The sequence below is a fragment of the Artemia sp. Qi Xiang Cuo genome, chromosome 1 (assembly GCF_049724085.1).
Source record: "Artemia sp. Qi Xiang Cuo chromosome 1, ASM4972408v1, whole genome shotgun sequence".
Taxonomy (NCBI): domain Eukaryota; kingdom Metazoa; phylum Arthropoda; class Branchiopoda; order Anostraca; family Artemiidae; genus Artemia; species Artemia sp. Qi Xiang Cuo.
The window spans coordinates 77,404,719-77,476,807 of NC_142794.1; the positions used below are offsets into that span (position 1 = coordinate 77,404,719).

At 36.0% G+C, this 72,089-nt stretch overlaps 1 protein-coding gene across 1 annotated transcript; it reads right to left on the reverse strand.

The window, feature by feature from the left end:
* Positions 1 to 8,885: 8,885 nt before the first annotated feature.
* On the reverse strand, positions 8,886 to 53,403 carry Alg1 (ALG1, chitobiosyldiphosphodolichol beta-mannosyltransferase). Its single transcript, XM_089087187.1, has 7 exons — positions 53,267 to 53,403; positions 32,864 to 33,161; positions 27,840 to 28,188; positions 23,309 to 23,559; positions 15,397 to 15,570; positions 12,080 to 12,194; positions 8,886 to 11,712 (listed from the first exon to the last, which is right to left on the reverse strand). The coding sequence occupies exons 2-7, from the start codon at positions 33,132 to 33,134 to the stop codon at positions 11,493 to 11,495; spliced, it is 1,380 nt and encodes a 459-aa protein (XP_088943313.1). The 5' UTR covers positions 33,135 to 33,161; positions 53,267 to 53,403; the 3' UTR covers positions 8,886 to 11,492.
* Positions 53,404 to 72,089: the final 18,686 nt, after the last annotated feature.

The window sequence follows — 72,089 nt, forward strand, 5'->3', positions numbered from 1 at the left end:
AGTCTTAGCTTAGAGCTTTAGTTAGAGTTGAAGGTTAGTTTAGTTATAGTTTAGAGTTTTAGCTTAGAGTCTTAGCTTAGAGTTTTAATTAGAGTTATATTTTAGTTTAGTTATGCTTAATAGTTTTGAGTTTTAGCTTAGAGTCATAGCTTAGAGTTTTAATTAGAGTTGTGAAGTTTACCTTAGTCTTACTTTAGAGTTTTAGCTTTGAGTCTTAGCTTATAGTTGTTGAAAGAGTTGTAGTTTAGTTTTGTTATAGTTAAGAATTAAGAGTTTTAGCTTAGAGTCATAGCTTAGAGTTTTAGTTAAGAGTTGAAGTTTAGTTTAGTTATAGTTAAGAGTTTAGAGTTTTAGCTTACAGTGTTAGCTTAGAGTTTTAGTTAGAGTTCTAGTTTAGTTTAGTTATAGTTAAGAGCATATATTTATACTCTAGAGTCTTCACCTAGAGTATTAGATAGAGCTCTAGTTTAGTTTAGATTTTTTTAATAGTTTAGATTTTTAGCTTAGAGTCTTATCTTAGCTTTTTAGTTAGAGTTGAAGTTTAGTTATATTTAAGAGTTGAGAGTTTTAGCCTAGAGTCTTAGCTTAGAGTTTAGCTAGAGTTGAAGTTTAGTTTAGCTAAAGTTAAGAGTTTGGAGTTTTAGCTTTGAGTCTTAGCTTAGAGTTTTAGTTAGAGTTGAAGTTTAGTTTAGTTATGGTTAACATTTAATAGTTATAGCTTTGAGTCACAGCTTAGTGTTTTAGTTACACTTTTAGTTTAGTTAAGAGTTTAGAGTTTTAGCCTAGAGTCTTAGCTTAGAGTTTTTGTTGAAGTTGAAGTTTAGTTTAGTTATAGTTAAGAGTTTTAGCTTAGAGTCTTAGCTTAGAGTTTTTGTTAGAGTTCTAGTTTAGTTTATTTATAGTAAAGAGTTTAGAGTTTTATCCTAGAGTCTTAGCTTGGAGTCTTAGTTAGAGTTGAAGTTTAGTTTAGTTATAGTTAAGAGTTTACAGTTTTAGCTTAGAGTCTTAGCTTAGAGTTTTAGTTAGAGTTCTAGTTTAGTTTAGTTTTAGTTAAGATTTTTAGCTTAGAGTCTTAGCTCAGAGTTTTAGTTGAAGTTCTAGTTTAATTTAGTTTTAGTTAAGAGTTTTACCTTAGAGTCTTAGATTAGAGTTTTAGTTAGAGTTGAAGTTTTGCTTAGTTATAGTTAAGAGTTTAGAGTTTTACCTTAGAGTCTTAGCTTAGAGTTTTTGTTGAAGTTCTAGTTTAGTTTAGTTTTAGTTTAGAGTTTTACCTTAGAGTTTTAGCTTTGAGTTTTAGTTAGGGTTGAAGTTTAGTTTAGTTATAGTTAAGAGTTTTACCTTAGAGTCTTAGCTTAGAGTTTTTGTTAGAGTCCTAGTTTAGTTTTAGTTAAGAGTTTAGAGTTTTACCTTAGAGTCTTAGCTTAGAGTTTTAGTTAGAGTTCTAGTTTAGTTTTAGTTAAGAGTTTAGAGTTTTAGCTTAGAGTCTTAGCTTAGAGTTTTTTGTTAGAGTTCTAGTTTAGTTTTAGTTAAGAGTTTAGATTTTTTAGCTTAGTCTTAGCTTAGAGTTTTAGTTAGAGTTGAAGTTTAGTTTAGTAATAGTTAAGAGTTTAGAGTTTTAGCTAAGAGTCTTAGCTTAGAGTTTTAGTTAGAGTTCTAGTTTAGTTTTAGTTAAGAGTTTAGTCTTTTAGCTTATAGTCTTAGCTTAGAGTTTTAGTTAGAGTTCTAGTTTAGTTTTAGTTAAGAGTTTGGAGTTTTAGCTTGGAGTCTTAGCTTAGTGTTTTAGTTAGAGTTCTAGTTTAGTTTAGTTTTAGTTAAGAGTTTAGAGTTTTTAGCTTAGAGTCTTAGCTTAGAGTTTTAGTTAGAGTTGAAGTTTAGTTTAGTAATAGTTAAGAGTTTAGAGTTTTAACTTAGAGTCTTAGCTTATAGTTTTTAGTCAGAGTTCTAGTTTAGTTTAGTTTTAGTTAAGAGTTTAGAGTTTTACCTTAGAGTCTTAGCTTAGAGTTTTAGTTAGAGTTGAAGTTTAGTTTAGTTATAGTTAAAAATTTAGAGTTTTAGCTTAGAGTCATAGCTTAGAGTTTTAGTTAAAGTTGTAGTTTAGTTAAGTTTTAGTTAAGAGTTTAGAGTTTTAGCTTAGAGTCTTAGCTTAGAGTTTTAGTTAGAGTTGAAGTTTAGTTTAGTTATAGTTAAGAGTTTAGAGTTTTATCCTAGAGTCTTAGCTTAGAGTTTAGTTAGAGTTGAAGTTTAGTTTAGCTATAGTTAAGAGTTTGGAGTTTTAGCTTTGAGTCTTAGCTTAGAGTTTTAGTTGGAGTTGAAGCTTAGTTTAGTTGTAGTTTAGAGTCTAGAGTTTCAAGTTAGACTCTCAGCACTTAGAGTTATAGTTAGAGTTCTAATTTATTGTGGCTTAAGAGTTTTAGCTTAAAGTTTCAGCCTAGAGTTGAGGAGGGGGACAATAGATATTGATGACAATAATAAATTAACATAACCACAAAATTCCACATTATTACATAGAAATACCAAACCCTAGGTTAGATTAGGTTTGAGGTTAGGTTTCTCCACTTTTAAGTTAGGTTAGGTTAGCTTATCATGAGTGCTCATGATAAGCTAACCCAACCTAACCTAACTTAAACGTGGAGAAACCTAACCTCTAACCTAACCTAATCTAACATATGGTTTTGGTATTTCTATGTAACAATGTGGAATTTTGTGGTTATCTTAGTTTAGTATTGTCATCAATATCTATTGTCCCCCTCCTCCACTCTAGGCTAAAACTCTAAGCTAAAACTCTTAAGTAAAAATAAACTAGAACTCTAACTAAAACTCTAAGCTAAGACTCTAAACTCTTAAATATAACTAAACTAAACTTCAACTCTAACTAAAACTCTAAGCTAGGACTCTAAGCTAAAACTCTAAACTCTTAACTAAAACCAAACTAAACTACAACTCTAACTAAAACTCTAAGTTAAAACTCTAAACTATAACTAAACTTCAACTCTAACTAAAACTCTAAGCTAAGACTCTAACGTAAAACTCTAGACTCTTAACTAAAACTAAACTAAAGTAGAACTTCATAAAATACTCTAAGCTAAGACTCTAAGATAAGACTCCAGGCTAAAACTATAAAATCTTAAATATAATGTAACAAAAACTACAACTTTAACTAGAACTGTAAGGTATGACTCTAAGCTAAAACTCTAAATTCTTAACTATAACTAAACTAATATTCAACTCTGACTAAAACTCTAAGCTAAGACTCTAAGGTAAAACTCTAAACTCCTAACTAAAACTAAACTAGAACTCTAACAAAAACTATAAGCTAAGACTCTAAGCTAAAACTCCAAACTCTTAACTATAATTAAACTAAACTTCAACTATAACAAAAACTGTAAGCTAAAACTCTAGGGTAAAACTCTAAACTCTTAACTAAAACTAAACTAGAACTCTAAAAAAAACTCTAAGCTAAGACTCTAAGGTAAAACTTTAAACTCTTAACTATAACTAAACTAAACTTCAACTCTAAATAAAAATAAGCTAAGACTCTAGGCTAAAAACTTTATGCCAATGGGTTGAAGAAAAAACCAGAAAAATGTTGTATAATTTCTAAGTCAAAAAATTCGGTCCGAAAATACTTAAAAAAAAATCAAAAAGGGGGTGAGGAAGGGCTCTGCGGGCCTTTGGGGGCTCGGGGGGGAGGGTGGGGGTCTTTGGGGAATCGAGGGGCCTTTGGGGGCCCTGGGTCCTTTGGGGGCCCGAGGGTCTTTGGGGGCTCGGAGGGCCTTTGAGGTCACGGGGGGGCCTGGGGGCCTTAGGGGTTGGGGTAGAGGGACCCTTTGGGGTTTGGGTAGGGGGGCCCTTTAGGGTTGGGGACCTCACAACATTGTTCAAATGGAACTTGTGTATTATAACGACCACAGAGTTTCATCCCAAATCATCTTCTAAAATGCCTTAAACGGTTTCGCCTAAATCATCTTCTAAAATGTCTCAGGCGGTTTCGCCCAAATAATCCCCTAAAATATCTCAAACGGTTTCGCCCAAATAATCCCCTAAACGTAATTTCTACGTGTTCCTTTTGTTTTGGCATCCCAGCGCTGTCACATTTGAAACTCCCATGAAACCATTTCCCGCGTTAATCTCTTCATCTCTAAGATGTTCCTAGCTACACTATTATGGTTTCGATAGAATATTAATTTTATCTCTCTGACCTAAAGACTGGAGAAGCCATATTTAAAAATAGAATATTAATTTATCTCTGTCACTAAAGACCAAAGAAGCCATATTTGAAAATGGAATTTCTATCTCTTTAGAGTCCCGCATAATTCCTAGGAAACAAGTGATGTCATTTTGAATTCCCCTTTCGTAGATCAATAATTCCCCACCGATTATGCAAATCAACTTCTCAGAAATTCTCTCCCCTCGATTATGCAAATCAATTTCTCGGAAATCTGTCCCCCTTGGTCGATCGATAATCCTTGAATAAATTATATCCCGTCGGCGTTAGACTCAATTGTAGATGACAGCACACGGTCCCGTTCATATTCATTATGGCCTCACTACTCCTGCATAGATACAACATTTTGATTTTATAATGGCCACATAAAATGCGACTCTTTCATAACAAGGCAATTCTCCCCCTTGAACTGAAATCCCTTATATCTTCAAACATTTAAAAAAAGTACATAATAGCGAAAGAAAAACTAAATCTAAATATATTCTTACAATCCTGCTCTCAAATTGATCCTCTTTCTTTCGATACTCCAATTCAACTGAATAAAAAGAACAATTTCAAATACAATTTGTTATCACAAAATAATCTTATCAAATAGTTTGTGATAACAAACTTTAAGTAGGGAGCAACTTGTGTCAATATTCACCAAAACTAAAAACAGAATTTTGATAACAATTGACACATCAACAGAATTGGCTTTTTACGCTGGTTCTAAATACATGAAATTCATTCAGTTTATGGTTACCCACCAAAAACTAAGAGTTTAAATAAATTTGTATTATTTTCGATAAAAGGGGGAAACACCCCAATAACAGCAAGTGATCTTAGTAAAAATCACTTTATTAAACTGATCATATCAGAAAACTCTACCGAAGAGGTTTGGAGCTCCAATCTAACACCAGAAACAAACAAATAAGCACACATCCATGATCTTTTCTTCTGAAAAAAGAAGCAAACTTCCACATTTTTGTAAACAGGAGCGTGAAAGCTCCGCATTACACCGAGTCTAACGGTGTGATTTTATTAAGATCAAAATGTCTTATGGGGTTGTTTTCTTAATTTTTCAAAAATCAGGCAAACTTTCCCAGACTTATTGCGTTTCATATGCAGCATTAAGCTTAATGAGCTTTATATATTCAGAATCAACATAAAAAGACAATTCTTTTGAGGTATTAATTGTTATCAAATCCTTTTTTTAAGTTTTGCTTGCTATTGACCCGACTAGCTTCATACTTACAGTTCGTTACCGCGAACTGTTTGACTCTACACAATAAATTTTGTAAACTAGATAGAATCCCTTCTTTTCTTCATTCTTTTTACTTGTCTTAGTTTCCCTTTTGACGTTTAATTTTACACGTGGGGAAAATGTTTCAGGGGAGAATTGTCGAGGCAGGAAATATTCCGCGAAGTAATACGCCGGACCCGCTTTAAAAACATATATGCGTATTTAACGCTTTATCAAAATGATTTAGAAATATTCCTGTGGTGGTTGTTAAGGAACTGGTCACATTTACAAAGGTGAATTCCCATGATGAGTTTGGAGACCAGCCACAGGGATACATTCAGGGTGGGGGAGCAAACCCCCTTCACCCAAACAAATTTATGAAGCGTAACTTTATACATCATTTTCAAATGGACCAATTAGCCAGGACATTATTCTCTTTTAAAATTGCTTTTGTTATAGATCGCCACAAACACAAAACGTAATGTTGTTAGTTGAAAAATATTTAAGTTCGAAAATTCAGATTACCTTCCCCTTTCTAGGAAGATTTACACCTGACTTGAAAATTAAACCAAATTCAATATAATAATTACATTTTTGGTGTTGCTAAAATTACCTTTTTTTTCGAAAAATTTTCATGAAAAGCTCTTCTTAGCAATATTACTTGGTAGGCTACGCTCACTTGTCCTTTGTCTCACAATATGATGAATTCTTAAAATATATCTCTCAAAAACTTCTCAGGGCCTCTCTTTTCTGTCTCTTTCTCTCTAAAACTCTAGATTCTCCATAATTCATCAGACACCATTTGATGCGAATAAAATAGGATTACAAAAATAAGCTGAAAACTGTCTAGTCGAAATTTAACAGAAGGAAATTTAAGGAAGATGACTTTACACCATGATGCTGCAGCAACTTAAAAAGTTTTTTTTTTATGTTCTTATTGAGTTTCAAACAGCTCGTGGTAATAGACTGTGTGTAAGGGGTGACTCGGACCAACAGCAACTGAAACTCTAAAAAACGGAATTTTGATAACAATAGACACATAAAAAAATTGGCTTTTTCTATACTATGAATTAATGTTATCCTATAATTATCCTAATGTTATACTATGTTTAATGTTATCCATCAAATGCAGCGAGGTTCAGAAAAAGTTGACAGTTTTTCAAAAAAGTAGCAAACACCCCTAAAAATTCAAACTATCTTAATGAAAATATCACCATCAGATTCAGCATATCAGGGGACTCTACTGTAAAGGTTTCACGCCCCTATCTACAAAAAAGAAGTTTTGTATTTTTCACCGGAAGAGAGGTCACGGATGCGTGTTTATTTGTTTTTCACAGGGATGAACGTATCGGACCCTCGGTCCTAGAAAATAGAGAGAGGGCTCATTGGAACGGAAATTAAAATCATAGTGCCGTTTTTCCCAAAGACATCCGATCAAAATTTTGAGATGGTCTTCTGATTCAGCATAGTTTAAAAATCTAATAACTATGGCTTTGGGGATGATAATGCCCCCCTCCCCATAGTCCCTGGGGAACAGGCTTAGATTACGCAATTTGCCCATTATTCCCATATAGCATTTGTTACTAAGAAATATACGATTTTTTTCGGGGGTGGGGAGGGGGATTTTCCGCTGAGAGAGAAGTCTCATAGGGGGATTTTACAGGAGAAAATTTTCCAGGGGGAGGGGAAGAAAGCTACTAGCATTACCTAAAAATAGTCAGAAATTTTGATAAAAAAAAGACTGAGAGACTGCTCAAACACAAGAACCGTTGGATTAAAATGAGAAGTAGGCTATTCTTAAGGAACTTCAACATTTTAAAGTAAAGAGCAAGAGTTAAGGAAGGGACAGTCCCCCTCCTAAACAGAATATTTTCTGTTCGATTTGATATTACTACTTACTTTCACCTGAAACAAAAAATTTAAATTTCTTGTAGCAAGAGGATTGCTAAATGTTTGAAGTACCAAGGACAGTGAAAATAAATACTCAGTATTTTAATTGGTTAAGAAGAATTCTACACAACCTCATATATCTTAAATACTTGGAAAAAATCTCCAATTCAATTTTTAATGAAAATGTCTCCATATAGAGTCATGCTGTTTTCGGTGGTAGCAGGTATCAAACTAAAAAAAGGGGAAAAATAGTTAGTTGCAACATTACTTACTAGCAGTTTATTTCCACCAGATAGGAGACAAGTTATTACTAACAACTGCAAGTGAAATTCTCTTTACAGTTCAACACGTTGGTGGATAAAATTGTTAATGTTGACAACAGAATCGAATAAATTAAGAATAAAAACAAAACATAAAAGTTTCTAAGTTTGAGAAATACTTGCATATGGTTTTTGTTTTGCGTTTATTTCAAGGTTCAAAATACAGCTTTCAACCTTTGTAACCTCCAAAGTCCAATTTTGAAATCCTCCGCCCAACTAACATGCTCCTGCGATCCAACAGAAAATCTTTATTAGGAATTGGGACGGCGGAAATAGGCATTATGGGTGTATTCCAGGTTGCAAACCACAGTAATTTCAATTTAATTGCAGAAGCTACTTGAAGTTGGAATCCACTGAGAACTGTTGTGAAGTAACTTTAGGCTAATTAGGTTTGTAAAGGTATAATGTTCAAGAGTTTCAACGGTCCTTTGTTGTAGCTTTCAGTTACTTTTTGTTGAACTTAAAATGCAGCGTATGTTGGGAAGTTTTATATTCGGAGATGCAGTTGAACATTATTGTCTAGCTCCCGTAAAGTAAATGTGCCTCTACAAATACTAGCGCTACTAATAACTTATTGCAGCACCAAGCCGCCTGTGGCCAACGCAGTTGTGTGCGCTATTCCTCCTCCCCCAACCTGTTCGGGGTTTCCCCCTTTACCTCTTAAAATGGGATTCCAATTTTCTTTAAATCATTTCGGATGACTCCTTCCTACCCAATTAGAGATGCCCTGCTTTTTTTCATCTGCAAAACGTGACCTAGCCACTTCAACCTCTTGAAACAAGAGTTGAGCAAGCATCCACACAGGCGGTTTTTCACTTTCAAAAAATTTGAGACATTCTGTTTTATTCTGAGCACAACGATATGATATATCGGTTAAGTTTCTTTAACTTGTCATAATAAGGGGATAAAAACATTAATCAATAATTACAAAATTGTTAGAACTTGTGACTTCTTTTTTTTCTAGTTTTACAATAATTACATGCCTGAAATATTTAGACACCAAGTGTGTGAAGAAACAATTTCAATTTTAAATCGAATTCTTGGGAAATTCCCCGAAAGATTTTTTTACCCATCCTTTTTTTAATAAACATTCCCCTCTTAACAAAGTACATAGGTAAGCAGGGTCACTTGCGTCTATTTTTTTTATTACCAGTAGTATTAGGCCATTAGGCGGTAAGCAGTAAGGCTTGTCGAGCGTGCTACTACAGAAAAAAAAACATAATAAATGATATCTCTTTTAATAAATTACAAACCTCACAAAATTGAAAAGCTCACGAGTTTGTACTCCAAACACAACAAAGATAAATAAAAGCCAAACAAAACCAACTTGAATAGCAAAAATATGAAAAATTCATGTTTTACTACTAATGAAACAATACACCATTTTAAAAGCTATAAGACGTCTTTGCAAGATCTGAAATAGGTACTATAAACGCGTTTTGCCTTATTAAACAATTCGAATACAGTTTCGGCCTTTACTTCTGCAGTAGTTTGGAAATCAGTAAGAACACGTACAATATCTAAGATCAAACACAATATCTGCGAATACCAAAGGAAATTGCAGTTTGAGATGGCTAGGATCTAAGAAAACTGATAGTAAACATTGACTTCTGAGTGGGGGCATATAGAAACAGAGATATTTAGGGGTTTTCAAGCCCCCCCCCCCCCAATTGGTAAATAAAACGAAAGTAGCAGTAAATAATGCATCTCGGCTGTCCTCAGCCACAATCTAGTATGCAAATTTTAAAAATTTCCCAGAAAATTGTAAATAATATTTTTTTTCAAATTATGATTATAAGAAAAAGACTAAGGTATAGAATGAATGGTTCTCCACAGTTCATTTTCTTCCCATCTTTGCTACCCATTTCTTGTTAAAATTAGATACTTAACTCAAAACTCTTCAACAAAATAACGATGAACTAAGAATCACAAAAAAATATAAAATTTTGACAGAGCTCTAGTCTCATTACATTATACTTTTTGTGGCATTTAGTTTACGTTATTTTACGATTATCGAAATAATCAACTTAAGAATCGTCCGACCAGCGAGGTTCCGCGGCAGTGAGACTTTAAAGTACTTATAAACTGCCAGAGGTAAAACTGTGTTAAAATATTCCACGTAAATGAATTTTCAAATAAGAAGAGCAGTTAAACGAAATATTAACGGTGTTTCATCAAATTATTTTCTATCTTTACAGCCATTTTTAATAACGGTAGAAATTAAAAAATAACGCAAGAAAACCTATGTCTGAAATTTTGGACTATTTAAAGTTCTTTTTTGTGACAAACATTATATACATAAAAAGCAAGCAAAAGAACATTTCATTACTATTTCTTTTAAAGCAGCATACTTTTGCAGTGCTGTATTACAGTTCTGTTGGATTTAAGACAGATGAGAAAATGATTTTACCCGACCCTTTCCTGATCAGACTAATTACTTAACTTGAAAGTTACGGTTCTGAAATATTGTAATTAATTAAAAAAAAAATCTAGACGAAACCATTACCAATATCTACTTGAAACATTTAGATTTGTAGAGTAAGAAAGGTTTAATTTAACTTCGAAAGATAGTTGCTTATTTAATTATGTTCCGTACAGAAAGGAGAAGGGTGCGTAGTTGGTTAAAGGCAATGGCTAGATTAATGGGTAAATCATGGTTAAATGAAAGGTTGAAGAAGGATTCTATTTTGAGAAGGCCAACTCATTGGGGGAGGGGGTTTAACAGTTAAAAATATTTCTGTTTGGCTATTTCCTACTCAAAAATTGTTTTGGTCTTTCACGATGAGGCCTGGGCATCTCAAAACTCTAAAACAACGGGATAGTCAGAGGAGAACAGTGGCATAGATGAAATTAAAAATCTAACATTATTTAGCGTATAACAGCTACAAAACACCTTTGAATAGTTGAACCCTACCCCAATTAAGTTGAACTACAATCAAATAGATTTCCTGGGTAAGCTGACAGTCTTTTAATCAGCAGTCAATACTTACTCCCCATATCTGAAAGAGGAATATCTTGCAAAGGCTGAATTGGGAATAGACTATACACTATGAAGCCCAACAGGAAATTCTACATGGCACATTAAGCCCTGAGGAACAAGATAGGGACAAAATTCACTATTGTTTCGTGAATTGCACTGATTTTAACGATTCTTTTTCTGGGAACATGAGATTTCAGTGATTGTGCGTGCATCAATATAGAGAGAAAAAGGGTTTAATTTGCAACACCAATACGTTGTTTTAGCGTAACTTACAGACGGCAGAACTATTTCTTTTTTTTTCAATTTCCAGCAAACCCGTAAACGAATAAATTAGCAGAGCTTCGCTATGCATTGATATAATGGAAGAACACCTTTCTTCTCCATCTATTGATACATGCACATTCTATGAAAGCTTGCAATTTGCTTGGATAATAAAGGAAAAAACTTGTAGAATCTAGTATAAGTCAGGATATCAATACAAATTTTCACCCAGTCACTCCATCTCATATGGTGAAACTATTTCATTCAGTTCCTAAAGATTCAAAAATATAATCTGTTAAACAACTTTGAAATAAGAAATTTTCTAAATATCATATACACTTTCAGGATAGTAAGTCTAACTATATTTGCTTAAAAGTTTGAGCATCTTAATTTAGTTTCTAAATAAATTTTAATCATATTTTTCTGGAAAAATGTGCAATTCAAAAATTTTATTCAATAAAAATTGGGGAAGCTCAAATTACAGATTTTAATCTTACGTTAATTCTGAAGTTAGTAAATTAACTTAGAAACCAAAAATAAACTCAAAAGGAAAATAATTATCACAGGCAGGACGATAAAATAAAAGAGTTCATGTCAGCTGGTCTTGCTGGAATTCGTTAAAATTGGCAAGGCATTTTTTATCCAGTTGTCGTGCCATCGAACTTTTTGGAAAGATTCCAAATTTCGACGGAAGTAAAATTCACTTGGTGATTTTTCAGGAAAACCCTCAAACCAGTTCGCAATTTGGTAACCAAGCTCTTGACATGTTTCAAAGACGAGTCCATTTTCACCATGTTTGACCAGCTCACCAATGCTAAAAGAAACAAACATACTGACAAAATAAGAAAAGAATAAATTTAAGTGAACCAAGGACACTAAAATTTGCTACAAAGAGGAGCAAGGCTCGAATAATTCTCTATACATTAACACTGACATGAATATGAGTGAGTATACAAATACAAGGATATACAAATACAAAAATACAAGGGATAGAGAGGAATGAGGCCTGAGGATAATAAGCAAAACAAACCAACACCAATGAGCAGAACAATGGTACTGATCTGTGGACAGAATAATTGTCTCCTTTATTTTTATTTCAAATTAGGTTTCGAATAATCATAAATATTAATAGACATAATACCAAAAGCACTGGAAACTGACGAGGTTTAGCTAGTACTTACCAGGGAAATTTGTAGGCAAACACAGGGAGTCCACAGCCAAACATATCAACAACTTTCATGGGAAGATCTAGGCCACTTGATGACGTATGAAGGCATACACCAAGGTCAGCACTAGCTGAAATGAAATAAAAGTCTAAAGTCTTTATAATTAGGTTAAAAAAGCTGAGGGTGGCAAAAACAGGAAATTACTCGCTACTTCAAATTAAAATTACGAGCCTCATCTAGTGGGCTACAATTTTGCTTTAATACTTTCAATTCTTTCTTAAAGTGACCCTCCACCGATTACATTATAAAATTTCTCGTTCTATTAAGCAAAATTATACAGTCTGAAGCGCAAGTGGTTTACAAAACAATTCGTATTACAAGTTGCGCATGACCTCTACATAACTACAGAAATTACGGCTACAGGCATATTAGTAAAGCTTTAAGTATCATTTAAATTTAAGACGTCCTCTCAAAAATTGCTTCGGGGGATGGCTGCTGCTAAAACAACGCGCTAGCTGCATACTTGAACGAATAAGATCATCTGTAAACGTTCTGCTTTAGATACTGAGTTAAAATATCACAAAAAGAGAGTAAGGGAAGGCAAAGTCGAGAAAACACAAATAAGAAGAAAAATAACAATTCAAAGTCTATGAAAAAAGCACTGTTCAAGCAGTATCTATTACCAAAGAGAAACGAATAATTAGCAAAAGAATAAAATTGAGTCAAACCGTACCGACATCGAACCGTAATCCAGCAACAACAAGCCATTGGTGACTTACAAAGACATGACACTTTCCCATTTTCCAATAGTCTGTTACAGTTTCCATATATTTCATCAATGTCTTTTATTTATTCATTTTTTTTTTGGACTTGACTTTTAAGTACGAAAAATCTGATTTCTCCAATTCCCTATTTTAATTGGGTTTTCTTTCCTTAGACTGCTCATTCAAGAAACAAATAATACAGAAATTGGCTAACTCGAACTTTAGAAGACAACGAAATATGCAAGTGAGATTAAGGGCATAATAACAAACTTCGACATAGAAATTCGCAGCCTCCGGTTCTTTATCTAAAAATATTTCTATGTATCTTTATTTACTTAGCTGCATATACTACTGCTACTACTACTCATAAAAATAATTAAAAAATTAACTGACCTAATAACTGGGAGGAAACCCATTTTAAATTTACCGACTCAACCCCCCCCCAAAAAAAAAGTGTCTGGAGAGCCACTATAATGCATAGAAATCCCTGTATGTAGACCTTTAGTCTTCTTTTTAAGTACCAAACTCCAGTCCTTAGGAAAAAAACTTGTGATCTCCAAACTACCAGACCTTGGCTGCGTGTACTTATGCTATAGGAAACTCTTTGATAAATCTAATATAATAGTTTTATATTAAATATAAACATATTATAAATATATGACAGAAAACTGTATTACTTTGTTTGATTAACCTTTAATATTACAGTGGATAAATACACTGCAATATTAAAAAAAGGTTTCAAATGAATCCTTCTGTACTGAATGAACTGTAAATAAAATAAATAGGTCATTAGATTTTAAAACAATAAAGTAGTAATTAAGCGATTTAAGCAACTTAGTCCCATTAACATCAACTTTCCAACCAATTCTCGCACACTTAACTCTCAAATCCTTAAATAGAGAATGGAAAAATATTTGAGGACTGGACCAAAAAAAGAACTTTATCACGGATATTAGTGCAACATCAAAAGCTTCACATACTTTCACACGAAGATTTTTCGACCTATGTTATTAGGGCTATTTTAAAATTAAAAAAAAAAACTCTTTTCAGTTTTAATGAAAGAATTTTAATGTAAGTTTCTTTTATATTGTTTTTTATTCTCTTCGTTTGTTTTACTGAGGACGGCCCTTGGATAGGGTCAAAATATTCATTTAAAGTTGCGTTCCACTGTCTTGTATACAAAAAATTATAATTTCCCGGTTGTTCTACTTATTGTTTATATTATAAGAAACCTTGCAAAAATATTACAAGTAATACTCTTATAGTATCACGTTTCGTCTTGTCACCTGCCAAAACAAACTTAGTCTATTATGGATGCTATTTGAACAGACAATCTAAACTGTAAGATGATCATTTTTTGCTTCGTGCAATGGACATATCTTCTACGTGGGCATTTCATCGCCGTTTTAGCAGAATGTGTATGAATGCCATTTTTAAAAATAAATTTCTTTCATAGTTCAGCCCCTACTGTTATTAAAAGTACGCATTTTATAAAAAATTTCAAACGAACAAAATAAATTTCTTGGTATTTTTTTCAGGATATAGCTTGACATAAAACAATTCGATGGAGTGTCGCGAATCTACATAGCTACAGAAATTTCAGCTGCCGGCGAGCCTGCATAAAACTTCCTGTTATTTCTGTAAATCTACAGAAATTCCACTGACTAAAAATAACAAAATAAGAGAATACAAAGTCGAAAAATATCACTCATAAGAATAAAAACCACTCAACGCATATGGCAATAAAGAAAAACTAATATGTGTCTAAATGATAATGCCGAGTTAAACAGTACAGATGTCAAACAGTAATCCAGCTGAAGCAAACCATAGATAACATAAAAAAAATCAATTAAGCACTAATATAGAAAGAAATTTTTGTTCTTATGTGCACAAAAGAAAGGGCATTCGGTCCTATGCTCCCTTCGGATCTCGACACTTTCAAAATTTTTCTAGAGTCTGTAATAATCACCTTATATTTCAACTATGTCTTTTGTCTTTTCTTTCGGATTTGAAATGCAAATTTAGATGAAAAATAAAACACATAGCATTGTTGTTTTTTATTTATTTTCATGATGAAATATAATTTTTTTTGATTGATCGTATTTTTTTAAATTCAAGATTTATTGCAATTTACTGTGCAAACTTTGTGCGTATGTAGAAGAATGAAGGAGTTCTACCTTTTAGAAGAGGAAACTCTGTGTCCAGCTATCAGATAAAACGTGTTTTAAATCTATTACCGTAATATACACCGCTTTGTCAATTACGGTGTTAAATATGAAATTTGATGTACTCGTAATTAAATTGGAACAATTAAAATATAATAACAACAATTTTAATTATAATTAAAAGAATCGAAAAATAATTTGGCTGAAATGACTTTGACTAATGAATTTTTAAAAGGTAAGTATAAGCGATTATTACAGGAGTAGTTACGAACGAAAATTTTTAAGTCTACAGATCAAGAACGGAGTGTTGACAAATTAATAAATAAAAAGGAACAGAAAGAGAAATAATTAACATATTCCCTGACATCATCCCGTGTAACGCTGTGGAAAACGACTAGCTTACCAAGTAGCTTGGGGTAGTCTTCTGTCTCAAGCCATACTGTACAGACTTCGACATTTTGCCAATCCTTGAGCATGATCAATGCCTCGTAATCAGCTTTCAATGGTCCTTTGCCAGTAATAACTACCAACAAAGGTGGATACTTATTGGAATCCTTATTTCTTTGTTCATTATAGACTAGAAGAAAGGGAGATATTTATCAAGCAGCCTATACTTTTCCACCCAAAATAGTAATTAACAGTTTATTAACATTAGAGTTTATTTACGGAAGAAGGAGCATATTATACAAAAAATGGCAATTTTTTACTCTCCAAACAATTTAAGAAATTTTCACTACTGAATGATTTCATTTCAACTTTAATCATCTAAAACTGTACTTTTTTCACAACATCCTTCACAGAATTGGCCACGTTAAACATCTATTTTTGGCCAACTGTATTCAAAAAAGAAAAGACAACATGTTTCTACGTCTTGTTTTAAAGCTTAACTTGAAGGAATCAGCAGATGACTTTGGTGGTAGAGCACCATTAAAATAGTCAGGTCCAGAAGAATGTGCAGCACCACTCAAAGCTGATTTTTCTTCTTCTAAATGCAGCGATAGGAACGAAGGTTTAAACAAAAGAAGGTAAGAAAGAGGAAAAGAGAGGATATGCATATATTTTGAAGACACTGATAGAAAAGAAGGCTAAAAAAACTGTCTCATAGGCACAAATAGATGTCAAATGAACACGTGGCCATAAGGTAAAAAGAGTTAAAATTATCCTCATTATTACCTTATCCTATACTATATTATCCTATATTATTACCTATAGAAAAGAATTTATTTGCGCTAAAAACCCAAAGGCCATGGCAAAAAATATAAAAAAAGAACCATTACAAAGAAATTGCACATAACCTAACATAATCCTACAAAAATCTACTTCTACGATTCATCGGGAGACGAAGGAATTGTGCCAAACTTCTCATACCCACAAAACACTCATTTGCACACACATTCACCAACCACTCAAAATCATAAACCCCCTTACCAATCACTTCCAGTCTCCAATCACTCAGTTCCTCACGTTCACACATCAAGTGATACACGCTCTCGTATAAATCTCGACACATAGGACAAAAATAAGGACCACCCTTTGACTTTTCCCTCCCGATAAACTTTCTTCTTTGGCCCAGTGGCAAACTATTAGCCCTCATTTCAATTAAGCTTAATTTCATTTTTATTCAAACCCACCTTAAAAAATAAAACTTCACCCCAAATCTCCTTCGACCGACAATAAAGACGTAGTGAATTCGAAATTGAACGCTAAATATATTACCTTATTATAAGAGAGATAATAAGGCAATAAGGTATTTTTAGGTAAAATTATCCAGACAGTACACATGCTCCACACACTATATACTTGTTGGAGCTATAGCATGAAGAATCATCTTAAATGCAAAATATGTTATATTTAAAAACATCCTAAATATAGAAGTTAGAGCAGTTTTTGCCACTATTTTTCCAAACGATGCAATAAAAAACCATCGCACGAAAAACGATTTCCCCAAAAGACACTCTCTACCGAATTTCAGCTCATCTTTAACTGTTTCCCAGCCTGTTTCTATGTCGTACCGCATTCGCTGCTTAATCCCAAGATATGAAAAAAAATTGTCGCCTGAATTATCCAAAAAATCAACAAAATGCCCCCACAGTTTATCTCTTTTGAGTAATTGAACAGACATTGCATATCTTTTGTATTCGTTCGCTTATTTTCCTTCCTTTCTACGTTTTCAATAGCCTTAATTTTTTTTTGTATATATTTTAACTAGTTTTACTTTTACTTTTTTATTTTATCTATAACCTTTCAATAGGCCTAGACAAAGAAAAGTCAAGATTCAACCTTGAGAATGAGAGTAATTGATGGTGCAAATTGAAAGATTGTGGAGTTGAGGGAACATAGTGCAAATTATCTTGCTGAAAAATCAAGAGGTTCAATGAACAATTTTTCTGGGCATGTTTAAACGTAGCTCCTAGTTGCTTTTATTACCATCATGCTCAAGATAATCTTTATTCCTTCTTCAAATTACACAAAAACTTCGTAGACAAGCAGCAACTAAATCTTTAAAAAAGTCGTTAAAGAAATTGCAATGAAGATCTGAAACAAGCATATTTGTGTTCAAGTTCAAGTACGTCCTTCGATACTGAGCAAAATGCTATTTTGAAAAAACACCAGTGTCTACGCTCACTTTGGTTCGATGTAGTTCTGGAGAAAAAACTATATCTCGGAATATTTCCAAGTGGATGATCAAAAAGAAATATTAGGAGTGATTGTACCCTTATTAGTACTGGGATATTCTGACAATATTTTGCCTAGCTTCTATTAGCAATCACATCACAGAGCTTCGTTTACATAACACAATCACATACCTTGAGAAAAATGGGAAGAAGCGCCAAATGGTAGATTGAGTTTATTTTCTTTTTTGCTGACGCTACTACGTCTCCACTCTTGTTCTTGGAAGTTAGAGAACAAATTTCTGTTCCCAGCTACTAAGAAGGCAATAAATTCAAAGTTTACACGTGGACCCTGGGGAAGCTCGGGGTGTATCTCTCTAAGCAATTATCGTTATTAGAGGTTACGTACCGATTGGTGACAAATACAAATAAGTTACACACTTTAAAATAGCCAAATAAATTCAGCTACAGAAATACTTATCGTAAACAGTTGACAAGATTATAGCCGACCTAGTGGAAATGGTTGAAACCCCTGAAGGAAATGGTTCTCACATCTTCAGAAACTATGACTTTTCGTTTTTTGTTAAATAATACACTACCAACTAGTTTGTTTGGGCTTTTACATTCTTTCTAAATGGAGTGTAATTTTTTTTTACAACGGAATGAAATCAATTGACTCTTCAATTTCCTTAGGGGGGCACAAGTCTATAAAGTAAAAAAGTTGAAAAAAACTGGAGGAACAACGCTGAGAATTAAGACGTCTACGAGCCGTCTGACACATTACCCAACTCTCTTCAATTTTTTGGTCTTAGTGCCAAAGTAGTCGAATGACTAATAGCTTTATTTTTCTTACGGTTCGTCGTTTACCTTAGCTTCAATTACCAAGTACACTGTGCGTTTGCTTTTGCGGTTGCTAATGTTTGGATTATCAGTTCCTGATATTGGCTTTATACTGTGGTTAATAGTCGTTATTGTACTTAATATAATATAAAAGTAGAATTCCTAACGAAAAATTGACAATTACTTTTTGCAAATGATCTTCAATCTAGTCACAGTCTAAAAATGAAACTCAGAGAGGAAAGAAATTAACAAAATGAAAAATAAAATAAAAAAAGGTTAAAAAAACGAAAATTTTGTCAGCCAATGGCGAACCATGAAGAAGAAGAAGAAAGAAGCAAATATTTCGACAAGAACCTCCGCCGAGTCGTCCTCAGTGCTAAACAAAAAAGAAAGAAAAGAAAAAGAAACAAACGAAAATCGAAAAATCGACTTTTTTTATTTTATTTTTCATTTTTTTTTCCTCTCTGAGTTTCATTTATCATGTATAGCCAGTGTGGTCTAAGAATGTATTCATAGTCTAAATCCGAGGAACCGTCAAGCCGGTGAAATACCCTTTGAGTACAATATTTAATCCCCAAGCCGACGTCCCTCAGTTTATTAAATGGACATTATGCGTCCTTAAATTTCGGATGCGAATGAGCAATTACTTATCGAACGAATCTTATTTGTTATTTTAAAGAAAGTAGTAGAGCCAGGTGAAGGAAGCTTTTGGGAATCCTGAAACTCTTTGAAGGTTTCATTCACCTGGCTTCGCTACTTTCTCTAAATATTTAAGATTTTTTTGAGGAAACCCAATCGTTTAGTCTATTAACTTTTTCTTACAAATGAAGCACTAAAGAGCCTCTTTATATACATGGGGGATTACGTGGCAAAGTAAAAAAAAAAAAAACGATTCAATTATTGTGCAAATCTTTTTATATCTTACATAAGTATTTTGGTTTAATACAACAAAAATGGCAGTTTAATTTCATCAATTATCAAGTGTTCTATTTTTTAATAAGGTCTCTCGACGCTACACTGTTGTTGGTGCAAGTTTTTCAGCAATTTCTATTTTATATGTTAAAACGCTGAAGACCCAGCTGAGAAGTTTCTCATTCTCTGAGCAGGAGATTATAATTAGAGAAAACTTAGCAAAAAGATCACAATTCGGTTCAATATTGCAGCAATGTGGCCGAGAGAAAAGGCTTTGACTTATCGCTGTGCACCTTGGAGAATTTGAACTTCAGAGAGGGTTGGGAGCTAACCAACAAGGGATTTTAATTAGATAATGCTTTGGCTAATCTTTGTTGACAATAATTACTCTGTTGATCTTTTACGATTTGAAACTTCAGGGTTATCATAAAATATAGCACTAATGGCCCAGAAATAAATGTAGAAAGACGAATACACATGTACAGGATTGTAACCAGTCCCTCCCCCCATCCAACCTCTCTCGTCTGAAAAAAAAAATGTCCTAATACTACTAAAAGTTTTGTATTTCGATAAACTTAATGGTTCAATTTGATTTTTTTTTGCAACAAATGTTGAACAATTCTTCAATGTGCTACTGTAAAATGCGTACTTGAGTATGGGTTGAAATTTTGACGTCTTATTTTTTGCTCAACAGGCTTGTGTAGAAAATCTCAACAACATAATTAAAACATTCGTAAACTAAAAAATGTAGGATTTCTCCCCCTCTCATACTTTCTTTTTTACCTTTTTTTCCGTCCGTGGCTTTTTTTGCTATATTTAAGAAAAACTCACTGCAGTACCAAGCCACCTGAGGTTAACACAGCTGCGCACACTCCTCCTCTACCCCAAACTATTCAAAGCTTCACTCTTTACACCCTCCAACAAAGTTCCTATTTCCTTTAAATAATTCCTCATGACCCCTCCACACATCGTTCGAGAATACCCTACTTTTCGTTTGATCCCAGATTGTTTGCAAAAAGAGAAATATATGGCGACCTGTCATCCACAAAACATGTTATAGCCTTCTCAACCTTTCTTTTATTATATCCCTTGAAAGTGTGATAGTGCTACATTGTCCGTACAGCCTGTTGTCTGACACAACGTCAGTCAAACAAGCATATGAAACTATCAATGAACAATTCCTCAGGAAAAATATTAACGAATCTCCCTCTGCCTTTCGAATCAAAAGTTAAGAGCCTAAGAAAATTTGCCTTATTTTTGAAAAAGGGGGAACACCCCCTAAAATTCATACAATCTTAATGACAATTACACCATCGAAAAACCCTGTTGTAGAGGTTTGAAGCTCCTATCTGCACAAATTTGGAATTTCGTGCTTTTTGCCAGAAGAAAGATCACGGATGCGTGTTTATTTATTAATTTTTTCCAGGGGTGATCGTATAGACCAAGTGGTCCTAGAATTTCGCGAGAGGGCTCATTCGAATGGAAATTAAGGCTCTAGAGCCCTTTTTAATTGACCAAAAAATTACAGGGCAACTGGGCCTCCTTCGACGCTCATTCTTCCTCAAAGTCGCAGGATCAAAATTTTGAGATAGCCATTTTAGTCAACATAGTCGAAATATCTAATAACTATGTCTTTGAGGACGACTTAATCCCCACAGTCCCCGGGGAAAGGGCTACAAGTTATGAACTTTGCCTATTGTTTACATATAGTATCGATTATTGGTAAGTATACAGAAGTTTTTAGTTTTTTTTCTGGTGGGGGGGGGGGATCGGGGGGATTGGGCTACGTGGGAAGATCTTTCCATGGAGCAATTTTTCATCGAAGGAAGAGAATTTCCATGAAGTTGGATCTCCCAGCATTATTTAAAATTCAATCAAAAATTAAACAAAAAACAAGTTTCTTCATACTGAAAGTAAGGAGTAACATTAAAACTTAAAACGATCAGAAATTATAACGTATAAGGGGGTTTTGTCCCCTCGTCAATACCTCGCTCTTTATGCTAAAGTATTTTTAGTAATTTTTAAAGAGCTATTTATTCTAATTAAATGGCCTTTGTGATTTAGGGGCTACTCTTATAGAACTGGGACAAAAATCGAACTTTAGCATAAAGAGCGAGGTATTGACGAGGAGGCAAACCCCCTCATAATAAGTATATGAGGGAGTTGGCCCCCTTTTCTATACATCGGCCTTTGCGCTAAAATTTAAACTTTCTAAAATAATGCCCATATTAGCGATAACTAGTTTTTGTTATTTTCCAGCCAATCTTAGCACTAAGTTTTACCTTAAGTAGTTTAATAACTATGATTTTTTGTGATAATACACCAAAGATATTGTATGTCTTCGGCTTTTGGTTATTATGAAATAAAAAAAAACAAGTTTTTCCCAACTGAAACTAAGGAATAACATTAAAACTTAAAACGAACATAAATTATTACGTATGTCTTTTAAAGATCTTTTCTTTCATTTATTTCAGTCATTTGAGAATTGCTCAACTTGTGAATATCATTTTCATAAAAATAGTTTCGACCTCTTTGGTTGTTTTATTACTATGCCTTACAAAATTAGTTCCGCAAATATAGCTAATTTAAGTTACGCGGGAGAATCTTTCCATGGAGAAATTTCTCGTAGGGGAAAGGAATTTTCCGCGGGGGGGGGGGGGATTTCCCAACATTATTTAAAAACGATCAGCAATTAAATACAAAACAAGTCTCTTCAAATAAAAGTAAGAAGCAACATTAAAACTTAACAGAAACAGAAAATATTACGTATATGAGATAGGTTGCCTCTCCTCAATAGCTCGCTCTAACGCTAAAGTTTCTTTTTTAACTTTAAAAAAGGTTATTATTCTAAGTAAACAGCCTTTGTGATTCAGGAGTCATTCTTAGACAACTGGAACAAAAATCAAAATTAGATTATTATAAGGTTATTATTAGTTAAAAAAAGTAAAATTAATGTGCAAATTTCGCTGTAATTATTCATGTATGGTGAGCCAAATTCAAAACGTGCATTAATTAAAAAACGTTCAGAAATTAAATAATAATAATAAATAAAATAACTAAGAGTAAGGAGCGACATTAAAACTTAAAACGAACAGAAATTATTCCGTATATGAAAGGGGTTGTCCCCTCCTCAACGTCCCGCTCTTTAGTGCTAAAGTTTTTTATTGTTTTATCAGGTAGAGTTGTGAGAAAGAGTCAAACTAGCGTAAAGAGCGGGGCGTTGAGAAGGTGACAGTCCATTTCATATATGGAATAATTTCTGTTTGTTTTAAGTTTTAATGTCGCTCCTTACTTTCAGTTAAAAAGCACTTTTTTTATTTAATTGCAGATAAAATCTTAAAACCAAAACAATAGGGTTTTCTGATACGCCGAATCTGATGGTGTGATTTTCATTAAGATCACTTGACTTTTAGGGAGTATTTTCCCCTTTTTTCGAAAATTGGGAAAATTGTCTCAGGCTCGTAACCTTTGATGGGCAAGGCAAAACTTAGAGAAAAATTTATATATTTGAAATCATCATTAAAAGGCGATTCTTTTGATATATGTATTGGTATCAAAATTCAAATTTTTAGGGTTTCGGTTACTATTGAGCGGAGTCGCTCCTTACATACAGTTCGTTACCACGAACTGTTAAGCCTCTTCACACATAGAACTAACCTATGATTATCAAATGGAATTAACCTATGATTATGCGTATAATGTAATAATGCGCGTTTATATACTGTTTTATGAAATGAATAAAGGATAAAAATCCTCCAAAGCCATTGATTGGACACATACATTGGACACATAGGGCGTCCAAAATTGTCGAGGTTTCTGCTAAAGGTTTTTTTTAGGGACAGGCGAAAGCCTGCAACCAAACCTTGAAGCCCCTGGATAGAACCCTAGACCATGAATTGCCACGCAGAGATCAATAATGTGAATAACGAAGAAGGAAAAAAAAAACTTTACATTCGAGAGCATCCAAAAGCAGGTCAAAGTTTTCATCCTTGGTCCATGATGTACTTGAAACTATAAGCCCTGGTCGATCTTGCCTTAAATGAACACGCCCATCAGCAAATCGTTCTGTTATCAAATTGGTATCAGGCCCTGTCGAAGCTAATACTGGATAATGTTCTCTTAACCGCATAAACAGAGCATGACGATCTGGCAATGGCGCAGGCCGAAAAATAGATGCCGGACGGTCATATAAAACAGTGGCACTGGAAAAAAGAAAGACAGATGGAATTTATTTAGATTCACAATTGAATTGGAGTAGGAAGAAAACACCGGTAATTTCCGATTGTTTAAAACCCTTCTCCAAATTAATGTTCCCTGGAATTTTTCATGTGGCAGGGAGTCCAGATTAAGAAAAAGGAATGCCCTTGTGCCCTTATATTGTTAGACTTACTTTTTTTCTTTTTTTTTGCTTAGACGAAACACAGGCAATTCAGCCCAATTCGGCATCGAGAAGCTGTTGGACCATATGCTTCCATTGGGCTCTGTCTTCTGTGAATAGTCGAATAAACTCCAGCCATTCCTTGTCCCACATATGACCATGCTTTCGGTGTCCCCCAAGCGGTTCAACATCCTTTCTGCAACGTTATACCAAGATTTCATCTGGCCACCTGGTTTTTTCTTCCATGAGGGATCAGGGGCTACTAGTAGTACCTGGCGTGTCAGGGTCACTTCCGAGCACCTCATTATGTGATCAGCCACTTGAGACGTCTTTTCTTGATCATGGTGGAAAAGTCATGCTTTTGTCCACATACTTTCATCAGCTCTTGGTTTGTGATTCTTTGCGCCAGCTGTATGTTGCTAATAGCCCGTAGACATTTTCGGACAAAAGTGTCAAGCTGACGCTCTTCCTCCGCCTTGAGAGACCAGGTCTCACATCAGTATAGCAAAATTGAACGCACACATGCTGAGTAGATCCTGAGCTTCGTAATGAGGTGATTTCACTTCTAGTCCAAATGTACTGTATTGAGAATGTGCTAAACAATGATCAAGTTACTAAATTATATAGAAAAAAAAAATAAAAAAGTTGACACTTTGTGACGCTTAGGAAGTGAAGGAAAATTTATTTGTGAGGAAGAATTGAGACAGTACTAAAAAGATTAGAAAATAACAACACCACAAGCGGTGATAGTTATGTGGTTAATGAGTTATATAGTCAAATGGTTAAAAAGTTGTTTTTTTTTCTTAATATGGCGGCTGTGAAGATAGAGATAAACTGTTAAGCATGAACCAAGCATAAAAGGAAGTACCAAGCGATTTTAAGAAAACTCAAATTGAACCCCTTTGGAAGGTACCGTAATAAGAGTGAATGTGGTGATGACAGAGGTATTACCTTGGCTTCTGTAGGAAGCAAATTACTTAGTTTGATGACGATTTTTACACTTAGAAATGCCGTAGATACAAGTTTTAAGAGACAAACAGTGAGGTTCTCGAAGTTTTTTTTTAATTTTTGGTTACTATGGGCCGTGGTTCGTCCCTTACTAGGAACTAGGATGATACTTTTAGACTTAAAAATTCTGTAGATAAAGTTTTAAGAGAAGAACAGTGTGGTTTTATGAAGAGGATATGGTGTTTTGACAAAATTTTAGAACTTATAACTGAGAAGTACCTGAGATATAGGACCCCTTTATTCTTTAGTTTTAAAGATTATAGCAAGCGTTTGATTCAGCTGATAGAAGAAATTTAGTAAATATCCTATTCTTGTAGGGCACATTAGAAAAATGTGATTAGTGCTATATACTAAAATAACATTATTGCGGTTAAGGTAGTATGTCAGATTAATAGCTGGTTTCGAAGTGAATCAGGAGTTAGGCATGGTTACGTTCTATCCCTACTTATATGAATCATTTTGATAGACTCTGTCCTAAGGAAGGTGGCAAAAGCTATGGGAGAGCGCAGAATCAAATGGGAAAGTAAAACTCTCCTAAACTTAGCTTATGCTGATTATTTGAGCGTCCCACATAGCAAAATAAGTGATTTTTCCGGAGGCTTTGAGAGTTCAGGACGAAAGAAAAGGTTGAGAAATTAATGCTCAGAAAACAAAATCACTTAGACAGGGAATAAGAAAAGGTGAAGAGTTCAATAGCGTGAAGACCAATAAAGTAGATAGCTTCAGTTATCTGGGCAGGATTGTTAGTACAGATTGTGGATGCAGTGAATATATTAAAAGTAGAATAGTCAAGGCCCAGGGTTTTGTTTCACAGGTAAAAAGGTTTGGAATATAGAAAGATAAGTCAACAAACCTGTGTAGGAAAAATATGTTGTTACACTTACAAAATTGCAGCAGTCTATAACCATAACTAACTTCATTTTCTACGCCAAAATTAGAATACTAGAAACTACAATGATGACACTGGTTCTGAAACGTGGGCACTCCGAAAGACGGAGGAGGACTTTTTAGATTTTTTTTTCTTTTTTTTTCAAAGGAATTGTCTAAAGATTGTTTTTCGTAGAAGTCTGACTGACCGTATTTTAAACAGTAAGTTGTATGAAAAAGGTGGTTCCATGTTGCTTTTTAGGGCTATAGTTAGAGAAAGTTCGATATGGTTAGGGCACGTTCCGCGGATGAATGATGATATTTTACCGAAGATTGTCCTTTTCGGCAAACTATCTAGGGCCGAACAGAAAATAGGTCATTCCCAGATGAGGTGGGAGGAGGTCATGCGGCCTTAGCAAAACTGGAACTTCTTGGACGAGTGTAATGAGGGAAGCTTTGAATAGATTGGAACGGAAGAGGAGTGGGTGTAGCTATATTGGCCTGAGGCGACTTGGTTTTGCAGTGAGTTATAGTATTAATTTCTGGGAAACTTAAGTATTTTATATTTTAAGATGCAGCTAATATTTTACATTTAAATATTCTATACAAATACAGTGCATGTAGCTTAATATTTGATGCTAATACGTTACAATCAGTCTGGATAGCACTAGTCCATACTAGTAATGTAAAGGTAATAACGGCTACAACAAGTTACTATGGGTGCTTATCAAAATTAAATTTACAAAAAAATGACGTTCAGGAAAAATAAACAACAAAAAAAAAAAACTTTCTTGTTAATCATTATACAGTAGAAATTGCCGTGAAATCTAATAAAGAACGATGGCCGTCTGATAGTGAGCAACAATAGCAAGAACGATATGGCAAAGAGACATTAAAGCAAAAGTGCTACTAATTTTTTTCCAATCTGAGAAACAGATTGACCGTGCCACTTAGATGCCAAGTTAAAAACCATCATCAGAGAGCGATGAAAGCTCCCTGCAGCAGGAGACACACTAAATGCAAACAAGATGAAAAATAAAATTGTCTCGTCCGCTCCGAGCTTGTCAAAAACAGGGAGATACAGCCCCACTCTTGTGGTCGGATTCTTCGAAGTGGCCCAGTAAAACGATGTAATGGAAAGAAGAGCGAAACTAAGGTACGAATCAGAGACCCGGACGGGAGTTTAATCAGAGCCGCAAAGGCTAACACATGTTTTACTAAGATATTACTGTTTTCTTTATATTTGCACAAGCAGCATAATTTAGTTTTCATTTTTTAGTGCCATGATAGCTATCTAATAAACAAATACTAATATATATATATATATATATATATATATATATATATATATATATATATATATATATATATATATATATATAAATAGGAAGTTCACTTTTTAACAACAACAGCTATTACTCGGCAATAATTAAGAAACGTTTTTAAATGAATGCAAAACTCAAAATGATAATAAATTAGCCTACATATGATATAAATATGAATGAAGAACTGGAGCCTAAAACAAACAGATGTTTACTAAGGACAATAAAGTGAAACTCAAAACTAATACATATTACCCCAAACAAGTACGACGCTGCCACCCCTTCAAACCCTCCAAAAACTAACCTTTTTAGCTTCATTAAAAAACTTCACTAAAATTGAGGTTTTGTTGAGCAAATTGGTTCCTCATTGAAGTTTTTTTTGTGATAAAGTAGGAGATTATGTATCAACCTATAAAATCAAACCAACGATTAATAAATGGAATACCAAACGAAATCACACAAAAACCTGCTCGAACTTTACAGAAGGGGAAAACTTCTGAAGAGTGGACCATGTCCATTTACAACATATTTTGACCTACTTTACACAATCAATGCTATCAACGATATAAAAAAATGTCATTTTTTAATTAAAAAAGCTTATTTTAGAAAGGTCTTCTCTTTCTTTCTTAAACGAAATAAAATTCCAATCCAGAAAGCAGCTAATTACAAAGACTAAATTTTTTTTAACAGAGGGTTTGTATAACGCAGTACATGTAAGATGATTAATGAATACTTTTCAGTACCTCTAAAATTGACCTTAAAATTTTCACTTTTCAAGTTGACTTTTTACATTGTTGCATCTTTTATCTTTTTTTTCTTATTCTTTTTTTATATATATTTACCTTCTGTAGTTGTGTGTTTGAATATGACATGGGCCCTAATAAACAGAAGAATTGGGAAAAACTACCTAATTTTCCAATTTTTTTGCAAGTCTGATTTCATAGCCTCTGTGACACATAAATTAGCAATTGCTCTTCTGCCAAAATTCTCTTCAATGACCTTTGACGCTCTCACCAAAAAATGATTTGTCCCTAAATTTAGAGCCAAAATTGAATGACCATAGTTGTGCCAATCCACAATTAGATCACATCGCTTTACTTTACATACAAACCAAGTCACAGGGAGCATTGGCACTGAAGGCGGATTCTGCACAAGAACAGCTGATGGCCGACTAATAAACATCAAAGCAAAGAAGAGTGTCACAGTTTGCCATAGCACTTTGAAAACATAGGAACATATTCGAGGCATAAATGGAACTGAAAGCAAAAGAAATGTCTGTTAAAAATAAGCACCAAGTAATTCATTTTTTTAGGTCATCAGACAACTAATACTTCAATTCTTTTATGCAAAACAAAAAAAGAACTGAAGTCCATGAAAAACATTTTACTCTTCAGGTTCTTTAACTTCTTCAATATTCTACCATTCAACTCCACTGTTGGTGCAAACATAAACTGATACAATTTTTCATAAAGGTCGGGAAACAAGGTCTAAGCAGAAAAAAGAATAATGAAAAAAAGCAAAAAAGCATTAAAAAAATAATTTTGTTATACAATTTGAAAATATAAGAACGCGTCCGTGGTAGAAACGGAATTGAAAGCGACAGGAATGTCTATTGGGAATAAGAACGACGTGATTCATTTTTTTCATGTCATCAACCAAATAATACCTTCCTTCTGCTATGCAAAAAAAGAACAAACTGAAGTTCATGAAAGAATATGTGTCTTCTCATTTTTATTTTGCCTTCTGAAATGATTTGTCCACTGTTGGCAAACTTAAATGTTGTTCCACTCCAGATGAAACAACATATTGACACATTTTCTGTAAAGTTTAGGAAATAAGGCACTAATAGAAAAAAAGAAGATAAGTTTTAGGTTTCAGCAAAGAAGTTAGGCCCAATAGTTAGGTAACCAAAAACAAAAGGATGTAATTCTTTAATACATCGAACATCGATCCTTTCTGGCCAAAAAGCTCAAAATAGAAAAGTAAAAGCTCAAAATAGACTGCTCTCATGATATTTTTTTTTTTTTTTTTTTTTTTTAGTTTTTTTTTTTATTTTTTTACACTGAATGAGTTAATAAAAACATAATATTCTTTAAGCCAACGACTTCTGCCGAATTATTTGTTATTTTGTTTTTACGCTTAAAAATGTTATATGGTTTCTAATGAACCTGAGCGTTACACGCTAATATGCGCTGGGACCTATTTTCATATTTTTAATATCATATGCAGTTTTGTTTTGTTTAGTATTATATGGAGACTTCTGTGATTGCAGTTTTGCTTTGTTAGTATTATATGGAGATTTCTATTTTTTTTTTTTTTGTGACCCATTTGTTAATAATAAAAAAAAGTAACTAGATCTTTTTCCAGTTCTACGATTTTAGGTCGTCGCTGTCTCGAAAACCCAAAATTCAGTCAAATAACTTAAAAAAAAGAAGAAAACAAAGAACTTTAAAATCGAAATACATTTTATTCGGGTTTAGTATGCAAAACTGCAAAAACAATCCTTCCTATATTCCGTTCTTTATTCACTGTTCTGCTTATTCATTTTTTTTTTATCTGCGCCAAGAATTGTAAAGAAATTGAAGAAAAAGAACTAAAGCTCATAAAAAAACTAACATACTACCTGTCAGAATTATTTCGACCTCAAATTTCTTACCACTCATCTCTACTATCGATGCAGGATATAGGCTACCGACATAATTTTTTTTTTTAGTGATTGCGAAAGACCCCTTTGCAAAAATTATTCGAAAAAAACTACGTTTTCTAAAGAGTTAAAGAGGCTGAGTCACAAGTTCGAACCTTAAAACGCACAGGGATTAGGAGGTACCGTTGTGGGGCTGCCGCCCCTTAAACCCCCGCTTCCGTATATAAAAGGGGCTGTGCCCTCCTCAACGCCTCCCTCTTTACGCTAAAGTTTTTATTAAAAAAAAGAGTTGTGAGAAAGTCAAACTTTAGCGTAAAGAGCGAGGCGTTGAGGAGGGCACAGTCCCTTTTATATACAGAAGCGGGGGTGTGGGGGGCCGGCAGCCCCCCAACTGTACCTCGTAATCCCTCTACGTTTTAAGGTTCGAACTTGTGACTCAGCCTCTTTAACTCTTTAGAAAACGTAGTTTTTTTCAAATAATTTCTGCATGTTTTTGTACAGTTTATTACTTATTATTGCTTGACTAACTGTTAGCTGATCGTGTCAGGAGTTAAAGTTGGGGGGTTGCCGCCCCCAAACCCCCGCTCTTGAAGATACTTGTGTTAAGGCTTTTAATTCCTGAATAATCAAATCAAATGCACAGTAAGATTTTCTTTTTTCAACTTTTCTTCGAGCATGCGGTTGTACGACATGTTATCAAAGCAGTGGAGACTTACCTGGAACCTGAAGGCCGACTGTGATATTCTTCTGAAGACGCCTGTTGAGCCGAAGGATTTAATAGATTGGATTTAAAAAAGAAACTGAGTTTCTTTTTTGAACTTTAAATTCAAAATATGAAAAAATTTCTCTGATGGGAAATCGAACCCGGATCTTCCGCCTGACAGTCAGGAACAGCGACCATTGTACCACAGAGATACTTACGGAAATAGTATTTTAGTGTCCGGTATCTATTTTTGACGCAATTAAATCCCCACAAAACTTGATATTTGGTTTTTGGAAAATAGGGAAGGACAACGTTAAAGGGGGGCTGTGGTGGTAAAAATTAACATGGGCTCTTATAGTAAAACGAGGTTTTTCGTAAATGTAAATTCGGGGGATAATTTTGTCGGTCTGAAAATATCAAAAGGCCCTAACAGGTGGATTTCCGCTTTGAATGAGTCCTCATACTCGGATCGGGCTCCAACTGTGGCCTTTAGGCGTGGCTTATAAAAAAAAGAGAAATGAACCGGGTTTGGCTATTTTTGTTTTTTGGAAAACAGAGACTGAGTAATGGGATTGAGCTGAAATTTTCAAGTTAATCTCCCGGGCTCAAGGAAAGCTCAATTACTAAATTTTAGCTCAATCAGACAAAATTAAAGGGGGGTTGTGGTTGGAGGGTTGAAAATTCCGGCCCACTTTTACCCATGAAGATATAGTCGGAGGGGGGTGAAATTTTTGCACGTTTCTTAGTTGGAGCTTGGGCTACAAAATGCGATCATCGCTGTCTCTCTGCGACCGCTAGGACCGGAAATCGCTTAACATTGTGGTGGGTCGCCTCTTTATAGAGGCACAAGTGTGCCTCCTTGACGAAACAAAAAGGAAGGCAAATTAGATGTTTTAACAAAGAAGTGAGGCCAAGCAGTGGGGCGAAAAAAACAACAACAATGGAACCATTTACATAAAAGATCAAATGTAATTTTTGGGGGTTTTGTCATATATTATCTTTGCCATATTATTTAGTAAGCGTGAGAACGTATCTGACGTAGAAATGGAACTAGATAAAAAAGATAAAGGATAAAGACCCTTGACAGCCATTTCTGATACACAGGGCATCAAATTGACATTTTAGTTGAATATCAACAGCAGAAGAACATGGAACTGACAGAAAAATAAATGTCTGTTAAGAATAAAACCGAGATGATTTATATTTGTATGTCACCAAACTACTAACATATTACATTTCAGTTGATAAGAAAAAAGTTAATTTCATGGGAGAGCTAGGATACTACTTCTCATGCTTTAAATCTTCTCAGATTCTTTACCCTTCTTCGCTTTATTATAGTTACCCCTTTCGTATGAAGGGTAAAAGCTAGGAAATATAGTCTGAAGTGAAAAAAAAACAAAATATATACATAAGCTCGACATTTTAAAAAAGAGGTAAGACCAAGCAGTTGGGAGATAAAAATGGTTACAAATAAAATATTAAACTAAGAGAGAAAAAACGATCCTGATAGAAATTTTACCCTGAGTAGTAAGTACAATCATAGTTTTTTTCATGCCAACAGTTTTGACAAAATTATTTTTGTTCAGCATTGTTTGTGCCATAAGGGTTTTGATTTTTTTTTTTTTTGTAACACGAATCTGAAATAACGCTCGAGTTTTCTAATGAAATTAACACAAACTCAAAAATGTAAACAGATTTTTCCCGATTACTACAATTTTTTGTTATTGCTGTCTGAAACACCAAGAATTCAGCTAAATAACTTCGAAAACGCATTATGAAAAATAAAGCACATCACAATTCATTGATGCTGTTGACTTTAGCATACAAAACTGCAAAACACTTCCTAATTTTCTTTTTTTTATATGTATTTTTTTCTGAAACTAGCATTATATGAAATTTATAATCAATAGCTTCAAGTGTGATAATAAACGAAATTGAGGTTTTTTATTAGTTAAAAAACTAAAACACGACATTTCAACGGAGCTTCTTATGCTCAATCCGAAAACAAATTTGCAATTTCCCTGTCTTCAAAAGTTCAATAAAAAAGAACTGACAACACAGGATTAAGATAGAATATGACAACCACAAAATTTTACATGCTAAAAATAATAAACAATCCAAGACATTATGAATATACATAAATATGTCATTTATAATAAGGAAGTACATTATAAAATTCACCTCCTTCACATGCCAGCTACATCAAGTTTCTCTTGTGCAAAGGCTCCTATGCTGAATTATAGGTACTGACATCAGAGGCGCAGCTTGGGTTTTGAATTTGGAGGGGAGGGGGTAAAAGGATTGTGCCGACAAAATCGTCCAGTGTGCCAACAAATGCAGACACATACGACAAATTAAACTAAAAACATAAACTAAATACCAAGGTTTCGGCACTGCGCGCTGAGACCTCGGAACTTAGGAGGGGGGGGGGAGCACCACACCCACTCCCCCCTTAACCGCGCCCCTGATTGGTACTCTTGTGTATTTAGTAATTATTTGATTAGTAAAATATTGGTCACCCACTTTGTTACGTCTTGAATCACTCTATCAGTAGAATTAAAAAAAAGACAACAAACAGACAAACCTTTTTCAAAGGCAGGGGGTGGTTTTATATAGTGCGTTGCAACATTGTCATTCATTAGAATTTCATTTGTTGGCATACTTCCCCCATAGCCAATAACATCAACCGAATATCCTTCTCTAGCCAAAGATAGGGTGTGATACTGCATTCTAGGGCTTCTACCAAAATCACCCAGAACCAAGACGCAGACTCGACCCTTGGAATGCTCATTCTCTGGAACTCGACTACTAGTAAGTTTTAAACTACTAGGTCTCCTCTTTCTACCATTTTCCATTGTTTTGATGTGACAGACAAGGGGCAACTACAAATAAAAAAATAACCATTTTGCTACATTGATACGTCACTCCAATTACTTTTTGACAAGGCAACAGGACTACTTAAGGTCACTATTTTTAAATTTCTTAGAAGCTCCATCAAGCCAAAATAAAAATTTTCCTAATGAAAGTAAAGAACAACATTAAAGCGAAAATGAACAAAAATTATTCTAAATATTAGGGGGGGGGGTTCCTTCTCACAGAGGGGTTACTAAAAACCGAAAAAAGAAGCGAAAATCAAATAGACACAAATCATTGAGCTAGAACAGAATACAACTTTTCGTACGTTTATACTTCAGCCCAATTATTTTTAGTAAGGCAATAAGCTACTCAGATTTTGTTTTTAACTCAGAGATCTCTTTTTTTAAGAGGGGGGGGGTAAAATACTCAGTTTTTTTTTTCAGCGAAAAAAAAAGCAAATTTAAAAAAGACATTAACCCGTTACGGCCCACTGTCCTTTTTATAGGACAACTGGTTTTAAATTTTTATGGCCAAATTTAAAATGAGGATAATTTGCTTTGAGTAATAACGGCTTCCCTGCAAGGGCAAATATCCAGCATTTTTATTGGAGGAAAGGGGCAAGAGGGGTTCATACCCGGACAGTCAAGGGGCATAGGATATACAATAGTTTTCTAATGCAAGTTATTGGGGGGGGTGTAACTTCCCCCCCCCCTGCCCACTCCCAAAAGACGCCCCTGCTTCACTGGTGACCAAGCTACGTAGGTTATTTTTTCTAGGCTAATTGATAACTTTTATCATATCAGAGAGGTTATTGAGGTCATAATTAGCATAATTGCGCAACGATAGCTTTCAAAATTCGGTAAAAAATAGTTAACGTTCCCCCAGACAATAGTGACTTTGACACCTTTATATTTAACCGCATTCCAAGATAACACCAGACATGACAAGTAAGTTCAAAGTTTTATGGCTTTTTGCGTTGGTGTCATATTTATCTGACAGTGTTTTCTCTTATTATGAATCCGTTTTTTCCCTTTTTGATTGGTTATAAGTAAAATAACAATAATATCGTGGATTCTTTATCAGCCTATCAGTCACCATGGGAGAAATATCTTTAAATCTTCCTATACATTTTTCTTCGTCTCTCTGATTTCCAAAAATGAGGCCAAAAAACCCATGCACTTCACTTGGCGAAGCTCTAGACCTCCTAGAAGACGAAGAATTTGCATGTAAAGATATTCAGGTTGTTGTCCTGCCTCCTAATCCCGATGAAGCATCTAACGAAGATGAAAGAAATGACGACGCCACGGCGGTTCCGATTGTAAATGATGTCCCAGGAACTGTTGAAGTAGATTTCAGACCAGAACTTCTTGAAGAAGAACGAATTGAAAACATCGACAACATCATCCCCACAGAAGAAGAGGGTGAATCAACTTCGAGAGGTACGCCACAGAAGCGGCAGTTCAAAGCCGCGAACCCTAAATGGAAGAAGCAAAAAAGAACCTATTATTGGCGAAAATTGGAGGACGGAACGGTTCAGGTGCTTGAGATAACCCGAGAAATAATAGAAGGAAAAACACCAGTAAAATTTCTGGCTTTGTTTCTACCAATAAATTCTTTGACCTTATTTCTCGTGAAATGGTTAGATATGCGACGCATAAGGGAAACTCCGACTTAGCTATATCAGCTGATGAAATCCCTGTGTTTGTGGGAATACTAATTTTTTCAGGTTATAGCATATTGTATACCCAAAGAGCTTATTGATCAGCCGATAAAGATCTTGGAAGTGACCTGGTCAAGCAAGCAATGTCCAGAAATAAATCCATGAGGATTGAAGAGAACATCCACTTCGTGGACAACGATAGTCTATAGTTCAAAACTTCATGGATTAGCAGGATTTTAAGATAAAGCCCTTCTTCAACATAATCAACGCAAACTTTAAGCAGTTCGGAATTTTCTCAAAGCATCTGTCCATGGCGAAATGATTTTGAAGTACTGGTGTGAAGAGTGGACAGATTGCTAAACTGAAAGAACAGATGTTAAGTGTTTGTTGGATGAATTCCTTTCTCCATTGCCAAGCTCTTGCTGCTAAAACCGTACCACAAGAATACAGTCAAGTTCTAAATATTCTTATTAACAAAGTAAATTCTATTAAAGGAAAAGCATTGCTGACTCAATTGTTTCAAATTATTTGTGGTGATATTAGGGCCCTACACAGAAATTTCTCTTACCATACAGCGGTTAGGTGGTTGAAAAAAAGTACTGACCAGAGCTATGGAACTTCGCGCTGAACTATTAGTCTACTACTACTACTAACAACTCAACGCAGCACCAAGCCACTTGAGGCCAACACAGCTGCGCACGCACCTCCTACATCCCAATCTATTTAAAGTTTCCCTTTTTACACCCGCCCACGAAGTTCCAATATCCTTTAAATCTTCCTTTGTGACGTCCTCCTACCCCAGACGAGGACGACCTGCTTTCCGTTTAGCCCTAGACACTTGGCCAAAAAGAATAAACTTCGGCAATCTGTCATCCTTCATCCACACAACGTGCCCTAGCCACCTCAACCTTTCTTTCCTTATAGCCCTAGAGAGGGGTATTGAACCACAATTTTTGTATAGCCTATTATTTGAAATACGGTCAGTCAGCCGGGTACCCAGAACAATCCTTAAGCAATTTCTCTGGAAAACATCAAGCAAATCTTCATCCACTTTAACTGTGAAAAAACACCCTGAGCCTTGGGTATTCTACTTTTAACATCTTCACTGCTCCAACCATCTTTGTTAATAATACTACCAAGGTAAGTGAAGATGTCTACCTGATCAATCTTTTCGTTATCGAACGTCACCTTTCCATCTTCGCTAATTCATAATGACTTAGTTTAAGTGACTTAGTCTTCTTAACATTAATTTTCAAACCTATTCTAGCACCCTGAACTCGTAAAACCTCTAAAATTTCATGGAGCAGAGATTTGGGGCGGAGAAGCGGCACAGAAGTTGGAGTCCCTCCAGCTCCAGTATAATAAAACACTGTTTGGATTACAGCAGACAACTCATTCACAGATTCTGACAGGTGATATGGGCATGTTCTCGTTAAATCCATGTAGGTCTATTTTGATGCTTAGATTTTAGTTGAAGCTCATTAGGTGTAATGAAGATAGACTAGCAAGAGCTGCTTATTATCAGATGTTGAGTTATGGTTCGAAAACGTCGTGGCCATTCAAAATTAGGTATTTACTAGAAACAGTGGGAATGCCTTACTTATGGAATGACGGTCTTGGTTCCCGTGATTTACCAGCAGATTTAGAAAGCCATGTACAATTTATCTTAGAGGGTCAAGAAATTCAGTATTGGCAAGGTCTGGTTTTAAATTCTACTACATTGAAACATTATAATCAGGCTAAACCTAGTTTTGGAGAGGAAATTTAAATTCAATTTACCGGCTATGATTTTATGTTGATGGATTCAGCTTAGGGCGAATTGCCTTCAAATCCAGAGCAGGGAAATGGTGTTTGACAGGGGGATAGTACATCCTGATGGTCGGTATGTGTGTCCTCTTTGTAGGGATGAGGAAGAAGATTTGGACCATTTTCTCCGAAAGTGCCCGGTGCTCTCTGATTTAATGGAAAATTACTTACAAGGGATTGTTTTGCTGATTCCTAAAATTTTACAAAGTAGTAATCCAAACACAATATTTCGTATTGGTGCGCCCATAGAGAAGGGACTAGAAAGAAGGAAAAGTTTTCACAATTAAATATTATTAGTTATATGAATTTAAACTTATTTTCTCGATAATTTACCATAAGGTATTTTTTGCTATGTTTCATGTTAATGTGTGTTTCGTAATTTGTTCTGTTGTGATTTCTTTATTTTTCATAAATTTTTGTGTGTATCTGGCTTTTGGGCTTTTGAAATACACGACCTATCTATCTTTCTATTCTCTGAATTCATTTCTGACCCGAAATTCCTTTGGAAATGAGCTTTTCTTTTGGACTTATTTGAGCATTTAAACAATTGAAGTAAAAGTCTTCAAAAGTGGGATTAAAATGTCATACAGCTAAATACAAGCTCTATGGCTTTATAAAAAAAATTGAATTGTGGTCATCAGCTATAAACCAAACAAGTTTGATTCATTTTCGTCAAAACAGTCTTTTATTGAAGAAGTTGAAAGTGAGATAAACATCAACTCATATATATCTGGCATAAAAATGATGTTTAATAATTTTAAGAGAGAAATGTGTAATTGTTTCTCAGTGCAAGAGATATCAGATAATACTGGGCAAAGATGAATCCGTTTTTAAATGCAGCTATAAATGAGGCAAATTTAGCAACTAAAAGAGAATCTGCTTGAAATTATCTGCCAATGAGAGGTTATACTTGGAATTCAAGTCTTAAAATTGTAATACCATTTGGTTAAAAAGAAATACAAAATACTCAGAATTACTAAACAAGGATTTGAAGTGTTAGATTCCATTTTCTACCTATTACACGTGTGAGTTGGAATTTTTATTAATGACCCAAATAAAAGTCAACTAAGAAATCACTTAGCCTAAATTTGAAAAACGATTTAATACCTAATGTCGCAAAAACGGATCTATGATGGAACAAATTTATTGAAAAAACTCAAGTGCAACCTTCACATTATTATTATTATTTAGTGAAAACATGTCTTCATGCAAAAAGAAAATGATGGAGCACTACTAAAAAAAAACAAAAGAGCACTATACAACTAAGACAATTTAACTAGTGTAAAAGAAGTTGGTTCCAAGCATGTTTTGAAATCTATCGGTTGTGTTTCTCCAGAAGTTTAGCAACGGCTATGGTAGGGTCTGCTATATGAAGACTGTTGATGAACTTTGAACTGCGTATCCAAATTTGATATCTCAGTAGGTTTTTTGCAAAACAGAAGAAAGTGGGGTGGATTTTCAATTTATAACCATTTCTAAGAATCTTCAAGAGGGGTGCAATGTAGGGAACGTGGGGGAAGGTCACAGTGTTGCACAGCATTACCTGATAACGGCAATAAAAACGAAGGCTAGCAGAGATTATGAAAGCAAATGGAGTTGATATGCAGTGTTTGACGCCTTGGTTAGGAGATGGCATTTCTAAGTCTAAAAAAGTATCATCATACTAGGTAGCTTTCTTCCTACACTAACTAAGCTAATTGCTCTATAATTACCACACTCACTCTTATCACGTTTCTAAAAGCAAATGGAGCTGATATGCAGTGTTTGACGAATTGGTAAGGAGATGGCACTTCTAAGTCTAAAAAAGTATCATCATACTAAGAGACTTTCTTCCTACAGAAACTAAGCTAATTGCTCTTTTTAATAGTCAAATGTGAATGAAGAACAACTAACCCCCCTCTCACACCCACTATTTCCACAAACACATCTGATCAAAATATTGAGATACCGTGTTCATTTTGTTCAACGTAGTTGAAAGTTCTGGAAATTATGTATTTGAAGATGACAAACCCTCCAGAGCCCCACGGCAAAGGTTACAAGTTATGCCCTGGGGGCATATAAGGTTTTTTATAGAAAGCGTTGTTGTAGAAACTTCAAAAGGGGTTCATTTAGTTGGAAATTGGGAGGGCTAGTGCCCTTTCTAATAGTCGAAAATGATTGGAGGGTAACTAACCCCCCTCTCACACCCGCAATATTTCCTTAGATATTCAATTAAAGCGTTGTAATAGCCCATGTTTACACCGTAGCTGAAAGCTTTGAAAATTAGGTCTTTGAGGATGACACTCCTCCCAGAGCCCTCAGGACTAGGGTTGTAGGTTATGCCCTGGGAATATATAAGATTTTAAGGAATAAATATCAGCATATGTATATTAAACTGACAATGCACATTTTTTCTGTAAAGCCATTTGAATTTTTTTCAGCAAAGTACAAATTATATTCTAGCTTTTAGAAAGCATAGGTTTAGAACCCTACTCAGATTAATTTCTGCTCCTTTTGAGTTTGACTTATTTTAATTTCGGTTTGTTTTGGGTTTCATTTATTTATTGATACTGATTTCTGGTAGTTGCATGCTTGGTAGATTATTTGATCCTATTTTTATTCATATTTGGTTTAATGGAGTACTTTACTTTTTTTTTGAAAAAATTATTTTGTATCAAACAAAAAAAGCACGAAGAACAGCAGGGAAATCTTGTTGCAAAATAGTGGAGATAATTTGAATCAATATTTCGGCCCCATATCCAAGTGCAGTCCTCAGCAAGACAGAAACATTCAAAAGCAAAAATAATCACAACAACATGCGACCAGTCCAACCAAAAATTAAAAAAAAAAAAATTTCAAAGCAGTCCTAGCATTCTTACTTCAGTAAAATTCAACCAGGACTGATAAAAATTGATCTAAAACAAGGCGCTTCAATGATATGAAAGAGAAATAAATTAAAAAAACGTTCTCATTGCTAATCCAGCCTTTTTGGCAGCTAACCTCAAAGGTCTTTTCGTGATCGGTTCTGTGTTAATGTCTATTGGTTTTTTATAATATTTTGTAAGATCACTTTTAATTAAATTTGTATATAGAGCATTTAGTGTATTCATTCACATTTGACCATTAAAAAGAGCTTAAGCCCTTTCAATCTCCAATTGAATGAGCCCTTTTTGAAGTTTCTACGAAAACACATCCTATAAAAACCTTATATGCCCTCAGGGTATAACTTAAAACCCTCGCCCTGAGGGCTGTGGGGGAGGGTTGTCATCCTCAAAGACCTAATTTCCACAACTTTCAACCATTTTCAACAAAATGAATACCTCAAAATTTTGATTGGATATTTTTGGTGAAAGGGTGGGTGTGAGAGGGGGATTAGTTGTTCTTCACTCACTTTTTACTATTAAAAATGGTTCAAATGAGCCCTTTTTGAAGTTTCTACAACTACTCTTTCTATAAAAAACCCATATGGCCCCAGGGAATAACTTACAACCCATACCTTGAGAGCTGTGGGGGTTTGTCATCCTCAAAAGCCTAATTTCCAGAACTTTCAACTACGTTGGAAAAAATGGCTATTTCAAAATTTTGATTGTTTGTTTGGGGAAATGGTGGGCGTGAGAGGGAGGTTATTTGCCCTCCAATGACTTTCGACTATCAAAAAGGGTACTAGCCATTTTAATTTACAATCGAATAAGCCCTTTTTGAAGTTTCTACAACAATGCTTTCTATAAAAACCAAATATGCCCCTAGGGCATAACTTGCAACTCTTGCCCTGAGGGCTGTGAGGGGGGTGTCATCCTTAAACACCTAATTTCCAAAACTTTCAACTACGTTGAACAAAATGGCTATCTAAAAATTTTGAGTGGATGTGTGTTGGGGAAAAAGTGGGCGTGAGAGGGGGGTTAGTTGCCCTCCAATCACTTTTGACTATTAAAAAGGGCTCCAGCTTTTTGAATTTTCAATCGAATGCGCCCTTTTCCAAGTTTCTATGACAAAGCTTTCAATAAAAACCTTATATGCCTCCAGGGTATAACTTATAGCCCTTGCCCTGAGGGCTCTGAGGGGGTTATCATCCTCAAAGACCTCATTTCCAGAACTTTCAACTACATTGAACAAAATGGCTATCTTTAAATTTTGAGTGGATGCATTTGGATAAATGGTGGGCATGAGAAGGGGGTTAGTTGCACTACAATCACTTTCGACTATTAAAAAGGGCACTAGCCCTTTGAATTTCCAACTGAATGAGCCGTTTTTGAAGTTTCCATGACAAAGCTTTCTATAAAGACCTTATCTGCCCCCAGGGCATAAGTTACAACCCTTGCCCAGAGGGCTGTGGGGGGAGTGTCCTCCTCAAAAACATAATTTCTATCTAGAAATGAACTACGTTGAACAAAATGGCTATCTCAAAATTTTGATTGTATGTGTTTGGGAAAATGGTGTTCATGGAACACCAAGTTGCCTTCCAAGCACTTTCGACTATTAAAAAGGGCACTAGCTATTCCAATTATCAATCGAATGAGCCCTTTTCGAAGTTTTTACGACAACTCCTTCAATACGATGTGCCCTGGTCTGGAAAAAAATAAAACATTGTGGCATCATTGTTCTTTACTTTCTTACAACATCGTTCTTTACTACCGGCGCTTCTGTGCTGCCTATGATGAGGCAGTGATCAATGTGATTTTGGGCAATTCATCTGTTGGTATTCATGATTACTTGTGCACGTCTCTTTTAGAAAACATAGAGCCATCAACTACAAGGTCATTTATTAGGGCAAAATCAATCAGAAGCTCCCCATTTTCAGTTCTTTGACCCAGACAATTTTGGCCAAGAACTTGTGGGCTGAAGGGTTGGTTGTTTCCTATTTTAGTGTTAAAGTCTCCAAGGAAGCATACAACATCTTTCCTTGGTATATATTTGGCTATGGCTTTAAGTGATTTATAAAACTAGTCGTTTTCTTCATCACTGACTTCATTTGTAGGGGCATAGCAAACAACAACTGACAGTTTAGTAGGTTTTCCTAAAACTTTTGCAGATAATATCCTTGGGGATACAGGAGTCCATTTTTGGAGTGACTTGTGGGTGAGCTTTGGCATCATTACAACAACTCCTGCTTTTCATGGTTTGGTCAGCATCAAGCTTTTTTATTTCTGAATCAGTCAGCTGCACTTCTGACAATGCTAATTAGTCGACGTGGTAATCTGTCATCACTTTGTGTACTTGGTCAGTTTTGGATGGTTGATACATCATTTGTACATGTTAAAACAAAACTTCAGGTTATTATTCACTTTCATAAATCGTGTCCTTAGGCGTGTTGGTGTTGTCATCATTAAGGGGTTTGATCCAACCCAATCTTGATGTTTCAGTTGTTGTTTGTTACTCCTTAGGAGGTATACCCTTAAGGTCCCAGGTGTGGGATGCAAGCCCACAGCCCAACTCTCCTCTTTTTCCCAGTGTTGATTCGGGCTGTTTGATACCTAAGGCACTTCAGTCAAGAGTTAAGGATGGTTCATGGAGAGAACTTCCAGGAACAGTTGAATATTAACTGGAGAGTCTAAATTCTGACAATGTAGAAGAAGGACAGAACAATTTTAGGAAAATTTATGAAGTGGCAGATGCTTTCTTAGGGAGGAAAGCTAAAAACGCAGCTATAGTGAAAATGCTTTAAGTTTAGTAGAAAAGAGTGGGGGCTTGTACACAGGGGCGTAAATTACTATGGAGCAGGGGAGGCAACTACCCTCCCAGACCTTGGTTTGCCCCCCCCCCCCCAGCTGAAATTTAGTTTCTGCAAAAAAAATCTTGTCAAAATTAAGATAAGCCTGCATAATTTAAGTACTGTATCCAGAGAAACTGGTCAGTTTTCTTTAGTATTTCTGCCTTTATGGCAATATATGACTCATTTTTTCGGTTTTCACTGTCATTTTCACTTGATTTAGGAAAACCGACTCCAACTTTGGCCCCCCCCCTGCCCCCCAGGATTTTGACAAAATGACGCCACTGCTTGTACAAAAAGTATTTCAGTGATAGATTGAATGAAACTACAAGGAATGTACCGTAAGGAGAGTAGAGAAAGCATTAAAGTATGAGTCAAGGAGGTGGGAAGTGAAGGCCATGGATAAAACTACTGAAAATATGGAAGATGCAGCCAGACGGCATAATAGTAAAATGTTTTATGGACATTTTAAAAAATCGAGAAGAAGGAATCAGTTTGGACTGGTCCCCGGTAAAGATAGCAACAGGATCACAATTACTGATATGGAAAGAGTTGAAGAGAGATTGTAAGTACATTATTAGGATGTTATAGTTACATGAAAATGATGTAGGTAAGACTGAAAAAGTTTGCTATACTAGGGAAGGAAATGAAGATTTATTTTGTAAGGAAGAATCAGAGACATTATTAAAAGGATTAAAAAATAAAAAGGCACCTGGTGCTGATAGTGTGGTATATGAATTTCTTAAATATGGTGGTTGTGAAGTTAGAGATAAGTTACTGAAAATTATGAATATGATTTTTGAAAAAGGGAAAGTACTTAGCAATTTTAAGAAAACTTTAATTAAACTCCTCTATTAGAAACGTGATAAGAGTGAGTGTGGTAATTATAGAGCAATTAGCTTAGTTTCTGTAGGAAGAAAGCTACCTAATATGATGATACTTTTTTAGACTTAGAAATGCCATTTCCTAACCAAGGCGCCAAACACTGCATATCAGCTCCATTTGCTTTCATAGTCTCTGCTAGCCTTCGTTTTTATCGCCGTTATCAGGTAATGCTGTGCAACACTGTGACCCTTCCCCACGTTCCCTACATTGCACCCTTCTTGAAGATTCTTAGAAATGGTTATATTGAAAATCCACTCCACTTTCTTCTGTTTTGCAAAAAACCTACTGAGATATCAAATTTGGATAAACAGTTCAAAGTTCATCAATAGTCTTCATATAGCAGTTCAAAGTTCATCAATAGTCTTCATATAGCAGATCCAACTATAGCCGTTGCTAAACGTCTGGAGAAACACAACCAATAGATTTCAAAACATGCTGGGAACCAACTTCTTCTACACTAGTTAAATTGTCTTAGTTGTATAGTGCTCTTTTGTTTTTTTTTAGTAGTGCTCCATCATTTTCTTTTTGCATGAAGACATGTTTTCACTAAATAATAATAATAATGTAAAGGTTGCACTTGAGTTTTTTCAATTTTTTCCATCATAGATCCGTTTTTGCAACATTAAGTATTAAATCGTTTTTCAAATTTAGGCTAAGTGATTTCTTTGTTGACTTTTTATTTGGACCATTAATAAAAATTCCAACTCACACGTGTAAGAGGTAGAAAATGGAATCAAACACTTCAAATCCTTGTTTAGTGTTTCTGAGTATTTTGTATTTCTTTTTAACCAAATGGTATTACAATTTTAAGACTTGAATTCCAAGTATAACCTCTCATTGGCACATAATTTCAAGCAGATTCTCTTTTAGTTGCTAAATTTGCCTCATTTATAGCTGCATTTAAAAACGGATTCATCTTTGCCAAGTATTATCTGATATCTCTTGCACTGAGAAACAATTCCACAATTCTTTTTCAAAATTATTAAACACTATTTTTATGCCAGATATATATGAGTTGATGTTTATCTCACTATCAACTTCTTCAATAAAAGACTGTTTTGACAAAAATGAATCAAAGTTGTTTGGTTTACAGATGAAGACCACAATTCAATTTTTTTTATAAAGCCATAGAGTTTGTATTTAGCTGTATGACATTTTAATCCTGCTTTTGAACACTTTTACTTAAGTTGTTTAAATGCTCAAATAAGTCCGAAAGAAAAGCTCATTTCCAAAGGAATTTCGGGTCAGAAATGAATTCAGAGAATAGATAGATAGATAGATCAAGTATTTCAAAAGCCCAAGAGCCATATACACACAAAAATTTATGAAAAATAAAGAAACCACAACAGAACAAATTACGAAACACACATTAACATGATACATAGCAAACAATACCTTATGGTAAATTATCGAGAAAATAAGTTTAATTCCAAATAATTAATAATAATTAATTGTGAAAACTTCCTTCTTTCTAGTCCCTTCTCTATGTACGCACCAATACGAAATATTGTGGTTGGATTACTACTTTGTAAAATTTTAGGAATCAGCAAAACAATTCCTTGTAAGTAATTTTCCCTTAAATCAGAGAGCACCGGGCAGTTCTGGAGAAAATGGTCCAAATCTTCTTCCTCATCCCTACAAAGAGGACACACATACCGACCATCAGGATGTACTATCCCCCTGTCAAACACCATTTCCCTGCTCTGGATTGGAAGGCAATTCGCCCTAAGCTGAATCCATCAACACAAAATCATAGCTGGCAAATTGAATTTAAAATAAATTTCCTCTCCAAAACTAGGTTTAACCTGATTATAATGATTCAATGTAGCAGAATTTAAAACCAGTCCTTGCCAATACTGAATTTCTTGACCCTCTAAGTTAAATTGTACCTGGCTTACTAAATTTGTTGGTAGATCACGGGAACCAAGACTGTCATTCCATAAGTAAGGCATTCCCACTCTTTCTAGTAATGACCTAATTTGGGATGGCCACGACGTTTTTGAACCATAATTTAACATCTGATAACAAGCAGCTCTTGCTAGTCTATCTTCATTACACCTAATGAGCTTCAACTAAAATCTAAGCATCAAAATAGACCTACATGGATTTAACGAGAATATGCCCATATCACCTTTCAGAATCTGTGAATGAGTTGTCTGATGTAATCCAAACAGTGTTTTATTATACTGGAGCTGGAGGGACTCCAACTTCTGTGCCGCTTCTCCGCCCCAAATCTCTGCTCCATATTCTATTACTGGTAGAATTTTTTTTATTAAATATTCTTTTATGCAATTTTAGGTTATGACTTCATATTACCTATGCATTAGGTAATATGACTTGGCTTTATCATCCTAGATGAAAGTGTGAGCAAAATGAATGAAGTTTTAGAGGCTTTGCGAGTTCAGGGTGCTAGAATAGGTTTGAAAATTAATGTTAAGAAGACTAAGTCACTAGGGCTAGGAATAAGTGAAGATGAAAAGGTGACGTTTGATAATGAAAAGATTGATAAGGTGGGCAGCTTCACTTACCTTGGTAGTATTATTAACAAAGATGGTTGGAGCAGTGAAGATGTTAAAAGTAGAATAGCCAAGGCTCAGGGTGTTTTTTCACAGTTAAAGTGGATGAAGATTTGCTCTGACCCAAAGGAATTTTGGGTCAGAAATGAATTCAGAGAATATGACTTGGCTTTAGCATCCTAGACAAAAGTGAGAGCAAAGTGAATGAAATTTTAGAGGTTTTACAAGTTCAGGGTGCTAGAATAGGTTTGAAAATTATTGTTAATAAGACTTAAGTCACTAAGGCTAGGAATAAGTGAAGATGAAAAGGTGATGTTGGATAATGAAAAGATTGATAAGGTGGGCAGCTTCACTTACCTTGGTAGTATTATTAGTAAAGATGGTGGGAGCAGTGGAGATGTTAAAAGTAGAATAGCCAAGGCTCAGGGTGTTTTTTCAGTTAAAAAAAGTTTGGAAGAATAGGAAGATAAGTCTGCAAACCAAGATTAGAGTATTAGAAGCTACAGTGATGACGGTGGTCAAATATGGCTCTAAAGCATGGGCGCTCATAAAAGCGGATGAAGATTTGCTAGATGTTTTCCAGAGAAATTGCTTAAGGATTGCTCTGGGTACCCAGCTGACTGACCGTATTTCAAATAATAGGCTATACAAAAAATGTGGTTCAATACCCCTCTCTAGGGCTATAAGGAAAGAAAGGTTGAGATGGCTAGGGCACGTTGTGCAGATGAAGGATGACAGATCGCTGAAGATTGTTCTTTTCGGCCAACCGTCTAGGGCTGAACAGAAAGCAGGTCGTCCTCGTCTGGGGTGGGAGGATGTCATAAAGAAATATTTAAAGGAGATGGAAACTTCCTGGGAGAGTGTAAAAAGGGAGACTTCAAGTAGATTTGGATGGAGGAGGAGTATGCATAGCTGTTTTGACCTCAGGTGGCTTGGTGCTGCAGTGAGTTGTTAGTAGTAGTAGTAGACTAATAGTTCAGAGCAAAGTTTCATAGCTCTGGTCAGTACTTTTTTTAACCACCTAACCTCTGTATGGTAAAAGAAATTTCTGTGTAGGGTCCCAATATCATCACAAATAATTTGAAACAATTGAGTCAGCAATGCTTTTCCTTTAATAGAATTTAAAATGTTAATAACAATATTTAGAACTTGACTGTATTCTTGTGGTAAGGTTTTAGCAGCAAGAGCTTGGCAATGGAGAAAGGAATTCATCCAACAAACACTTGGCATCTGCTCTTTCAGTTTAGAAATAAATCCACTCTTCACACTAGTCATTGCTTTTGGTCCATCACTACAAATAGCAATGCTTCTTTGTAGCTTAGTCCCTTTTTGTGGTAGCTTAGTCTTTCCGTTTATTAGACATCTTGTAAATTACTTGTGCTGTTTAATTTAAATTGCCAACAGACGTATTCAGAAAATGTTAAGTACTTTTGCGGATTCTTTATATCCACTTGTTGTTTAATCTGTTAAGGCCCAAGAAAAAAAAAATGTTGGAAAATCTAGTTGTCCTTTTCACTGATGTCTCCTGTCTGTGTTCTGTAGGATGTAATCAATCAATATCACAAAAACTAATAGTGTTAGAACACACCCCTGTTTTACTCCTGACAAAATCCTGAAGTAACAAGTTTTACCTTCTGGTGTCTTGGCACAACAATCGCTACCCTCATAGATGGCAGTAATAATTGTCACTATTTTTTCAGGAATTATGTAATAGATGAGAATCTTCCATAGGCTTTCATGATCTACAGAGTGATTTTGCTGGATGTCTCCAAAGACTATATAGGTCTTCAAATGCCACTCTCTGCTTGTCTTCACTTACAATTCAAAGCATGAATATAAGGTCTGCATATGAGCGATTTGGCATGGAGCCATACTGTCTGCATTGGAGGTGTTGTGCTAATTGTGTTCATATCCTCTGTAGGATAATATGTGAGAGCATCATCCCAGGTGGTGGCAGTAAACTTATACCCTGGCAGTTGGCTGGCTAGTTAGCATCTCCTTTGTTGATTTTCCTCAAGAGTGTGCTGTGTTTCCAGTCTGATAGTACTTTGGCTGTTGTCCAAATCCAAGTCAAGAGTGAAGACCAAAGGGTGATACATGAGGATATTGATGCCTTTATCATCTCTTTAGATGTGCAGTTCAGTCCTGGTGATTTTCCGTTTTTCAGTTTCTTTGCTGCTCACTGATAGAAGGTAGATCTATGCTGATATTCAGGGGGAAGGTGGGAATCTCTGGAATGTCAGAGGGCTTAGTTAGGATGGGGGTCTTTTCATTAAATTTTTGAAATAATTTGCCCATACTTTGTTGACTGTACTCAACATCCCCTGATGGATCTCTGACAGGGCTGTTCCTTTTTTTTGGTCAATTTTTCCCCCCTATGATATCATTAGTGATTCTGTAGGACACATGGTTCTTGAGTCTCCTCTTTTTGCTACTTCTTCTGCCTGCAGTTCTTTACACTCTAGAAAGTTTTGCTTATCAGATCAAGCACTTTTCTTGACAGCTTTATCAAGAACTCTATGCTGCTCATTTTCAAAAAACAAGATGATCAGGAGCTTGTTCTTGGAGGATAGACACTCTCTTCTTCTTTATTTCTTCTATTAGTTGCCATGTTTGCTTGGAGCCATTGGTTTTTAGGGCTCTTACAGGTGTCCAGGGTTTATTTGGCTATTTTGTGGTAGAATTCCTACATGACCTCCCATACTGTTTTGTATTCAGCTTCCTCTGGTACAGATAGGGCTTAAAATCTTTTGTATACCTCCATTGTGAAAGCTTGTTTTAATGTCTTGTCTGTGAGTTTGTCAGAGTCAAAAACAGGCTTGGGGACTGTGCTTTTATTGCATATCTTCTTTAACTTACACAAGCTTGGCTTTGATAAAATTATGATCCAATCCATCAGCTCCTCAATAAGCCCAAACATCTTGTAGACTCAACTGCAATTTTTGATTATTAATCAAAAGAACTTTTTGCACAAAATAAGTTAGACAAAAAATAGCAACAAAGACCACACTGCCTTTCCATAACAAACAACAAAAGCACAAAGAACAACAGGGAAATCTTTTTGCAAAACAGAGGAGATAATTTGAATGAATATTTCGGCCCTATGTCCAAGGGCCACCCTCAGTAAGACAGAAATATATAAAAGAAAAAAGACTCACAACAACATGCAACCAATCAAATCAAAAATGAAAAAAAAAAAAAATTCAAAGCAGTCCAAGCATCCTTACTTCAGCAAAGTTCAACCAGGACTGATAAGAAGTAAGTTAAAACAAGGCAATTCAATGAGATAAAAGAAAAATAATTTAAAAACACGTTCTTATTGCTAATCTGGCCTTTTTGGCAGCTAGCCTCAAAGGCATTTTTGTGATCAGTTCTGTGTTAATGTCTATTAGTTTTTTAAAATATTTTGTAAGATCATTTTTAATTAAATTTGTGTATAGAGCATTTAGTGTATATTTTCCCAAGTCCCTATTTAAGGAAATATTATTATTAATCTTAAGTCTGATTTAAATTGATTCTCAGACTACCTGCTTTATGCCTAGGTCATTGCTAATAAGGGCAGATTCATCAAAAAGTATATTGTGGCTAGGATTTTCAAATACATGGCTGCCTAAAGCAGAATCAAATAAAACTTCAATAAACTCAATTTTACTATTTATAGAAAACCAACACAATATAATAGATATTTGCATTTTAGATCAAACCACCCCCCACAAGTTAAAAGAGCAGTTGTAATATCCCTCATCATAATGCCCTAGACATTGGTTCTGATTTCCACATCACAGCAAAATTAAACTTTATCAGGCATACTTTTTGGAAATGGGTATCCTATTTTATTTATTAATAGTGTAATTAAATTGTGGTAATTTATTTATTATTAGTTTATTAATAGTGTAATTATTAATAGTGTAAAGTTTGCACAAAAAAATATTCTGTATGCATTATTCACAAATAATTTTAAAATCATAAATTTTCTAAATTCTGGTAAAGATAAAACCCCAGTTACTCACCAAAGAGGGGTCTATCAAATACCATGCAATTGTGGCAAATATTATGTAGGTAGAACACACCAGAATTTAGCAAAGCGCATACAACAGCATAAAGATGATATAGTCAGTTCAAAATCTCTGAATTTGTCAGTCAAAATGTCACTACAATAGTTGCTAATTAATGTTGAATTATTCTATTGACAGTTTTCATATTATTTAATTAATTGAAATTGTTATGGCCTCAGGAAAAGAAATGAGTCCCAAATCAGTGCAGGACAGGGACAGAAGTCCCTGTACCTCCATTATGAATGAAGGCTTTGTGCAATCCTGAGCCCATCTCAGTCATGGCATTGTTTTTCACACTTGGCAATGTTCTTCTATCAACAAGAGTTGAAATCCTAGTCATCGTTTCTAGTCATCATTCTAGCTATGCAAACTTGTTAAGCTTCATCCTGACACCACTATGGGGTCATACAAGCAGGGTTTCTCTGTTTGAGAATAGCAATAGAGGAGGGAGCACATGACAAAATGAAAACCCAAAATCATCTCACAGCACTCAAACAGCTCCTGCCTATTATCATCATGATTAACTTAGAACTTATGTGTCATGATGTAGAACTCAGCTAATGATCTGTAAACCTACCATAATCTATTACTGATGTTATTTATTATGCTATATTTCACACCTTCACAAATTACCCCTATAACATTAACATGTAAAAAACAAAGGAATTTAAATTCAAAGGAGCATTTTAAAGTCAAAGTAAAGTCTGAACTGGCAATTTGAAAAGTCCTTGCAAGGGACAAAAATATTTTTTTGAAGCCAAAAATTTATTTCCTTCACATATTTTCATGCCTAATATATAAACCTTCAGATATATAAAATGGGCAACAATGTTTTAAAATTGGTTCAACAGTGGCAATAATGATGATAGAATAGCTTCCAGTTTCACTGACCCACTTTGCTAATTGATGTTGTCAGTTAAAACTAATATGATTGTGTTTAATGAACAAATCCAGCAATCCATACTTAATACTGAAGAGAAGTGTTACATATTAGATTACAAGACACCATTTGCTTCAAGATCTTCTAATTGATTGCAAATTATCATGGAAGGATCAAATTAGCTTATACAAGCTTAATCTAATCTATAAAATAGCACTCCTTGGAATGCTGCCAAGCTATATATAGGGATCAGCACTAAAGATAGTAATTGAATTCTGTAGGATGTGTGCTAGAGCACAAATAGAATTATCATATCAGTTTCTTTGTTATCTCTTTGTAATAGTTCATGATGTTTTTTAACACTTGCCTGACATTGCAATATTCCACAATTCAAAATTGAAATGGGACTGCACAAAAACACCTCAATACACAAAACTAGAATCCTAAACATGAATTCCATGACTAAAAGAATCAAATTTCCTTCAGAAAAGACGTTACTTAACTAAAATACTAGAGTATAGTGATAGAAAAATTTAGATCCTGTCTTATTATGTATTTGTGATTTGAATAATAGGGCCAAATGGCATGTTTTTATTTGTAAATTCCCCAGCATTAGAATTTCTGTCAGTGAAAAGTCATGCTGATATACTCCAATGGAGCTCATTATGGTATTGAAATGAGGAATTTCAGACTCTTTAGCTCTACCAAGATTAAAAAAAACAACTGTCTCTACTGTCTGTAAGCCCATCCTAGATTTGGATGTCCCCCATCTTCCTATGAATTCTTTTGTACTCTCTACAAAATTACCTGTGCTAAACAATGCATTTGGTGCTGACTATAACTTCAGCATAAAAAGTGAGAGGTTAAGGAGGGGGAACAAGCCTCATATTGGCAATACAATCTGTTTGTCTCAAATCTGAATGTTACTCTATACTTCCATTGAAAACACTTGTTTTGAACAAATCTAATATGTAACAGGAGTCATCACCAAAAAAGCACAGTTGAACACAGGCTCTGAAAACCTGAACAAGGGTACTCAAAACAATAATCTGACCAACCTGTTTTCAACTCTGTGTTGGATGTGGGGTGGCATGAAAACAGGACTCTAGCTAGTAATTTTTAGAGGTAACTTTGAATTACTATTCTCATGATTCTAACTGAACTTCTAATCTCCACTTTTTTCTTTATATTGCAAATAAATAGTATTCTTCAAAACATAGAAAAATATGGCTAAAATTCTTTCAGAATTTTTGAAAAACATATTATGGCAATAGAAAATCAATTTGGTTTGCATTTTTGACAATCATACCCAGCCCATTCCTCTCCTTAATGGTAAAAAAAATGATGAATTGTCAAAAATTCAAACCAGAACAAAAAAATAAAACTAGCAACTTAAAAGTGAATCTCTTTTTGTTTTAACATGTGTTCTTCTGAACAGCTTCTGGTACACTCAGCTGTTATTCTAGACCTATGCTGCTTTTTACTATGACTTAACTGTTGAAATGATAAATAATAGTCAAAGTAAATTATTTTTGTTGCAGTTCATATTATTTACTTACAAATAAAGTAAGTATACCACTCAGTGCCTCTTTTTAATGCTCTTTCCAAATATAATAATAATTTTTGTTGGAAATGAATTTTACCCCCACTGCTATATATACCAATTCAGGGTGTATATTTGCACATTAAGGGGGAGGGGGAGTAAATTTTATTTCTGATGTAAATTAGTTTAAACTTTTAGTAAGTTTATTAGTAAGTTTAAACTTTATCCTCCCCCTTAATGTGCAAATATATATCCTGAATTGGTTTATATAGGGGTGAGGATAAAATTCATTCCCAACAAAAATTATTATTAGGCCTAGGGCTATATTTGGAAAGAGCATAACAAAAGGCATCAAGTGGTAGGGTAAGACACCCAGTAGTCAGCCACCTGCCTATTCTCAGACAGAATTTAACTAACAGGGAACCTAGCTCCAGGCTAATGTGCTTAGAAAGTTATTATACAAAGACAAAGCTGGTTTCCCTGGTCACTATTAGATATCCATATGGATATCTAATAGGCCTAGTCATAAAATCCATATAGTCAATAAAATCCAATAATCAATAAATCCATATGGATATCTAATAGTGACCAGGGAAACCAGCTTTGTCTTTGTATAAAAACTTTCTAAGCACATTAGCCTAGATCTAGGTTCCCTGTTAGTTACATTCTGTCTGAGAATAGACAGGTGACCAACTACTGGGTGTCTTACCCTATGTTTACTTTATTTGTAAGTCAATAATATAAACTGCAAAAAAAAATTACCCAAAATACTAGGTATTTTACCACTTGAAATATTCTGTGGCCTATAGGCTATATGGGACCATCAGGGGGAGGTGGCATTTGCAATTTAATTGATTATTATGCTTGGAAAGACCATAAAAGAAGGAAGTGAGTAGGCTATCTTCACCTTGCTCCTATATAAGTTATGGCATTTTGTAAATATTGGCAGCATTCTGTTACCACACCTTGAAGTAGGCTAGGGAACCTGCCTAGGTCATAGCCTAACTTGGGGATCCATTCTTGACAGCTTCTTTCACTTGGCTTAACAACATCCCAAAGAAAGCAAAAAGCCACTTTGCCTAATCTATACAGTATCTTACCTATAGAAGACTCTAACCAGTATAGCAGCTTTTAACAGATCAAGCAGATATACAATGCTTATATTCTGCTTTTCAAAACTTCTCCAGCCTATATGCCAGAGTTGCCAACCAGCAGGACCCAATATAAACAATTTTAACTGAGATTTCCGCGTCGAATTCTATAATAAGCATAATTAGGAACAGAGATCCTTTGCTCTTAGGCTACCAAATGACTTTTGAGATGGTAATAATTGTATTCATAGTGTTACATGAACATTAACCAATTAATTCAGTTTAAAATTGTGATTCCGGTGAAACAAGTTCTTACTTAAATGCACAACAACATTCATTATTCAGCCTTTAAATGTTCATGACATTTCGAGACAAAATATTTACACTCGTTACTTTTTGCCGATCCATCTCTTATATTGGCTTTTCATTCTACAGTTCTTGGACTTTCATTTGCCGATGAAAAATATATTGAGCAATCGACTTACCAAGAACAAAATATAAACGCTGGAAATGCATAGATGGAAAAAATTAATAATAAATGCTTTTGTAATAATGAATATTTAGACGATTAGAAGTAGTGAACATAAGAAACTGAAAGCATATCTTTTTGGCATAAATGACGCACAGAAAAGGCAGGAATGTTTAGTCTTGATTTTACAATTAGCTAAGAAAATTTGGAAATCGTTAGTCCTTCAGTGACGCAATAAGTTTGATGTTGGCTTGGTAGTACGGGTCATGAGATCGATCCTAGCTTTAGTGCTCCCAGTGCAAGGCCGACGCAGGGACCTTAGTAATGAATAAGTGTCAATTATCCAATTATTTTACCTTACTTTTGGATATTGTTCGTTAAGTCAAGACTTCCCAAAACCTCCAAAGGGTATGCTGCAAGAAAAACACGCACAACCATTAGAGTCAAGAGATTTATTAGTCCTGGAATTTTCTAAATATGTCATCTTAATCATTTCGGGAGTGGCATAGGGGATCGAATTGAAACCTTCAGGTTTCAACCGTGTCTTGCAAATACATTATAGTATTTAAATTAGATCCAGTTTAAAGGCCCAAGATAGGACAAAATTTTAAATAAAGAAGCTGCAATGCCTGTAAAAGCAAGTGGATGCTTCTTTCTCTCTCCATTCTTTCAGCGAGGTGCGTTGCAATGGATAGAGGGGCAGCAGTACCATAAGGGGTAATGGATGTGACCGTGACATTGCCTCCTAATTGGTTTCCAGAGGTTTTCAGACTTTCTAATGACGTAATAATCTTGTTTTATTTATTTGTTATTAATGCGTTTTTGATCGCCGTTTAAACGCCGTTTTGCTTAAAATCAGTTTTTTGATGACCAACAAGTTCACCTTTGTACTTGTTTCGGTTTTTACCTCAGTGAAACTCTGAACGGCGACCGGCGATGTCAAACATCTACGGCAAGAAGCAATAGAATGTTGAACTTTGATTAGAAAAAAGGTGGAAGTTCACCTTGGAATCAGCCTGGATAGAATTTATATAATAAAATGGATAAGCATGAGGTAGATGTCTTACATATGAAAATGGCTACTTTCAAGTAAAATATGAAGGTTTGAATATACTTTTCAGCATAAAAAGTATTAGGTACAAGACAAAAAAACGGATTGGCCCTTGATTTGTAAGGAGAGTTAATGGTATCTGATTGATTAACCTATAGGCTAATTTTAAGTTAACCTGTTTCATAAAATGACTTAAGTTTCTACTCAAAAAGGAAAGTAGGACATTGCATAATCACCCTAATAAAAGTTTCAGTATGCAAATGTATTAACTTTGCAATCGATTGAACTTCCTTGCATTAGTTTAAATTTGCCTTATTATAAAAATCATCATAAGTTTTAGAATCTTAGTTTCTCAGCTAACACAGATCACATTTGATTATATCACTTGTTGGAACATTACTCCTGGCCTTCAGTTGAGTTTTTAAGGTAAGATTTTAGACTAAGTTGGTTTGAATGCTAGATGATGGCTTTTTTACTATCTTGGAAAGTAGTTGAGCTTTATGAATAAAATTATAGGTTTAGATTTAGAGTCCTACATTGGCATCAACTGAGGGGGGACACCACCTCCTGTTGAACTTTGAAAAAAACCCTTTTGGGGGATATTTTTTGTGAATAATACCTTTTTTGGTATTTCTCTCGAAAAAAAAACAACAATTTTAAAAACCCGCGGTACTTTAGCCGTTCATGCTTAATTCCTGTGTTTACCAAAAAACACCGAACGGCCTCATAATGGTTCACCGTGTAGCAAAAACGAAAATTAAACACCTGAACCTTCCAGCGTTGTAATTTCAGCTGCTTCAATGACCGGTGATCAAAAACACAGCTATTGATATTTGGGTAGAAATTCGGATAATTGTGAAATTTTAACAAAAATTTGATTGTTGTAAGATTCGAGCGTGAGACTTACTTTGTCGGTTGGCATGCTAGCAATCTCAACTAGCAAGCCTTTCTAATATATTTTCCTTAACAAAACATTCCAAATCAAAAAGCAAAATATATAATTATTGGGGAACTAAACATCCTTAATGATGAACAGTTGACATGTCAACCCACAAAATAACATCCTAAAGACCACCAAATTATAAGTTTCGGACAACACCCACCTATGAGAGCATGAGGAACCTAACTCACACCCCTGATTATCTGATGAATGTCATTTTATTTTTTAGCAACATTCATTTACACTTTAGGAGTCTCTGTTTCATCCTTACTCTGTAACACTACGCAACCCTTATTTTGGCATTTCCTTGGTAACTTCTTGCAGACTTTTTTGTAACTAACTTACAGTTCAAAATAGCGCAGCTGGTGATGAGTCACTGCTTAGCCAAAATGTAGTTTCAACAATTATACATTGACGGGGATAAAAAGGAGAGAAGATCCATTTATTGAGGGGAAGATCCGTGACCTGGGTCTCACCCCTTTACACGTAGGATTTGTTGGTCTCTTAACTTGTATCTCCTCGCTTATTGCCAGACTTAGGGTATAGCTGGTTTTTGGTTTTTAGTTCTTGTTGTGAATTCGAAGCAGGAATAGTAAGCTTTTTTAACTTTTGTTCCAAATAGACTTTCTTTTATAATTTTTTTCAATTGTGTAAAAAAATCTCTCCAGAAGGAGGGAGAGTAAACAAGTTTAGATAGAGGAGAGAAAGTCCTATATTATTCAAGGTTTCTCTCCTGAGGGGATGTAAGAGTTTTTAGCGGAGAAGAATCGTGGGCTTGAGACCGTGGGAAATACACCTCTTGGAAAGTACGCTTGTTATACCCATACAAGTTATAGCTGGGGCAAGACCACAGCACGAATATCAGCGAGGGCCAAATTTAAAATGCTGTGGCTTGTCATGGCAGCGATACCATTCACTAGTACCTTCAGTAGTTGGACTGATGACGCTCTGCTACGTCCACTGGTGACACAAGAGTGGGGATACTTTTGGCGGCAAGTCAGTAGCACTTTCGGAATACTGGTGAAATAATAGTAAATTGAGCACGCGTTTTTTGATGATACGAACTGTATTAGCCTAAATATAGGCTATGAAAAATTTTGTAGAGCAATACACAATTATTACACCCTCTTGCTAATTGAACATTTGACGAGCCTGGCTGTTCTTAAGAAAAACGCATTATATCAGCCAGGGTACCTTTGATAAAAGGGGGTTAGGGTATAACCAAATAAAAAAAAATATAAAAATTAGAGAAATACAAATAGCTTGATCGTCTTCAACGGAATAATGACACTACTTTGGAATTAGGAGAAAAAAAAAATGAAAATAAAGCTGAAGTGACTCGCAAAATGGATTTAGGTGCGAATTTTAATTGCAATATTGAAATCTCTTCGTATTAGAAAAAAAACATTAAAGTGTTAGGATCGGAAAATAAAAACAAAATATGGATTAATGTTCGAGTACATTTTGTGGACTTGGAGATAATCTTAAGTTTCGAAGATTATAAAATTAGCGGGTAAGCGAAACTAATGAAAATCTTATATTGGTTTTTTATAGGAGGGTGAGATAGGCCGGTCTTTGTTGGCGTAACCTGCCTGGGTGGAGATTACACTTAACGAATTAGTGTATTTGTATTTAGAATGGCCAGGACCTGATGTGGATATTTAGTTTCTGTCGATGGGTTCATAGTAGAATATTCGTAAGATTGTTCAGTTTACATTCTTGCCCGCATTAACCCCTGTTATTTCGATTTTCAGAGATTTATTTCACTCGTTGAAGATTTGTTTGTAGCAAACAAAAGTGCTATTCCATAAGTAATTATCGACGTTCCCAGTTACTCAAGAGATTTTTAAGTATCATATTGCGTTTGGCTGATAATTTGCAATAGTATTTGCATATTGTCATTCTTGCGTTGTCGTAATCACTGGGTTCACCAAGATTGATTAAGCAATTAAGCGGTATTACTGACAAATTTCGTGCTTCTTTTATATTTCGTTTGTGATTTTGATAATATTTTTAACGAAGATAATGCCATGTCAGCGGGAGAATGTCCAACTTCTAGACTTACATAGACCCACTAGCTCGAAGAGTGGTAGCTCATACTCGGACCGCAGTAAATGAAAATCTATTTTCAAAAAATTTATACGGGAAACAGGAAGAAACACAACATACATCATTAGAACTGCCTAGTCCAAGAACCCTATAAAGGAAATTCACTGTCCATTGGCTTGAACAACGAGGAAAATCCTTTGGCTTGAAAAACAAGAAAAGTGACTGCAACAACGATATTCTGCATCGACATGTATCTTTGTTTCTGTTCCTCCTTCTCCGCAGCCAGTGGGCGCTGACACATCATAGAGAGCTGCTCAATGGCACATTATAAAGGAAAGTACTACATGTAATGGCTTTGAAAATAAGATTAATAGTCTTGAAAAATAATTTTAATCGTTGTTGCAGCGGTAGCGGCAACCTAGTAAATCGTGGTTGCTTCGGGTGCTGCTAATTAAGTAAATTAAGATCTATGGCTACCCTTTATTTTTGGCGTATTTGCTGCATGTTTTTTTTTATCTTCATTAAAAAATCGAACAAGTTCTTCGAAAAGTACCGTCACTAGAGTATCAAGAGAAGGGTTTACCCTCCAAAAAGATAGGCGGAGAGATATCAGTGGTGGCACAGATTATGGCAAGTTGGGCCTAATTGTTTCACCCTTACCTCCTTCAATGATAGTATCCTTTTCAAAAACCACACTGGTTGCGATGTAAATACTGGAATAAATTGAAAAGCTCTTGCAATCACTTGATCGCGTTATTATACTCTAGCGACACTGCCAGCGCCAATGGTGTTGCGTTAGAGATCAAAGACTTGTGGCCGCAAGACACCTTATCAAATATTGGTGGTAGCTACTAGGGAAAGCTAAAAGAATACGTGTTTTCCTAAAAGCAGGGTAATTTAGCCTATACAGTAGCCTACTGTAGTAGGCTATAAAAAATTGCGTGGAAAAAAACACAACTAATTAAAATATAGTGAATTAAAGTCTGGAAGGGCTATGCCTAGCTAGATAAAATGAAATATTACGAATTGATATAACACACGACTAATTAGCTTGCACGGACTGTTGGCTAATTGAGACGAAACAAGTTTTTACGAAATATTACCAGAAGTAAAATTGACCAATTAAAGAATTAATTTGATTTTAATTGAAATAATAGTTGTTAGCTGAATTTTGAATTATTTCAGACAGAGCGAAAGGAAAAACAAGGTCTATGCAAGAGAAAGACTTATTTCAGTTAGACATTAACCCGAGAAAATACCACGGTGAAACATAAAAAGCCATTTCAGTTTCACCTTTATACGGAAATCCCGCTAGGAGTAACAACATAGTTCACCAAACCCAATATTTTTCAGAGGGGGATATGGCCAGTTCTGAACCAATTTCTACGTTTGAATCTTCTGGGTTTCTGCGTTTGCATCCCCAGAAACTGGGGGGCTCCAGTTTCTGTGATACAGGTAGGGAATTAGCATAGAATTTCTGTGGCACAGGTTGGCCGTCCATTTTCCCATAGGATTTCTATGGCACTGCCTTTGACGTCACGTGGCACACCTCTGTATATTTCTATGAGAGTCCTTGTTACATCACGGCAGCCATAGGGTAAATAGCATAGGATCTTAAAGTCATCCATAGGAAATTAGCATAGGATTTTAAAGACATGCCTATCCCTTTTTCCATAGGATTGTAAACACATGCCTTCCCTTTTCCCATAGGATTCCTACGGGAGCCCTATTTCTACCGGTCGGCTGGCAAGATTCCCAGCCCTCCCAAGGTTCCTGTGAAAGTCCTCTGACGTCACGGTACACCCCCTGTGTAATTCTATGACAAGCCCTGTTACATCAAGCGACACATCCCTCTGTATTTCTGCAACATGCCCTGTTACGTCACGACATGCCCTCTGACGTCAAGCGACACACCTCTGTGTATTTGTGTGAAATACACTGTTACGTCACGCGACACACCCTCGCCTTTAAATAGGTACACAGGGAAATTAGCATTGGAGTTTCAACGCATCCCCTCTGACGTCACGGCATGCATATCGTTTTTCCATGAGAATCTCTATTAGGGTCCTCTGACGTCTCGGCAGCTATAGAGAATTAGGATTGGATTTTAAACACAGCTCTCTTACGTCAAGTGACACAATCATGCTTTAAGGGGTCAGATAAGTGGAGCTACAAGCCCCTCAAGCCACTACACCTACGCAATAAGGTCATGACACACCCCTAAAACCATGAGCGGAGCTTCCAGCCCCTTAAACCACCACACCTACGCAATAAGGTCATGACACACCCCTCTTGACTCCAGTGACGGCACACGACTTACCCTGTTTTAAAAGGTCAAGTCTAATATCTTTGACGTGACGATTGTGTATCACTGTTAGGTAATACTTTTTTTGACAATTTATTTTGGACCCGAAACACTCAATACATTTTTTCTTTCTTTAACTTAATGACGCCGCACACCTTGTGTAAGGACAGCGCATCTTACCCCATGTTGGCATACATAACTATTAGATAAGACCAATTTTGGCATTTTATTTTTCACCCGAAATGTTCAACGCTCTTTTCTTTAATTGTTACTTTTTTTCTTTAGTCTTGACCCCGGAAGGACTCAAAAGGTTATTCCAATCCAAAGAATTTGTGCCTTAACCGAGAGAAACACCAATCTATTTCCAATGTTCTGTGTTAGAGAAATACTTACAGTAAATAACACAATCTATTGGACGTCACAGGTGATCCCTAGTAAGCGCCATTGTGTTTCCATGCACAATGCGCTTGTAAGCGCCATGCAAAATTCGGTACGAAGCCGAGGAATAATGTTTTTCAGAGACAATCACTATCAAGGTATTTCTAATGATAAAAGGAAAATGCATGCTTAAAACATGTAGACTCTTTAGTCGTGTTAAATAATACATCTTAAAAACAAAAACTATGTAAATGAAAGCTTTATTTATAAAAACCAGCTTAAAACAATATCAAAAACACAGAAAAAAAGCAGTTAAAAACACGACAAAAAAATAAAACATGAAAATTGCCTTATCGTAATATTTGAAAAAGAGCCATCTATTATAGAAAAACACATCATAGCATGCAATGCCAGGGGGATAAAGTTGATATAAGATGCCAATTTTAGACATTATTGAGATTTTAAGCGAGAACCCTTCGCAAAAATTTAGCGTTTTTGAGTACTTGCTAGATCCCCCTCCTCCATTGAAAAAATTTTTTAATGCCTCCACCTTAACTTTTAAGCTGTAGAACATGATACTCAAAGGAATTCATGCCGCAATGACATTACTTGACTGCCCCTGACAATACATCATTACCTCCAAGACGTTTCTTCAAGACATTACTTGTTAAAAATTATGCTTCAGTCGGGCGATTCAAGTTTTTGGAAACCAAACTTATCATAATAACCTTCAAAACACTCTAGACCACCATGGCATTACGCACATCCCCCCTCTGTCATCCACATGGCACCAGCCGTCAACCCCTAAAAAATTTTCAGCCTTTTCGCTCCGAAAACAAGCTTCTGGAATCTAAATTAAACAGCGTTCTTTTCACTCGTTATTTCATTGTTAGAACGTGTTACTCCAGTGCAATTCACGCCACAGAGTATTTAAAGCACTTCTTGATGGAGCCTACTCCTTATTTCCTCTTTATAAGAAATGGCGACTCGATGATACCCAGTGACGCTCGTCATCATTATTTATACATTTATCTAACGATTGAATACCCCCCATGGACACATTTTCTATTGCCATTATTTTCGAAAAATTTCCAACCTGTGCCTCACTATTAGTGTTCTTCTAGGTACATCTGGCACCGCATCTTAATTCCTATAGCATTCTCCAGACATTTCCCAAAAATCCCACATTAAATCCCTTGTTTCATGTTTTCGTAACCCAACCCTCCGTAATACACAATCTCAATTCCCATCCTGTCCGACACTATTATTGGACCCTTGGCGCTCTCTGACACCTTCATCTTCATTTTTAAGAAATTTTCAGATGTTTTCATGTTTAAAATCACGCATTAAATCCATTGGTTCATGTTTTCGCAACCCAGCCCTCAACGATATGGGTATACGTAAAGGAGTTTTTGTTATATGATCTTTGAACTATTTTTTAACAAAATGGCTACCTCAAAACTTTTATCAGATGTATTTGGGGAAAGAGAGCTTTGGGGGGAGGGGGATGAGCTAGTTGCCCTCCGATCATTTTTGACTCTTAAAAAGAGCACTAGAACTCTCGGTATCAAATCGATGAGCCCCCTTTGAAGTTTATACGACGACCCCTTCTATATGAAGTGCCTCTGGGAAAAAACATATTGGAGTTTGGGGGGAGACTAGCTGCCTTCGTATCACTTTTGACTCTTAAAAGTGAATTACAGCTTTCAATTTCCAATCAAATCAGCCCTCTATGAAGTTTATACGAACATTCCTTCTATAACAACCATATATGCCCCCAGGGCATAACTTACAACGCTTACCTTTGGGCCCTGGCGGGCTGTGTCGACACCGGAGTTTTTGTTATCTGAACTTTGAACTATTTTTAACAAAATATCTATCTCAAAATTTTTATCTGATGCATTTAGGGTGTAGAGGGGGGGGGGGGGCTATTTGCCCTCCGATCTCTTTTAACTCTTGAAAAGTGAACAAGAACTCTCAATTTCCAATCAAATGAGCCCTCTCCGAAGTTTATGTGGGTATCTTTTCCATAAGAACTATATATGCCCCCAGAGCATTACTTACAACACCTGCCTCCGGGCCCTGGGGGGTTACGTTGACACAGAAGTTTTTCTTATCTGACCTTTGAACTGTTTTTTATGAAATTGCTATTTTAAGGATTTTAACAGATGGGCTTTGGGAAAAGGGTGTGTAGGGGGGGGGGGAGGCTAGTGATCCTTGGATATCTTTCGACTCTTAAAAAGTCAATTAAAACTTTCAATTTCCAATCAAATGAGCCCTCTCTGAAGTTTATACGAGCACCCTTATTATAAGAACCATATACGTCCCCAGGACAACACTTACAACATCTATCCCCCAGGCCCTGGGGGGGGGGACTTTGTTGACACCGGAGTTTTTGATATCCAATTTTTGAACAATTTTCAAAAAAACTGGCTATATCAAAATTTGTAGTGGATGGATTTGGGGAAAAAAGGGAACGAGAGGAGGGGGGGGGGGGGGGTTAGTTGTCCTTAAATCTCTTGACTCTTAAAAAGTGAACTAAAACTTTTAATTTCCAATCAAATGAGCCTTCTAGGAAGTTTATACGAGCATCCCTTTCATAAGAACCATGCATGCCTTTAGGGCATAGCCTAGAACGCCTTCCCCCGTTCCCTTGGGGGTTGTACTGACACCGGAGCTTTTCTTATCCAGCCTTTGAACAATTTTTAACAAAATTTCTGTCTCAAATTTTCATCAGATAAGTTTGGGAAAGAAGGCGTGAGGGGGGGGCTAGTTGCCCTCTGATCTTATTTGCCTATTAAACAGTGAGCTCGAACTCTGAATTTCTAATCAAATGAGCCCTCTCTGCAGTTTATACGAGCATCCGTTTCATAAGAACCATATATGCCCCAGGGCACAACTTACAACGCCTGTCTCCTCGCCCAGGGGGTGTGTGTCGACACCTGAGTTTTGTTATCTAACTTTTGAACAATTTTTAAATTAATGGCTATCTAAAATTTTTTATCGGATACATTTCGGGTAAAAAGGGACGTAAGGGGGGCTGGTTGCCCTCCAATCTCTTTTGACTATCAAAAACCTAACTAGAAATTTCAATATCCAATCAAATGAGCCCTCTTTGAAGTTTTTAGGAACATGCTTTCCATAAGAACCATATATTCCCCCAGGGCTGCATAACTTACAACGCCTGCCCTCACGCCCTGGGGGCTTTGTCGACCCCAGAGTGTTCGTTATATGGTTTTATAAATTTTTTTTTAAATGGCTATCTCAAAGTTCTTATCGGATTGATTTGAGGAAAAAATGGCGTGGAGAGGAGGGGGGGTGCTAGGTGCCCTCCAGTCTGTTTTGACTCTTAAAAAGTGAACTAGAACTTTCAATTTCTAATCAAATAAGCCCTCTTTGAAGTAGATACGAACATCCCTTCCGTAAGAACCATATATGCTCCTAGGGCATAATTTTCAAAGCCTGCCCCTGGGCCCTGGGGGGTTGTGTCGACACTGGAGTTTTGTTATATGATCTTTCAACTATTTTTCACAAAATAGTTATCTTAAAATTTTTATCGGATGCATTTAGGAAAAAAGGATGTAGAGGGGGGGGGGGCTGGTTACCCTTCGATGTCTTTTGACACTTAAAAAGTGAACTAGAACTTTCAATTTCTAGTCAAATGAGCCCTATCTGAAGTTTATACGAGCATTCCTTCCATAAGAGCCATATACTAGTAGTATTGATCCTATTGACGCGGAACCTACAAGGAACCCTACGCCTGAGGCATGAATATACAGTGCAGTTTAACCGGTACATTGGCTTATCATGATCTACTATCAATCCTACGCCTGAAGCATGGATATATGTGCAGTTTCACACCTACACACCTTACCAAGGACAGTGACCTATTACTATAATCAAATACATGGGTTACCAGACGGGCTTCTGAGGCAACACGCATTTTCTGATCCAAGTAGGGATGTATAAGGAATTATACAAGAATATATGGTAACTTAATTAGTAATTAGATTCAAATATAAGGAGTGGTTTTTCTTGTATTCAAAGGTTTATTGGGCTTTTCTGTAAAATGGGTAACAGCTGAGCTTTCGGCTATTAGCATTCAATGGTAGGTTTAATGATGGTATATGAGAATTAATTACTATCAACTATACAAAGAATATGCGCAGATAAGTAATAGATTTGACGCCTACAAGAGACCTTGGTATAAGGTGTTCAATAGCTTAATGGGCTTTATATAAAAATGTGAGTTTCAATCGTATGGGAAAATAATCATGTTTTTTCTATATCATTGTGCGTAAAACCTAACTCAATTTGCGAAAAAGGTATAGCATTTGCGAATTGGAGTGTATGAATGAATAATAGGGGGGGGGGGAAATGATATAGCATTTGCGATTTGGGACTGTATGAAGGATCTTAATTGATGATTGAATAATAGGTCTGGGAATGATCTTCATTGGTGATCAGATTGTATGAAGGTGGTAAAAAAGAGTTAAACTGATTACCAGTTAAGGTAACCCCGAAGGGGTTGTTTACTCAGGCAATTTGTTGTAAATTTGGAAAAACATCCATCTATGAAAATGGTCAACGATGATAAAATGGCCTTGTGAGTTGACCCAGCTTTACTTCTCCGATGTGTTCGGTATAACACACAAGTAGAGTTTGAGGAGTGTTGTCAATATAAAATACGGCATAACGTTATAACATGCTAAAATGTTGATGATAATAGAGATGTAGATGCCAAGAAAAGAATTGAAATAATGAAATTCAGAACGACCCTTAAAAATCATTGCAAATCAAGTAGTGAGGTGTATATGAGTATGAACCGTCAAGGATCATAAGCACCAATAACCCTAACCACCAGGGACCTCAACCACCAATGGTCCCCTATCTCCAACCTCCAAGGGCCCCCCCCACCTTTTTGACCCCCTACCCCCTCTCCCCGTTTATTTTCTTTTTTTTTATCATGGAATTTTTTTTATTATTTTTTTAACATGCTTTTTTTTCAACTTTTTTTTTACATTGCTTAGGTACAAACCGACAAAGACAGGCACTGGGACAAGCAAACACCCACCCGGACACACAGGCAATGAGAGTGAAAGTATAGATTTAGACGTACAAACCGACAAAGACGCCTACTGGTAGAAGCAAACGCACACCCAGATACACAGGCAAAAAATGTGAGAGATACAAAAAACGTATACAAATACATAGATTAAGACATACAAACCGACAAAGACAGTCATTGAGAGACGGAAATATCCGCCCAGACACATAGGTAAAGAAAGTGAGAGAGATAAAAACACCTGAAAATACATAGATTAAGACATACAAACTGACAAAGACAGGCACTGGGATAAGCAAAGATCTGCCCAGACATACAAGCAAAAAGAGTGAGAAAGACAAAAACACATATAAATATATAGATTCAGACATACAAACCAGCAGAGACAGGCAGTGAGATAAGCAATCACCCACCCAGACACACAAGCAAAGAGAGAGATAGAAAACATATACAAACATATAGATTCAGACGTAAAAATCAGCAAAGACATGCACTGGGAGTGGCGCGCCACTCTAAGTGAACCTAGATTAAGCCAAGTTTTTGCATGTCTTTCTCACTATGAGCGTGTGTCTGAGCGGGTGTGCTGCCATCTATAATTGATCTAACCTAAATTCAACGTAATGATGTATAAAGTTATTGGCCCAGAAACCAGTTATTATAGTTATTATAGGTGTTGCCTCAGAAACCAGTCTGTTTGCTTCTCCCCGTACCTGTCTTTGTAGGTTTGTACAACTGAATCAATACTCTCAATATCTTTGTATGTGTGTCTGGGCTGGTGTTTGCTTGTCCCAGTGCCTGTCTTTGTCTGGGCAGGTATTTGCTTGTCCAAGTTTATGTCTTTGCTGATTTTTACGTCAGAATCTATATTTTTGTATATGTTTTTGTCTCTATCTCTCTTTGCTTGTGTGTCTGGGTGGGTGTTTGCTTATCTCAATACCTGTCTTTGTTGGTTTGTATGTCTGAATCTATTTATTTTTATGTGTTTTTGTCTCTCTCACTCTTTTTGCTTGTATGTCTGGGCGGATGTTTTCTAATCCCAGTGCGTATCTTTGTCGGTTTGTTCGTCTGAATCTATGCTATATAATCTATGATCTATACTATATAAAATCGTCATCTTAAAATTTTGATTCGATATGTTTGGGGAAATGGTGGGCGTGGAAGGGAAGCTATTTGCCTTCCAATCACTTTTGACCCTTACAAAGGGCACTAGAACTCTCGTTTTCCAATCGAATGAGCCCCCTTTGAAGGTTATACGACGACCCCTTCTATATGAAATGTCTTTTTAAAATAAATAAATAAATAAAAAATGATAAAACATTGAGGCCGTATGGTCTTTCAAACAGTTCGTGGTAACGATCTGTAAGTAAGGAGCGGCCCCGCTCAATAGTAACCGAAACTCTAAAAAACGGAATTTTGATACCAATGGATACATCAGAAGAATCATATTTTTTTGCTGCTTTCAAATATATAAGTTTTATTAAGTTTAGTATTACTCATCAAAAGTTACGCTCCTGAGAAAATTTGCCTTATTTTCGAAAAAAGGGGGAAACAACCCCTTAAAGTCATAGCAGTCTAATGAAACCTCCATCAGATTCAGCGAATCAGAGAACCCTATTATAGCAGTTTCAAGCTCCTATTTACAAAAATGTGGAATTTTGTATTTTTTGCCAGAAGAAAGATCACCAATGCGTGTTTTTTTTTTTTTTTTTTTTCTAGGGGTGATCGTATCGATCCAGTAGTCCTAGTATATCGTGAGAGGGATCATTCGAACGGAAATTAAAAGTTCTAGTGCCCTTTTTAAGTGACAAAAAAATTCGAGGGCAACTTGACCCCCTCCCACGCTCATTTTTTTTCCGAAGTCACTCAATCAAAATTTTGAGCTAGCCATTTTGTTCAGCATAGTCGGAAATCTAATTAGTATGTCTTTGAAGATGACTTAATCTCCCAAAGTTCCCGGGGGAAGGGCTGCAACTTATAAGCTTTGCCCATTGTTTAAATATAGTATTGGTTATTGGGAATTATACAGGTGTTTTCTGGTGGAATTTTTTCTAGTGGGGGGTGGGGGTCGGAGTAGGGGTTACGGGGAAGGATCTTTCCATAGAGGATAGTTCCTTGGGGGAAGGAACTTTCACCAGCATTATTTAAAACCGATCAGAAATTAAATAAAAAAAACAAGTTTTTTCCAACTGAAAATATGGAGCAAAATTAAAACTTAAAACGAACAGAAAGTATTTCGTATATGAGAGATTTCGCCCCCTAGTCATTACCTCGCTCTTTACGCTAAAGTTTTTTAGTACTTTCAAAAGAGCTATCTATTCTAATTAACCGGCCTTTGTGATTCAGAGGTTAGTGATTCGAACAAAATTCGAACCTTAGGGTAAAGAGCGAGGTATTGACTAGGGAGCGAACTCCTTAGTATACGTAATAAAAACTTACGAATATAGAAATTCGTTACGTAAGTTAATTCGTAAGTTACGACAGAACAAAACTTCGAGAAAGCCAATTAGCCAAAAAAGGAAAATTAATATGCGTATTTCCTTTTAATTATTCATGTACGGTGAGCCGAAATCAAAGCTGCATTCCTTAGTATACGCAATAAAAACTTACGAATATAGAAATTCGTTACGTAAGTTAATTCGTAAGTTACGTCGGAACAAAACTTCGAGACTGTCGTCTCTGTGTGCTTGTCCTCTCTGTGTGTGAGTCGTCTTAGTGTGTGTCGTCTCTGCACGAGTGTCGTCTCTTTGTGTGTTTCGTATCTGTGTGTGTGTTGTCTCTTTGCGTGTGTTGTCTCTGTGTGTTTGTCGTCTCTGTGTGCGTGTGTGTGTCGTCTCTCTATGTGTGTCGTCTCTGTGTGTTTGTCATCTCTGTGCGTGTGTAGTCTCTATGTGTAAGTCGTAACTTTGAGTGTGTCGTCTCTGTGTGTGTGTCGTCTCTGTGTGTGTATCGTCTCTGTGTGGGTGTTGTCTCTGTGTGTGTGTTGTATCTATGAGTGTGTCGTCTTTATGTGTGTTTCGTATCCCTGTGTGTGTGTCGTCTCTTTGTGTGTGTCGTCTCTATGTGTGTTTGTCATTTCTGTGTGTGTTTATCTCGTCTCTCTGTGTGTGTTGTCTCTGTGTGTATCGTCTTTGTGCGTGTGTCGTCTCTATGGCTGTTTCGTCTCTCTGTGTGTGTCATCTCTGTGTGTGTGTCATCTCTGTGTGTGTCTCTTTTCTGTGTGTGTATCTTCTCTCTGTGTGTGTGTCGTCTCTGTGCGTGTGTCGTCGCTATGTCTGTGTCGTCTCTGTGTGTGTTGTCTCTGTGTGTGTCTATCGTCTCTGTGCGTGTGTCATCTCTATGCGTGTTTCGTCTCTGTGTGTGTCATCTCTGTGTGTGTGTCGTCTCTGTGTGTGTGTCGTCTCTGTGCGTGTGTCTTCTCTCTGTGTGTTGTCGTCTCTGTGTGTGTGTCGTCTCTGAGCGTGTGTCGTCGCTATGTGTTTGTCGTCTTTGTGTGTGTGTGTGTCGTCTCTATGTGCGTGTAGTCTCTGTGCGTGTTGTCTTTGTGTGTGTGTCGTCTCTGTGCGTGTATCGTCTCTTTGTGTGTTTCGTATCTGTGTGTATCGTCTCTTTGTGTGTGTGTCGTCTCTATGTGTTTTTGTCGTTTCTTTGTGTGATTGTCTCGTCTCTCTGTGTGTGTGTATGGTCTCTGTGCGTGTGTCGTCTCTATGTGTGTTTCGTCTGTGTGTGTGTGTGCTCTCTGTGTGTGTGTGTCGTCTCTGTGTGCGTGTGTCGTCTTCGTGCGTGTGTCTTCTCTCTGTGTGTTGTCGTCTCTGTGCGTGTGTCTTCTCTCTGTGTGTTGTCGTCTCAGTGTGTGTGCCATCTCTGTGCGTATGTCGTCACTATGTGTTTGTGTCGTCTGTGTGTGTGTGTTTTCTCCTTGTGCGTGTCGTCTCTGTGCGTGTGTCTTCTCTCTGTGCGGTGTCGTCTCTGTGTATGTGTCGTCTCTGTGCGTGTGTCGTCGCTATGCGTGTGTCGTGTCTGTGTGTGTTTGTGTTGTCTCTGTGTGCGTGTTGTCTCTGTGCTTGTTGTCTTTGTGTGTGTGTCGTCTCTGTGCGCTTATCGTCTCTATATGTGTGTCGTCTCTGTGCGTGTTTCGTCTCTGTGCGTGTGTCGTCTCTGTGCGGGTGTTGTCTCTGTGTTTGTTGTCTTTGTGTGTGTGTGTGTGTCGTCTCGATGTGGGTGTGTCGTCTCTGTATGTTTGTCGTCTCTATGTGTGTGTCGCCTCTGTGTATGTGTCGTCTCTGTGTGCGTGTTGTCTCTGTTCTTGTTGTCTTTGTGTGTGTGTGTTGTCTCTGTGCCTGTATCGTCTCTATATGTGTTTCGTATCTGTGTGTGTGTCGTCTCTGTGCGTGTGTGGTCTCTGTGTTTGTTGTCTTTGTGTATGTGTGTGTGTCGTCTCTATATGGGTGTGTCGTCTCTGTTTTTGTGTCTTCTCTGTATGTTTTGTCGTCTCTATGCGTGCGTCGTCTCTGTGTTTGTGTCGTCTCTGTGTGTGTTTTGTCTCTGTGTGTCTGTCGTCTCTGTGTGTGTGTTGTCTCTATGTGTGTGTCGTCTCTCTGTGTGTGTGTAGTTTCTGTGTGTTTGTACTCTCTGTGTGTGAGTCGTCTCTTTGTGTCTGTCGTCCCTGTGTGTTTGTCCTCTCTGTGTGTGAGTCAGCTCTGTGTGTGTGTGTTCTCTGTGTGTGTGTTGTCTCTTTGTGTGTGTTGTCTCTGTGTGTTTGTCGTCTCTGTGTGTGTGTGTCGTCTCTGTATGTGTGTCGTCTCTGTGTGTTTGTCGTCTCTGTGTTTGTGTCGTCTCTATGTGCAAGTCGTCACTTTGAGTATGTCGTCTCTTTGTGTGTGTCGTCTCTATGTTTGTGTCATTTCTGTGTTTGTGTCGTCTCTGTGTGTGTCTTGTCTCTGTGTGGGTGTAGTGTCTCTGTGTTTGTGTGTTGTCTCTATGCGTGTGTCGTCTCTATATGTGTTTCGTATCTTTGTGTGTGTGTCATCTCTTTGTGTGTGTCATCTCTATGTGTGTTTGTCATTTCTGTGTGTGGGTCTCGTCTCTCTTTCTGTCTTGTCTCTGTGTGTGTATCGTCTCTGTGCGTGTGTCGTCTCTATGTGTGTTTAGTCTCTGTGTGTGTGTCATCTCTGTGTGTGTGTCGTCTCTCTGTGTGTGTGTGTCGTCTCTGTGCGTGTGTTTTCTCTCTGTGTGTGTGTGTCGTCTCTGTGCGTGTGTCGTCGCTATGTGTGTGTATCGTCTCTGTGTGTGTGTTGTGTCTGTGTGTGTCTTGTCTCTGTGATTGATGTCTTGTGTGCGTGTGTCGTATTTATGTGTGTTTTGTCTGTGTGTCTGTTTTGTCTCTGTGTGTGTCTCGTCTCTTTGTGTGTGTATTCTCTGTGCGTGTTGTAGGTGCGTCTGTTTTATCTCTCAATTTGTGTCAGCTCTGTGTTTGTGTGTGTCGGTTCTGTGTGTTTGTCGTCCCTCTCTGTGTGTGTGTCGTCTCTGTGCGTGTGTCGTCTCTCTGTGTGTGTCGTCTCTCTGTGTGTCGTCTCTGAGCGTGTGTCGTGTCTAAGTGTAAGTCGTCATTTTGTGTGTGTGTCGTCTCTGTGTGTTTGTCTTCCCTATGTGTGTGTGTGTCGTCTCTGTGCGTGTGTCTTCTCTCTCTGTGTGTGTCGTCTCTGTATGTGTCGTCTCTGTGTGTGTGTCGTCTCTGTGCGTGTGTCGTCTCTGTGTGTGTGTTTGTCAAATCTCTGTGTGTCGTCTCTGTGTGTTTGTCGTCTCTGAGCGTGTGTCGTCTCTATGTGTAAGTTGTCATTTTGTGTGTGTCGTCTCTGTGTGTTTGTCGTATCTATGTGTGTGGGCTACGGTTGAAGTTGTTTTCACGTAAAAATACCCTTCCCCTTTTCCATGGAAAATCCGCCCTCCCCCAAGACAATTCCATTCCTGTTGACTTTTGGAGGGTGCTTCCCCATTTTTCGATAATCAGGCAATTTTCTCAAGCTCATAGCTTTTGATTGGCAATACTAAAGTTAATGAATCCTAAATCTTTGGAATCAGCATAAGAAACCAATTCTTTTGATGAGCCTATTGATTACAACTGAACCCTTACTTACAATTTTTTCATAATTTTTTGAATGAAATTTCTGCATTGTATACAAGAGGTGACTTCAAGAAAGAGTTTGTTACTTACTTGCAATTTTTTCCTAATTTCTTGAATTAAATATCTGTATTGTGTCCAGTCCAGGAAGCGAATTCAAGAAAGCAATTGTTACTTACTTAATTTCATGTCATTTTAAGATACGTAAAAAAACACTTCCTGTGCAAAAAAGCATCTATTTCTGCCCGTTTAAGTTTTGATGTTGCTCCTTACTTTCAGTTGAAGAAACTTTTCATAATTTAATTTCTTATCGAGGGGAGCGGGCCAAGGTTGAAGTTGTTTTCACGTAAAAATACCCTTCCCCTTTTCCATGGAAAGTTCCCCCCAAGACAATTCCATTCCTGTGTATGTTAAACCATTATGAAAATTTAGTTTTAAGGAATGAGCATTTAATACA

Excerpts from the sequence above, each read along its gene's own strand:
- Alg1 (XM_089087187.1), bottom strand. The coding sequence starts at position 33,134 with ATGGAAAATGGTAGAAAGAGGAGACCTAGTAGTTTAAAACTTACTAGT. Across the intron at positions 12,195-15,396 it reads AGACTACCCCAAGCTACTTG|CTAGTGCTGACCTTGGTGTA; the intron begins GTAAGCTAGTCG and ends ATTTCATTTCAG. Across the intron at positions 11,713-12,079 it reads TTTGCCTACAAATTTCCCTG|CATTGGTGAGCTGGTCAAAC; the intron begins GTAAGTACTAGC and ends TGTTTCTTTTAG.